Genomic DNA, 69486 nt, shown 5'->3' with positions numbered 1-69486 from the left:
CTTCAGCTACAAAATAGTTGTAGCATTCAACTTTCATTAGTGTAAATCGTTGTAATGTTTAACATTCTATAATTCTTTGTTGAAATCGATAATTCTTTGTTGTAATTTTATAATTCTTTATTATAAATTGATAATTCTTGGTTATAATGTTATAATTCTTTGTTGTAATTCTACAATAGAAATCATACTACAAATATCATAAAAATCGATACTAGAAACACATAATATCTTACAAATCGATATACAACAATTGAGCATAATATATTACAAATCGATACAATAATTCAACATAATAGCTTACAAATTGATATTAACAAACGAAACAATATTTCACAAAAATATGGAAATTCCTATCGATATGGGAACATAAAAATTGATATTAAGAATCATCATATAAATCGATATTAATAATCAAAACAATATCTTAAATCAATATTAGAAAACTACATAGAAATCAATATTAAGAATCAGAATAATATCTTAAATTGATATGAAAATTCCTATTGATAGCTTAAAAATAGATATTAAGAATCAACATAGAAAACGATATTAAGCTTCAAAACAATATCTCAAATCGATATTAAGAATCAACATAGAAATCGATATTAAGATTCAAAACAATATCTTAAATCGATTTGAAAATTCGTATTGGTATCTTAAAAATCGATATTTAGAATCAAAACAATATCTTAAATCGATATTAGAAATCAAAACATCTTAAATCGATATGAAAATTCCTACTGATATCTTAAAAATTGATATTTAGAATCAAAACAATATCTTAAATTGGTATTAAAAATCAGCATACAAATCGATATTAAGAATCAAATCAATATCTTAAATCAATATAATATCCTATAAATTTATAGTAGACATCATGTTAAGAAGCAATATTTGCAAATCGATGATAAAATATCTTAAAAATCCATAGGGAACTTCCTATTAATAGCTTAGAAATCAATATTAAGAATAAGCATACAAATCGATATTAAGAATCGATTTGTAATATATTATGCAATATTATATCGATTTATAAGATTTGTCGATTTGCAAAATATTTGTATTATGATTTTGAAACGTGTGCCTACGAAATTTATATTACTGCAATTTGTGTGCTTGAGGTGGCAATTTGCGTATTAAACACACGTGTGCCAGGTGCATAGTTTTGGTTTTTGTATCAATGTGAATTTTGTACACAGTATTACAAAATTTGTATACACAATCCACAAAATCTGTTATAAATGTTTGTACACAAAAAATTTGTCATGTTCGACAAATTGAATAGTGAAACAAAAATTGCTCTCTCTCAGCAGTAGAACGTAACCCTCTTCACGTTATCCTTGAGAACAGGTAGACATTTAAAAAGACTTTCTCTTACTCCTGGGGGCGTCGCGTTCTTCATTGCTTTCTAGGTAATCTTGCAGTATGGGTTTTTGTATCTTCCGCAATTAGAAAATCCATCATTTTTTTTGCATAGTTCTGTGCAGAATCCAAGTATATCATCCTGGAAAAAAGAACCGAAAGTCAGACCAATATAGAAAACCTTACACCAATAATATAGGATAATAAAACATGTTTAAGTGTACAACATACAACAGTGAATTCTGGTTCTCGTCTATAATATATTGCTTCAATATACTTCATTACAAAGACATCACAATCGACGCCATTATTTTGTAAAGGAGCATCCTCTATGACGTGAAGCCTCCACAAGCCAATGGTGACACCCAACATGTCTCTGAAAAATCCAACTAGTGGTTTATGCAAAAGCAAGTAAATTCTGGGTCACGGTACAAGATACAGTAATCTTATAGATAGAAACTTACCAAATGCACAATGTCACGGTCTATACCAATATTATAGTCCAAGGAGTTGTATAACCATATTTTTTAATTTTCTGCATCTAACATGTATAAGACCCAATGCTTTTTCGATTGCCACAACATAGGAATCAATATCTGTAAATCAATTATAAAATATCTTACAAAATCGATATGAAAATGTGTATTGATAGCATATAAATCGATATTAAGAATCAAAACAATATCTTAAATCGATATTAAAAAATCAACATAGAAGTCAATATTAAAAATCAGAACAATATCTTAAATCGATATGAAAATTCCTATTGATAGCTTAAAAATAGATATTAAGAATCAACATAGAAATCGATATTAAGAATCAAAACAATATCTTAAATCAATATTAAGAATTAGCATAAAATTTGATATTAAGATTCGGAACAATATCTTAAATTGATATGGAAATTCCTATTGATATCTTAAAAATTGATATTTAGAATCAAAATAATATCTTAAGTCAATATTAAGAATCAAAACAATATCTTAAATCAATATTAAGAATCAGCATATAAATCCATATTAAAACCAAAACAATATCTTAAATCGATATTAGGAATCAACATAGAAATCGATATTAAAAATGAGAACAATATCTTAAACCGATATGGAAATTCCTATTGATAGCTTAAAAATAGATATTAAGAATCAACATAGAAATCGGGATTAAAAATCAAAACAATATCTTAAATCGATTTGGAAATTTCTATTGATATCTTAAAAATCGATATTTAGAATCAACATAGAAATCAATATTAATTATCAAAACAATATCTTAAATCGATATGCAAATTCCTATTGATAGCTTAAAACTTGATATTAAGAATCAAAACAAGATCTTAAATAGATTTAACATCTTACAAATCGATATGATCACAAACCTTTTTACTTGACCAAAAGTCTATCATTTGGTCATCGTTACCCCAGTATTGTAGTCCATCTAGAAATCCAGCCGCGTATGGCATTCGGTAGATGAACGAAATAGTAATAATAGTAAGTTTAAAACATGAAGGTACATTAGTAAATCAAAAAAGAAAATAAACATATAAGATAACCGATATACCATAAAATAAGGGGTAACAACGTGGATCGACATGGTTGTTCCCTTGCTTTGAATATACATGACAAAATTGTGTATAGTCTGATTACAACAAATATGCACTTGTTAATCTACATACTCATGGCATACATAAATGTATAACTAATACTAGTTTCATAAGTACAAAATTACTGATAGTGTTTCCTTCTCAAATTCATCTCGCATCCAGTCAATGTTCTCTTCGAGCACTTTGTTGAGTTTTCTAGCACTTTGTTTTGTGGATGTTGTACTGAAATTAGCTGAATATTTAGTAAATGAACTGTAGCATTATATTCAGTAAATAAACTGTAAATGACAAAAAAGATAAAGCAGGTTAAAGGAATCAAAGGTACCCTTTTTTGTGGATGTTCGGCTGAATCATAGTGTCCTTCGATATCGATACAACTTTTGTGACGAAGGAGGTTAAAAGAAACATCGCTTTTTCTGTTCGTTGCTCACGAAGAAGGTTATAGGAAAGGCTCTGGTTCTTCTTTAAATGAAACGGCACATGTTCCTTGTGAACACACTATTGAAGTTATGTGATGCTTCATTTATTTATTCTTCACGTCGTTTCATATCCTGTCCAATTTAAAAAATCACGTTCAAAGAATATAATCAATAAATAAATTACATTGCGCATTAATTAAAAGACGTTTTATTTGCTAGTATCATCGAAACAACGTTAGTACATGTAAATGAATGACACATCACAGAACATCAATAGTGTGTCAGATGACGTTTCCCTAAACTCTAGACCCTAAACCCTAAACTAATGTTATGAGACGTTCCTTGCACTTAAAGAAAACACTACAAATAATCGTTTAACGATTGAGCAAACCTAAGTACAAATCATGGTAACTTCATAATCGCTATACCTAGCAATCGCTATTACAGGAATCACTATACATAATAAACTCAAAACTAGTAATCGCTATACGATTTAGCAAACATAAGTATAAATTGTGGTAACTTCATAATCGCTATCACAGGAATCACTATAAATAATAAACCCTAAACTAGTAATCGCTATACGATTTAGCAAATGCAAGTACAAATCATGGTAACTTTATAATTGTTATACAAAGTAATCGCTATCACAGGAATCGCGATACATAATAAACCCTAAGCCAATAATTGCTATACGATTTAGCAAACATAAGTACAAATCATGAAAGAATTATATAATTACAAACCTAAGTTTATGTAGTCTTGTCGGTTTTTCAGTGGCACTTCTGTATTATTAAGGAAAGAATTATATAATTACAACAAAGAATGATAGAGTTACAACATAGAATGATCGAAATACACAAATTACATAATATGTTTATTCACTGGCACTTGATGACTCAGATGGATATACAAATCGTCTCTTTTTTTGCCTTGGTGGAGTCTCTTTATTCGGTGGCCTCTTTGTTCCCTTGATCTTATTAAACCCACTGGTAATCATCTCAAGCAGTGACCCAATTTGTCTCCCCAAATTCTGCACATCCTTCCGTAACTCCTTCTACAACATCGTTAACCTTTTGTCAGACAATACATTCTTCTTTGGGAGTTGTGTTTGCTCTTTATCGTGTACTGCAATAGAGAGAATCACAGTATCTGCCAAAGAGACATGATGAACATTATGTCTATATATGCTGGAAGATGACATGCTCGCGGACAAGAGTGACCTTACTTTCAGGTTGCTACTCTTCAATCTGTCGATTTTGATACATGGGTTGCCAATATTGTTTGAAGTAGTTGAGGTTATTTTGTCGTTCTTTATAATTATATGGTATGGCACGAACACCTTCTTTGTTTCAGCTATCCAATTGTTTCCTGAAACGTTCATGCCAATTCACATTCTTGGCCCCACCACTATTCATCTTTCTTCTCAATACCACAGGCACTTTCGAGCTGGTCGATTTAAGATATTGTTTTGATTCATAATATTGATTTATATGTTGATTCTTAACATCGATTTTTATGTTATCAATACACATTTTCATATCGATTTTGTAAGATATTTTATAATCGATTTGCAGGTATTGATTCATACATTGTGGTAATCGAAAAAGCATTGGGTCTTATACGTGTTGGATGTACGAAAACAAAAAAAATATTTTTATACAACTCTTTGGACTATAACATGGGTGTAGATCGTGACATTGTGCATTTGGTAAGTTTCTATCTATAAGATTACTGTATCTTATACCGTGGCCCAGAATTTACTTGCTTTTGCATAAACTACATGTTAGATTTTTCAAAGACATGTTGGATGTCGACATTGGCCCGTGGAGGCTTCACGTCGCAGAGGATGCTCCTTTACAAAATAATGGCGTCGATTGTGGCGTCTTTGTAATGAAGTATATTGAAGCAATATACTATGGACGACAACCAGAATTCACTGTTGTATGTTGTATACTTAAACATGTTTTATTATACCATAATATTGGTGGATACATTTATATATTGGTCAGACTGTCATTTTTTTTTGCAGAATGATATACCTGGATTCTGCACAGAACTATGCAAAAAATTGATGAATTTTCCAATTGCGGAAGATACAAAAACCCAAACTGCAAGATTACCTAGAAAGCAACGAAGGACGTGAGGCCCCCAGGAGTAAGAGGAAGTCATTTTAAACGTCTATCTGTTCTCAAGGATAACGTGAAGAGGGTTACGTTCTATTGCTGAGAGAGAGATAGCAATTTTTGGTTCAATATTCAATTTGCTGAACATGACAATTTTTTTGTGTACAAAAATTTAAAACATATTTTGTAGACTGTGAATATAAATTTTGTAAGACTGTGTATAAAATTCACAATGATAAAAAAACAAAATTACGCATATGACACACGTGTGTTGAATACGCAAATCGCTACCTCAAGCGCGCAAATCACAATAATATAAATTCCACAGGCACACGTTTCAAAATAATTATACAAATATCTTGCAAATCAACACTAGTAAACACATAACATCTTATAAATCAATATAATATTGCATAATATATTACAAATCGATTCTTAATATCGATTTATATGCTTATTCTTAATATCGATTTTTAAGCTATTAATAGGAATTTCCCTCTCAATTTTTACGATAATTTATCATCGATTTGCAGATATTGCTTCCTAACATGATGTCTGCTATAAATTTATAAGATATTATATCAATTGAGACAACGGATGACATCATTTTTCAGTTATCGTTGAGAACATGACATCGATTTAAAATTTTGAACTGGTATGAGAGAAAAGCAGAGGAAGAATGAGGATAAGTGAAAAGGTTTGTGACCATATCGATTTGTAAGATGTTAAATCTATTTAAGATCTTGTTTTGATTCTTAATATCGATTTTTAAGCTATCAGTAGGAATTTGTATATCGATTTAAAATATTGTTTTGATTCTTAATATCGACTTCTATGCTGATTATAAATATCGATTTTTAAGATATCAATAGGAATTTTCAAATCGATTTAAGATATTATTTTGATTCTTAATATCGATTTCTATGCTGATTCTTAATATCTATTTTTAATCTATCAATAGGAATTTCTACATCGATTTAAGATATTGTTCTAATTCTTAATATTGATTATTATGTTGATTCTTAATATCGATCTAAGATATTGTTTTGATTCTTAATATTGATTTCTATGCTGATTCTTAATATCAATTTAAGATGTTTTGATTCATAATATTGATTTCTATGTTGATTCTTAACATCAATTTTTATGTTATCAATACGTATTTTCATATAGATTTTGTAAGATATTTTATATTTAATTTGCATATATTGATTCCTATATTGCGGCAATCGGAAAAGCATTGGGTCTTATATGTGTTGAGAATGGGACATCGATTTAAAATTTTAAATTGGCAGGGGAGAAAAGCAAAGGAAGAATGAGGAGGAGAATAAAAACTACACACTTGTGAGGCAAAAAGATTTCTTCCTACCGACCATGCAAAATTAAATCTACATGAACATCATTCTTCATGTTATATGCCATGATCGTCAGTTGCGTCGCACTATACTATGCATCGAGTTATTATTTATCGTGCCAATAAAAGAAATGACTTATCGTATATGTATGTTGATGATAGCAATTCAGGTGACAGCGATTTAATGAACAACGATTTGAATATACAAATTGCCACCGCAATCGCACAACAATGTAAATGTCGCACGCACACGTTCCAATATCATAATATAAATATCTTACAAATCGATACTAGCAAACACATAATATGTTACAAATCGATATGGAAATTCAGCATAATAGCTTACAAATCGATTTAAGATATTGCTATCAATAAACATCGTATCAATTTATTGTTTCTCTCTCTTTTTTGCCTTTAATTAGTCATTGTGTAAATCACGATAGGACAAATCGTTTCTACCTATTTTTGTGAAATATTATTTTGTTTGTTAATATCGATTTGTAAGCTATTATGTTAAATTTCTGTATCGATTTGTAATATATTATGTTAAATTTATGTATATCGATTTATAAGATATATGTTTTCTAGTATCGATTTTTAGGATATTTGTAGTATGATTTTTATTTTATAATTATAACATTAAAAGAATTATCAATTTACAACAAAAAATTATAGAATTACAACAAAGAATTATCGATTTACATAAAAGAACTATAGAATTACAACAAAGAATTATAGAATGTTAAACATTACAATGATTTACATTAATAAAAGTTAAATGCTACAACTATTTTGTAGCTAAAGAATCCACATGTGATTCCTGTGTTGCATTGCTCACTTTTGAATTGAATTGACCCTGTCATGAAACAGAACAATATTCGACACTACATTAAGTTCAACAAAAAATGCAAACATCCTCCCAAAATTGTTACATACCAAAAGACTTGTCAAACTCATGCCATCATTCCACTCAAACAGGTCAGGAGGATTGCAGGTTCCAACGTCTTAGTGCACGTCTGTAGGGTATTGCTGCATGTTGGAAATCACAAGTTAGATATTGATAAGTTGCACGTAATACAATTTACATGAGAAGCAATATACTGTATTACATACTTGTTCATGCGAAGGGCTTAGTTGCTTAGGGGTTGATTGTTTCTTAGAGATTTTCTTGACAACCAATTCTAGTGCACCCTTTGTCCTCCGACGACTACGATCAGAGACAGGTTTCCTTTTGATACCCTTCGCTAGGTAAATATTTCTATCATAATCTACAACGTTTACTCCTAACTTATCGAAAATAATGTTTACGCTTTGGCGCAACTTCTTATAAGGGTCAGAGAAAGCGTGATTTTTACCTACGCTGTTCGATTCTGTTTTCTTAGATTAGTCTCCATGAGCTGCAACAGACTCATGGTGAATTAACTGTACTTTTTAAAGTAATTTTCTTAACACTTTTCTCATACATACATAGGTTTCTTCGCTTTTCGATATCAAATTTGTAACATGCATAAGTGACCTACATAGTTGTTGGTAACAGAAGGCTATGTGGCACCTCTCATCAACACCAGATGGACTAACATTATTTGTATCCATCACTTTAATTTTTGCTTATCTCATCCATCTTCGCATTATATATGACTCGGGTATTTTTTGTATCCTCTCTTGATTAAGTGTCTTTAATGCATGACGATATAAAATATCTTTGAATTCAAACATTTTGCATGTACATTCAACTGTTTTGTTGTCAATATTATACGTAACATGTGCTTCTTTCCTTTTTGGATGCTCTTCGCCCTCCCATACAACATGATATTTATGTATATTCTCATATTGCATATGTCCTTGTATATTGCAATTCATGACTTGTATAACCTCTTTCTTAATATATTCAAATACAGTTAGTGTATACAGATCTACAAGTTATGTCAGTATTTTCATACCCAAAGTTACAGGACGGGTGTTGAAGCATTTCACATCTTGTACAAGGTCATTCTGTCTAAGACTGTCTACAAATAATTCATATTGTTCTATGAAGCAAAACATTGTTAAACATGAATACAAGGTTTTTTTCAGTGTGACATGCATAGATTTAGCTCTTTCTGTGTTTATCATACATGCACAAAAGTATTATCTTTCATAGGCCAATTCTCACTTCTCTTTGTCTGCATATAAATGTTGTAAACACATGTAGTGTTCAATGCCATACATCTGAATCATTTACTCCAAATCAGGCATAAAGGTGACATCGTCTATGCTATCAAGTACACACCTTCTAAACTTTTTATCAAACCCTGTCTTATTAAAAATGTGTCATATATTCTTTGTTGCATTTCAAAAGATATGCCACAAACATAGGCGATGATGTGCATATGGCCATACATGAGACACTGCAGCCGCAATTGCATGATCACCATCTGTAAGTACAACTTCAGGGTGCTTCTCATTCATTGCCTATGTAAATACTTTGAACAACCACTCAAATGTTTCCTTGGTCTAGTCATACAAAAAAGTGTCACCTAATATGCAACTCCGTGAGTGATGGTTCACTCTGACAAACTGCGCAAATGACCATTGTTTCGTATTAATCTTCGCAGTCGTATAAAAAATAAGCACATCATTGAAGCATTTATAATCTACTCTTGACTTTAAATCTGCCCAAAACATATTCACAGCATACCCATCTTCATCCAGTTGCATTGCACTAAAGAAACCAGGGTCATTGCTTGAATTCTTCTATAGGTAATCAACCAAAGAACATATTCCTCCATTCTTTATGTTGTCTGACATCTTCCTTCTCAAGTGGTTTCTTAGATCCATAGGTGTGAATGGTACATTCTTGCGACCACCATCTATGTGCACACACAAATTGTATGTCTTCTTTGGTACAATGTCGGCGCTATCAGTTATTTAAGCAATTGCAGCATGCGCTTCAGTTACTTTACGATGTGACCTTAACATAGGAGTCATAAATGAAGCGGCTAATTCATGGTTATGATCATTGATTAAAGTACAAACTACATATTTCTCATTCGAAAGTCTTTTTAACACTATTCTCACTGGTCAGCTACATCTTGAATTTGGCTTGCTCCTTGTTGGATTTTCACTTGACTTCTTCTAACCTTGCTTAGAACAAAAATATGTCTTTCTCACCATGACACCCTGTGCATTTTTTGCCCAAGAATACCTTTTAACACTGAAGCCAAGTTTTAAGGCATAATCATTGTAAAATTTGTATGCAGCTTCCTCATTATTAAACTGCATTCTCTCTACGAGAACAGAGTCAAGTGTACTATCATGCAGACTTGAGGTGTCTGCACCTTTGTCAAGTGCACTGTCATGATCGTCTACCTCATTGTCGAATTGCATTTCGTTTGCTGTAATATTCAAGTCAAGGGTAAACCCAATGCCTGCATCCTTCTAATCATGTGCATCATTAGTGCATATATTCACTTCTTCAAGTGTGTCGATAGTACAGATGTTCGGTGCTCCATAACTTTTCAATGATTAAGATACATCATCTTCACTGCAACTAGTTGATATGCTCAACACTGTCATGAACACAATATCAATTTGCGTTAACTAGCGCATACGTTTACTATGATTTATTCAGGATGCATATAACAACGACTATCGATTAGTTAAGCAAGTCAAAGAAATGATTGAATAAATCACAATATCAAAGCAAAAACATAATAGCTTACAAATCGATAATAACAAACAAAACCATATCTCACAAATTAACACTAGAAAACACATAATATCTTACAAATCGATATACGACAATTCAGCATAATATATTACATATCGATATACGACAATTCAGCATAATATCTTATAAATTGATATACGACAATTTAGCATAATATATTACAAATCGATATTAAAAAATAAAATAATATCTCACAAATCGACACTAGAAAATACATAATATCTTACAAATCGATATATGGCAATTCAGCATAATATATTACAAATCGATATTAATAAACAAAACAATATCTCACAAATCGACACTAGAAAATACATAATATATTACAAATCGATACGGCAATTCAACACAATATATTACAAATTGATATTAAAAAACAAAACAATATCTCATAAATCGACACTAAAAAATACATAATATCTTACAAATCGATATACAACAATTCAACATAATATATTACAAATAGATATTAACAAACAAAACAATATCTCACAAATCGACAATAAAAAAACATAATATGCAATTCAGCATAATATATTACAAATCGATATTAACAAACAAAACAATATCTCACAAAACAATACTAGAAAACACATAATATCTTACAAATCGATAAAAGACAATTCAGCATAATATATTACAAATTGATATTAACAAACAAAACAATATCTCACAAAATGACACTAGAAAACACATAATATCTTACAAATCGATATACGACAATTCAACATAATATATTATAAATCGATATTAACAAACAAAATAATATCTCACAAATCGACACTAGAAAATATATAATATCTTACACATCGATATATGGCAATTCAGCATAATATATTATAAATCGATATTAAATAACAAAACAATATCTCACAAATCGACACTAAAAAACACATAATATCTTACAAATCACAAATCAATATTAACAAACAAAGCATTCTTGTCAATAGATCCCTTGCACGCATCTGTAAGATACCGGATGGGGTAGAGGCCCTTGCTCGCATATGTAACTAAGCATTTCGAAACGATAAAATCTACCTGCAATAACAAAACACCTTAATGACACTCACGATGACATACATTCTTCAACAATAGCATGATGACATGAAAAGGTACTCACCACGCTTTAATGATACTTGTTGAAATGTTTGTGCGTCATTACTTTTTTCATACTGCCTAACAAAAACGAAAAAGAGAAGACTATAAAAAGAGATGGTCGACAAATCCCTATATGACACCCACTAATGATCAAACCAGTCGTTTAATTTATAGTTATCTCCACAAGGTAGGAATGAACCCGAAAAAATTTTATCTAACACAAGGCAGAAATAAGAAGGCGGCAATATGTTATAACACAAGCTAAAAACAAAGGCAGAACGTGCAAATCTATATACAAGGAGCAGGAGAACATTTCCGTTCAACACATATCTATCTTACGGGAGGACATTTTCATCAAAAGCATATCTACCTTTTTTATATGTTATTTTATTATAAAATCATCGTGAGCAACATTGGCATATGAATTATTGCGGGTCCCAAGATATTCTTACGTACACACAACACGTGAATTTGTATTCCGGGAAAAACACACAACACCCTCTCCTTGAAAACTTATAGCTATCATTGCTTTGGTGCAAAATGGATGGAGAGGGATTGCAGTTTTTTTCTATTTATTTATTACCTCGAGAAAGATGTCAAGCAGCAGATAAAAGTTGCCCACGGCCTGCACGTTTTTTCAAGTTCCAACAAGCATAAGACTACATTTCTTTTAGATAAAGTTGTCAGTTAATTAGACGACATTTTCTCTTGGAAAAACATGTTGAACCTCAGGAGGTCCAACTTTCCTCTCCAGAAAACTTAAAACAAACAAGACTAAAATAATTTCTGGGATAAATTTATTGGAGAGGCAAACTTAAGGACAAAATGTCTTGGGAAATCAAACCCTTCTAATAGATAAACCATACATTTCCCCTTGACTTCTTTGATAACAGTGTGGAAATGAGGCAGCTCTCTCTCTAAAAAAACAATTAAGAAATGCAGAAAAAATCCAACCTGACTAACAACACAGATAAATTCCCTAGAAATGCCACAACCAGCAGTTCACATCTGTACGCTCCCCAGAGAATCTATAAGTACAACAGAATGTTCTAATCTGATGAACATGAAAAATACAAAAGAATTAACAAGCTTCAGACACTGAGGCTTAGATAATTTTACAGAACCATGCACAAACTATTTTAAGTTACTGAACAAAATGAGGGGGAAAGCGAGAAAGTACATTAACATTCTTGAGATGCATCCTATTGGATTGTATATTCTTAGATGTGCAAATCCGGGTAGTCATCAAACGTGTGAATTGGTAGTCGATCCATCCTGTACCTGAGCTGAATACTGTAAATGCCAGATTATGTCTTCTACTGAGGGCCGTAGATTAGGCTCTTCTGACAGGCATTTTACAGCGATGTCAATTGCTGTTCTTATTGATCCGTAGGAGCATGTATAACGAATTGATGGGTCAATTGCCTCCCTCAATCTTTCTGCATCCGTTATTGAGCTTATCTGAACCTATGTACATAAAAAATGACACTCAAATGCCAAGACAACTTAAGATTCTAAAATTATGAAATTCATAAAACATGCACGCACACACTGAGTAGTATGTAGGTCCTAAATAGTCTTATCTCCTAAACCATGCTAAACAGCTTAAAAAAGCATACACTAGGTGTTTGTTAATCTGTCCGCAAGAGCTCTGCTCATCTACTAGGGACAACTTGTGAATGTCACCAAGCAGAGGGATGTCAGGAGTTAGAATCCATGGGGTGCATCCCTTGTCGGAAGCTCGAAGCTGAGTATATTCCCTGGTAGGCAAGGAGGACCTCAAGGGTCAAGGGTTTTACCAACCGAAGGCCAGCCAATGTGTAGCCAATGAGGGTGGGGTTTTCCCTTAGCTTAGCCCAGACAAAAGGTTTTTGCTAATCTGAACTTACAGATCTATCTTATACAATTTAGTAGGTAGAAAACATGCTTTAGTTGCAGGCACTTTTTTATTTTTACATGTTTTAGAGAGAGCAAAAATAAACAACCTAGACACTATAACTTGATGATGGGAAATAAATTTTCTGGTTAACTAATTCGATTCAAAGCATGGTTTTTTAAGTAAACAATGATAAACACATTAAGCAAAAAAAACCTACAACCATGTTTCTTTGAAGTGTTGAAGATGTTTAAGAGAGAAACTGTTCAAAAGCTACTAATTTTCCTATATATATAATTTATTTGTTTATTTCTTTCAGATTGCCAACTCATCTTTTGGCTGTGTTTTGGTTTGCGGATACATAACCTTAGGTTGTCTACTATGGCTGCATTTATTGTGAAGAACATAAGTGGTCGCCAGTTTGGGTGTCCAAGGCTTATTCTGGGGCTGAATTGGGAAATCTTCTTTTGCTGTTGACAAATTATGTCACAGGTAGAAGGCGTTTATCATTTACTTTGCTTCTTTTCTTTGTCAGTTTGACTTGTACATCCTGAACAGAGTTACCGGAAGCTTCTTAGGTAGGTGGGAAGCTCGCTTCCTGAAAACTCGCTTCGGAAGCGCGATACTCCTCGCTTTCGAAACTTCATGGGAAGCTCGATTCCCCCACACTTCTTCTTTGCTTCTCATACACATGGTCTATGCATATTATATACTTTTCTCATGTTTCTTTTCATCTTTTTCATGTATTTTCTCTCAAGCTTTCACTCACTTTCCATGTACTTTCTTTAAATTGGTAACCATCATTGTTAGATTTTAACAAAAAAATTAACTCTTTTCCAGAAAAATCATGAAATATAAGAATGATCAATTTCATTTTAGTTTTTATTTGTTTCTTGTTTGATTCCATATTGCTTCATTTTTTATTCATATTTTGCTTTTAAATTGAAACTTCGCTTCCCGCTTCGTATAAATTTTAAAATGCCTCGCTTCTCGCTTCCGGTTACTGTATCGTTTCCTGCTTCCGCTTCCTAGTTTGGCAACCTTGATCCTGAACAGCTGCATGCTATTTTGTGCTTTTGATTCCTTGAGCCATTTGCTTACCATGTGTTAGACTCTCACTCACAGGATTCAGTTGAATACCAATTGGACCTAGGAATGAATTTGGTGATTCGGCTGAAAACTATCAGGACATGGAAATTGGTACAGGCACTAACTGTAATTAAACTAAAAGACAAGGATGCAGCTGTATGTAAATAATGTGTCTGCTTTCTGTTTTCAAGTTACTTAAAGCTAATAAAGCATAAATGTTATCTTAAAATTGAAAATTATTTAATAAGAGAACCTAAGCCTTTAGACTTGACAAAAACCAAATAAGAAATGTAAGTTCAAAAAATTAAATATTATATAATCAACGAAAACTTAAAAACAAAAAGTAACTGCAAATAAAGGATCAGCATGCTAACTGCCAAAATATATAGTAGTAAATATTACCTGATTTTTCAGCATGTCTAACTCACTTTGAGAGGTGATATGCCTACCAACAATAAGCTCTAATAGAATAATACCCAACCTATAGACATCTGATTTATCTCCATCTTCAACTCTGTAATTTGCACCATTCAAATCAAAGAAGCAAAATGTGAGGTTAGTGGTTCAGGGCAAGTGATGCAGAAAAATAAGAAATAGACATAGACGTGGTTTTGTTTATGGGGTTAAGGAATCATCCCAAAGTACAATTAAGAAAATTGGAAAGGAAAATGAGCAGGAAACAGCTTTAAAAAATAAACATGTATTGAGCCTGCTTGAAAGCCTACATGAACTGATCCAAGAGGAACAGATTCCCAGCCAATTGATGTTCAGCCAAGAGAATCCCCCCTTGACGCGATCATACAATAATAAAAAAATTGCATGCTACTCCCTCAAAATCAGAGAGAACAAGTCCCACCAATGCCAAAACACATACTTCCCTTTTCCCCTCATTCATCTTCATAAGGGGTCACCGCAAGGGGAGTTGATTATACCCACATGAGATGATGCCTGATTTGATTGACTCAGTTCCTTATCATGCCAACTTGAGATGTTAAGCATCTGAGGACATGCATGCAGATCTCACTAATTTGATAATTTAAAGACATGGATTTCATTACAGCTGTCGTGATAATGAGAATTTGGAGAAGTATATGATAGCAAAGAAGGAAGCTAAAAAAGTAGTTTGAAACGCGAGGGATAAGGTATATAAGGAGGTTTATGACAAGTTGGATACCAAAGAGGGCGAGAAAGATATTTATAGGCTTGCAAAGATGAGAAATAGGAAATCGAGTGATCTGAGTATGGTTAGATGTATCAAAGATGAAACACAAAGGGTTTTAGTCAAAGATGAGGAGATTAAGGAGAGATGGAAAGATTATTTTGATAAGCTATTTAATGAAAGTCATGCTCAGGATCTTGGAGACTTCTCCATTCATTTTCATGAGATGAATCGTGACTTCATGCGCAAGATTCAAAAGAAAGAAATTGCAGAGGCTTTCAAGAAAATGAAATCAAGAAGAGCAGCTGGCCCAGATGGTATACCTATCGAGGCTTGAAAATGCTTGGGAGAGAAAGGTTTAGAATGGTTGACAAATCTTTTTAACAAGATTTGGCGGACAAATAAAATGCCTAATGAGTGGAGGAAGAGTCCTTTGGTGCCTCTATATAAGAATAAGGGTGATATACAAGATTGCACAAATTATCGTGGTATAAAACTCATGAGTCATACTATGAAACTTTGGGAGAGGGTGATTGAGTCTAGGTTGAGGAAGGTTGTCATGATATCGGAGAATCAATTTGGTTTTATGCCTGAAAGATCAACTATGGAAGCTATGCATCTTCTTAGACAACTTATTGAGAGATATAGAGCGAGGAACAAAGATTTGCATATGGTTTTTATTGATTTGGAGAAGGCATACGATAGAGTACCTAGGGACGTTCTCTGGTGGACAATGATAAAGAAAGGTGTTTCTCTCAAGTACATTAGTATAATTAAAGATATGTACGAAGGAGTAGTAACCAATGTCCGCACTTGTGAAGGAGTGACAACCAATTTTCCTATAACGGTTGGGTTACATCAAGGATCTGTTTTAAGCCCTTTCCTATTTGCTATAGTGATGGATGAGCTTACGAGATCAATTCAAGAAAATGTGTTGTAGTGTATGTTGTTTGCTGATGATATTGTTTTGATTGATCAGTCTAGAGTTGGGGTTAATGCTAAGTTAGAATTATGGAGACAAACATTGGAAGCAAGAGGTTTTAAGTTGAGTAAGAGTAAGACAGAGTATATGGAATGTCGGTTTAGTAAGCAACGAAGTAGTGATGGGAGTGTAGTGAAGCTTGGTGAGCAAGAAATACCGGTGGATGATTGTTTCAAATATTTGGGATCTATCATTCAAAAGTATGAAGAAATTGATGGAGATGTAAATCATAGGATAAAGGTTGGGTGAATGAAATGGAAAAGTGCAACTGGAGTGTTGTGCGATCGTAGAATGCCATTGCGGTTGAAGGGAAAGTTTTATAGGATGACTATTGGGCCCGCTTTACTATATGATACGGAATGTTGGGCTGCCAAGAGACATCATATTCAAAAAATGAGTGTAGCTGAGATGCGTATGCTTAGATGATGTGTGAAAATACAATAAAAGATAAGATTCGGAACGAGGATATACCTAAGAAGGTAGGCGTTGCGCCCATTGAAAATAAGATGAGAGAGAATCATTTACGGTGGTTTGGACATTAAAAATGATACTTTGAACTTTTTCAATCATATTGTCTCACATTTCATAAATTCTATGAAGCATGGGTACATCTCTATCAACTTCTCTCAACATTTCCCAAATAGGCTCTATAAATTCAACAAAATATGTATGTTTATCTCACCAAAAATTATCACAGATGCATTTTTTGATAGCGTGAGCCTTGACATGATCTTCAATACGATAAAAATCCCAATCTTGATCAGCCACCATCATCATCAATGCATTCTTGAGTTGCTTAATTCTTTTTATCATAACAATGAGAGAAGCAAAACGAGTTTCAGCAACTTTCAGTAACTTGAGATCAGAATGCCTATTAAATATAGAAAGGGCATGATGATGGTTTACAACAAAATTTCTAATATTTCAAACATCATGCTCTATTTCCTCAATCCATAAGCACATTTCATGTGCATATGCATCATCTTTTGATGGATTGCATATACTCTTAAGTGCCAAATTTAAACTGTATGTTGCACAAGGAGTCCAAAAAATATGTGAATATGTATCTTCACTTGCCAAATTCATTCTTGCACGACTGCAAACTGGAGTATTGTCAGTAATGATTTGCACCACACTTTCTTCACCCAATTCTTTTATCACTTCGACAAATAATCCCTTTAAATATTCAGCATCTTTATACTCTCCAGATGCATCAACAGTCTTAAAAAGATTGGCCCATTATGTGAGTAAGCAATGAAGTTTATCAATGGTCGCCTTTGTATATCAGTCCACCCATCAGAAACAATCGACACTACATGTCGTTTCCATGCAAATTTTTTGGTCTCTAAGAAGTCTTCAATTCTAATTTTTTCCTCTGCAAGAATGACTGTTCTTAGTTTTTCTGAACTACGAGGCACATAACCACTCAAATTGCAATTAGCCAAAGATGTAATCATATCTTTCCAGTATGGACTTCTAGCTACATTAAAAGGAATTGAGTTTGAGTAAAAGAATCGACCAATCTTTTTATCAATTTATGCTCTTGCCATGTTTTTGAATGACGCTTGTATTGTTTTATTGCTTTTCATCTTTCTTTTCTTTAAAAGCTCTTCTTATATATCACTAGCAGTAGGAAAAGACAAATTAATTGAATCGATTCTATCTCTGCAATTTTCTTCTTTTTAGCTTCTTATTCTTTTTTTAATTGCTTTAACATGTCTTTGTCAACCCCAAAACAAGACCTAATTCCTTGACCACGAATATGCAAAAGATGTGCTTTCACACGCGTATAAGAACCTGTGAAAACAGCCTTACATAGATTACAATGAAACTGCATATTCCCACCACCACCACTACTAGCTTTTACCCCTTTTGTCACAAGCCTCCAAAGTGGTTGAGAAACTTCTAATTCAGGGTTAGAACTTGAACCAAATGTATTGACACTACCGCTAGAACTCGCCATTATATCTGAAAAGTGAAAACTGAAAAGAAAATAAGTAAATAAAATAAAGTTAATAAACACTTCAAAATAATAGTAATAGGAGCTCCAGGTTCGTTCCCCTTGTGCAAATCAGGTTCAAACCAGGCCCTCCTCTGCAAACCAGGTTCGAGATAGGGGGCCTACCCCCTATCTAACGCAAAAAGGAGGGGCAGGGCAAGCCCCTGCTGAACCTTATCCGTGCCAGGGGCTTCGCCCTTGCCAAAAAGCCAAAGGCAACAGGGGAAACGAGGTGGGGCTCGACCCCTCCTCGTTTCCCCTGCTGTTCGGCGGAGCAAGGATCGGCCTGTCAGCCAAGCCCCCTCCTTCCCCCACTCCTACTTCTTACCCCTGCGATAAAAGGGAAACGAGGAGGGGCTGAGCCCCTCCTCTATGAATCGGAGGCACAGGGAGGGGTCGAGTCCCTCTTCTGCGAGCAGAGGGTGTAGGGAGGGGGGGTGAGCCCCTCTTCTGCGAGGGGGGGGGGGGAGGGGATTGCCTGACATAAGCGAAACGAGGAGGGGCCAAGCCCCTCCTTTGTGAATAGGAGGCACAGAGAGGGGTCGAGCCCCTCTTCTGCGAGCAGAGGGTGCAAGGAGGGAGGCTGCGAGCAGAGGGCGCAGGAGGGTCGACATACCTGTTGAGTGTTGACGGAGGGGGAGACGGTGACTACCTGTGCGTACCGTCATTGGAGTCAGGATCGTCGACGTGGGTGTAGGAGAAAGCTGCAGGGGCTGAGGGGGAGAGGCAAAATCGAGAGGGTAAGCCCCTCCCCCTGTCGATAAACCCCTTTTAGGGTTCGGCTGCAAAAGAAATTTGGGTCGGGTCGTGTACCAAATCCAAAACGTAATTTAAAAATCGAAATGGACATTTTTGGACTCGGTCAAAGTTGACCGAGTCCAAAATGTGGACGGACTCGGCATCAACTCGTTGACCAAGTCTGGGCCGAGTCTGAAGCCGCACCCGTGTCGGGGCGTGTCGACTCGGGTGCGACACCTCCTTAGATGAGTCCGTGTGACATAGGTAAGGAAGAATTTTTATTTGGAAAAACAAGCCACTGGATTGGCTACCTAATTGTGGTGATCATTTATACAATTCGGAGCAGTCTCTAGCATTTTCTACAAAAAAAATGAAGAGGACATACAATGGATCAACGTGGAAGGATCACAAAAGGTAGATGATGAAGAGCTTCCATATATTGGGGAGGATGTGAATTGTTAAAGTATATATATATATATATGTCTTTTGTAATGTCCAATAGGGGCAAATTCATCTTTTCCCATGTAAATACACATGTCCATTAGGGACTTCTTTTATGTATTTTTATTATTTTTGTTTTTTGTTTTTTATTTACTTTTGTACTTGGTGTTGGAATGGGCCACATAGAGTCATTGGGGACCCTTTCCAACGGTCATAAATGTGATTGTTGGAGGGGCTCCCAACGACTCTATGGGAGCCCCCTTTTGCTTCCACATGTTGTATAAATAACGAGTCTTGCCCCACTACAATGTAAGGCTTTTGAAAGCTTTTTCAATAAGAAGATTATTTATATTTTTAAGTTCTCTCTCTCATATTGTGTGTTTGTCACTTGCCACTCTGCGGCCTATTGTATTTTGCCCATTAGTGGCCTCTTACTTGTATGCTTGTGCATCTCTTATAGTCATTTTTGACATTGTTCTTTGCCTAGTGTTTTATTTCATGGTTTCAGAACCACAAGGTATTGGAAGCACTATTGGGACTACTCACTCTTATGTTTTAGTGGTTTTGAGATTCATACATTTGTTCTTCTTCAACTCTTTCTACAATAGCCAACAAAAATGCAAAGATTGACCTTTCCTTCAAATTAAATGGGACCAACTATAGAATGTGGGCGGCCGCTATAGAAAACAACCTCAAAGGTAAGAAAATTTGGGGATATGTATGTGAAACCATTCCGGAACCCAATTGAAGCTCACCAAGAAGAAGAACGAAGAAAAAGCCTTGAGTGGTGAAGAAAAGGCCAAAGCTATTCAAGAATACCAATCTAAATTTGAAGATCGAGAAAGTGAGCATGGTTCATGAATAACGTGGAACTCAAGATTTGTACTAATGTAGCCAAATTCAAAAAAGCAAACAAAGCATGGTTCTTCATAAAAGGTATGTACAATCAAAATGACCTTACTGGCACTTCTTTTTACAAGAAAAGATAAGAGGAACCAAGCAAGGGAATATGAGTATTAGAGACTACTATAGCGTAAAAGTATCTTCAACAAGATACTATGATCAAGACCTTAATATTCTTGATGATAAACACATGCACAATAAGAACTCTTAGAATACTTATGCACAAAAGCACAACCCACTAAATCTCACAAATGCACAAAGGCATAAAAGAATAAAAAAACACTTTATTAATCACTTGGGCTTTGACCCAAAACATGAAAAATACACAAGGGGGAAACCCCTTTAAATAGGGAAGTGGAGACCTTGAAGGGGCTCCACTTCTAATCGTTGGAGCCCCTCCAATGGTCACAAATGTGACAGTTGGAGGGGCCCAATGACTAGAAGATGGCCCCCCCAAGGTACACGACAACCAAAGATTAAAAAGAAAAAAAAATAAGAAAAAATAAGGAAAGAAAATAATTACAACATATTCAAGAAAATGAATATGTGCAAAAAGACTATAATACCCCTAAGACTATTACAAGAAGTAAATGTATATATATTTTATATATATATGAAGGTAGATACGTGTACATATATATGAAATATATATGTGCATGTATCTTCTTATATATATAAAATATATATAGAATTACAATTAGGTATTACAATTTAACATATAGTACTCTATCCCTTTTATGGGATGAACTTGCTCTCCTCAAACCACAATGAAAAGGAAGCGCTATTGCCATGAAGCAAGAGCAAATAGAGTGAGAGATTTTTTTAATTTATTCATGGGCTTTGTCCCGAATTTGAACAACTAAGAGGATCCCTTATTCATAGGGCATCTACTCCTCCCAGTGAAATCCTTGTCAACTTATGCCAAGAAGAAACTCACTTGGCTCTAAAAAAGGACTTTGATGAATTCCATGCGGTATTTAGACCGGAAAACAACATGAGGACATATAAACTTCCTCATTTTTAAAAAAATAACAATGATTGAGGAAGAAAAATTGTTTGTCACCATTGTAATGAACTGGGTCATCTTAGTCATTTTTAGATCCAATTTTAGAGGTGAATACATGTCAAATGAATTTCAAAACTATCTTAAACAAAATGGCATTATTCATCAAAGATCTGGTCCTAAAACTCCTCAACAAAATGGTCTTATCGAAGGAAAACATAGGCATCTTATTGAAACAACAACTCTTCTTGTCTCTAAAAATTTTCCAAAGAACTTTTGGGCCAAAGCCGCTCTTTCCGCAACTTATCTTATAAATTGGATGCCTTACTCATCCATAAAAAATGTTTCTCCTTTTTGAAAAATTGTTCAAAATATCTCCGTATTTTAAAAGATTAAGAATTTTTTGTTGTAAATGTTTTGTTCTTTTTCAAGAACAAGATAAACTTTCACCAAAAGCTCTTAAATGCGCTTTTATTGGCTATGGTGAAAATAAAAAGGCGTATAGGTGTTATGACATTAAAAATAACAAACTTTATGTTTCAAGAAATGCGACCTTTCTTGAAGAACAAAATGGATTTGAATCTAAAAAATCTAAGGAAAAAATTGATTGTTCTTTCCTCTTTGACTTATTGCCTAGAAATAAGTCTAAATATTTCAATGATACTATTTGTGATGACAATTCTCATCAAAACAATGCTTTGTTATGTCAAAATGATGATTCTCACAATGAGAATCCCAATGATATACATGTGTATACTCGGCGAGAGGGCAATAAACATCAAAATGCTTTCAATATATACTCTCAAGACGTTTCTTTAAAAGATCAAATTAAACAATCCCTACCTAGGCGATTTTTTAGGAATAGTAGACCTCCAAAATTTTTATAATATGATTTTTTTCTCCAAATTATAGAACTTGTTTCATGATGATTCATTTCTATCATGAGCCCTCGAAATTTAAAGATAAGCAATATCCACAATGGATTGATGTTACGAGACTTGAGTTAGAAGTAGGGGTGGCAATTTCTGACCCGACCCGCCAACCCGCCTCTTAGGCGGGTTCGGGTTGGGCTTAAGCCAACCCGTTTAATAAACGGGTCGACTGTTATCATCGCAAAATTTTTTCCCCTCCCTTGCGAGAGAGAAACGAATTTCGCGAGTCAAACTCGACCAAAGTTTTGAAAATTGTTTTGAAAATTTACTCGCCTCCGTTTTGAAAATTTGCGGAAAAAATCCATGGAATGGGATCCGCCTGTCGGTACGAGGTTCAACCGTTCCTGACGCCTTTACCAGGGGTAATTGAACCAAGGATCAATTACGTGCTTTAACTTGACTCAAATATCTAAATTATGCTCTATTTTTCCTAGAATGCACAAAGAATCAGGCTTATGCTATGAAATTTTGAAAATAATGCAAGTTTGAGAAAATATGATGTTTGCTTTGGAAAATTGAAATGCATTTAGACAAGGACTGGAAAATGCTTGAAAATGGAATTCCTGAGAAAATCATTGAATTTTATTGGAAATCAGAAATTTGCATTGGAAAGTGATCTCAGGAAAATTTGAACTTTAGAAAATCGATTTTGAAATTTGGAATTGCTTTTCTGAGAAAATGGATTTGAGAATTCTGAGAAAATCTAAGAAATTCATTGGAAAATGACTTTTGAAATGGAAAATGAATTCTCAGGAAAACTGAAAAATATGAGAAAACCGATTTCTGAAAACTTGGGATTTTGAAATTTGAGAATTTGAAAACATAGGAAAATCTTGATTTGAACTTGGGAAATGCTTTGAAATGTCATTTGAAAACTTAGGATTTTGAGAAAATCAGATCCTGAGAAAGACTTGGAAATTCTTGAGAAAACTGATTTTTTTTAATTGAAATTGGAAAATGAATTTGAAAACAATGCAATTTGAATAATATGAATGAATGAATATGAATTTGAAAAGGGAATTTCATTGAGGAATTGAGAAATTCTTTTGAAATTTTGAGAAATGCAGTGCATTTTTGAAGTTAGCCTAAGTGTGTAAGCTGAATGTGGCTAATATGAAGATCATAAATCTTGGTTTTCTTCGTATTCTGACTATGGCCATAAATACAAATCCCACCGAGTTTATAAACTCCATAAGAGCTTGTGCACGTGTCATTCGTGTAAACCATAGTGAATTTGAAATAATGTGCATGAATCATACATCACATATTGAAATATGCGTAAATTAAACTATATGCAATGCAACCCTATTCTAAGCCGAAAAGTAACTCTTATTCCAAATTATTACATTTGAGGTTACATTGAATTGAAATAAAAAAAAAATAAAAGCTAAGTCTTCTTCTTGAATGTTCCTGCAAAACTAGAAAACTAGGTTAGCACAAAAATGTAGGTTTTTCTGAATTTATCCGAAAAATATGGGAAATTATTGGATATTATTCAGATATAAACCCAAAATCATACCCCCTTTGATATAAACATGATAAATAATGAATAAACTTCGAAAATAAACTTGAAAATTCGAAATTGGGGTCAAAATGACCAAAATACCCCTGATGACCTTGAAATCAGGGTTTTCTGAAAGAATTTTTGTAACTTTTGGAAATTTGAAAATCAAATGAAATAAATCAAACATAATATGATGAAACATGATGATATGCAGAAAAATTCATGAAAATTGGAATTTGAAATTTCGAAATTTTGGTCAAAATGACCAAAATACCCCCGATAACAAGACTATGGCCTTGAAACCATGGTTTTCTGAAATAAATTTTGCAAAATGGAAAAATATGAAATGCAAATGAGATTAAAATTAGCCCTAATATGATTCTACATGCTTATGTACATGATAAAAACCCTAAAATGGCGAAAATATCATAAAATATCAAATTTAACCTGATTTTCGCCTGATTTTAAAGATAAACTAACATATGGAGCAAATGGACTTGGAATTAAACCAAATTTGGCATGGACACCTAAAATAACCCTATAAACAGAATGGAGCTCGAAAATCTATTTTTTTTGTTTTTTTTTAAATATGAAAATTCAAATAAAAACCCTAAATTTTGTGATTTTTGCCTAAAATGTTGATTCTAAAGGAGATTTAGGATATCAAACTTCCATAAAAAATTACCAAATTTTATGGGGTGACAGAGGACATTAAGGCAAGGATTTTTTCTTTTACACTTTCTGGTTTTAACCTATGGTCGGAGCTGTACCACTCCGGCAAGTCGGATCGGAATCCGGCAACTCTAGGATTTAAAAGAAACAGACAGGTTTCGGGAGAAAATGTGGGAAAAATAGCAAACAGATGGGAAAAAGGTTGAAATTGTGGGAAAATGTCTATGACAAACAGAGAAAGATTTGATCTTTTGACACCCTTGGGATTCGGGTTACGGTTTGGAAAAGGCCACACTGTTATCAGAGACCTAAATCTCTGGAATTTCTAGACATTGGATCTGTTAGACAGAAAGGGAAAATCCGGGAAAAATAATGAAACAGATCCAAAAATTCCCAAATTTTGGGAAATGACAGGAAATTATGTTAGGAACAACTTTCACATTGAAAGTTTTTGCAGACGGGCTACAGATTGGGTGGACTTGATGAATTAATATCTGTCTATACCCTGACGAAAGAAAATCGATATTTTCCCAAGGGTCTGAGAAATCTGATTTTTTACAGAGGTCAAAACTGTCAGAAAAATCCTCAAAATTTCCAGATCATAAGTAGATTCAATTGTAAATCCAATGTGATTTTTGGCGGATGATCCAGATCTCCCACGAGGGTGGTGTTGTAGGTTCTTGTCTGCTAAAGCAGAAATTGGAAATTCAGAGAGAAAGAAAACCCGATGTAGGGTTTGATCGATTTAGATGGGTTCCGAAACCCGAATTGAATCAAATTTTCGGCAGTAGAACAAAGACATATGACTAAGACTACTATGCATTTTTTTGGATTTTTTAATAGGAAATTACACATAAGATCATAATTGGACATGATGCATAAATCAAACCTAAATTAAATATCAATAAAACTACATTAAATGCTTATGAAATTGAATTTTTTTCCTAAATACAACATAAAAACTACATGATAACAAAAATAAAAAGATAAATGACAGGGGTATGATCAATTTTGTTGTTGGCTCTCAAAGGAAAGATCCAATTCATGTAATGGATGGATCTCACCCTTCACGTAGCCTACACATGTGATATGTGTTTTTTTTTTATTCACGACCATGGAAGAAACTCTTTATATACTCTTGGATCCGATCGAGCTTAACTGCACATCACCCTCATGAAGATAAAGCTTGGGGTGCTCATGTCAAGATGCGACAAAAGGGAAAAATCGCATAGAAAGAAGCATGGCAAAATAATGCAAATATTAAAAATCTACCAAGCAAAGGGGTCTTACCTTAGGATTTGGCTGAGTTTTATTTGAAGGAGTGTTAATAGGCACAAACCGGAGAGGCTTCAAAGTTGCAGAGGCTGAGGGCCACAACTGGTGGTGTATGACTGCATCCACTGGAGGGATTACACCAAGGAGGGGCCTTCTGGTCATACGTTGAAGGAAATAGTGTTGTGGCTTGGGGACCAAAAGGTAGCCGTGGAGATGGCGTGATGGAGGAGGTTGCCGCCACAAGTTTGAAGGTGGGCTTCAGTTGTGCTGGAGTGGCTGCTGAAAGTGGATGGTGAAGGTTGGTACAACTTAAAAGTGGCTGTAGCTGTGTAGGTAGTGATGACTGCTAAGGGAGATGGAGAGAGAATAGCCCAAAAACAAAGAGAGAGCTGCTGTCTAAGGGAAGATGGAGCTGCTATTGGGTGGCTGCCAATGGTGATTGGTGCTGAAGTTGAAGGGGCTGGTACGGCTGAACTGGGCGTCCAAGGAGGTGGCAGCCGGCTGAAGCTGCCAAGGAGGTGGATATGGTCACCCTGGAGGAGGGCTCCTGCTGTTGGTGGCTGCAAAGCTTGAAGATGGCTGGGTGTTCTTGCTGCTGGCTGGAGGTTGCTGGTTGCTGTGGTGGCTGAAGAAAAAGCTGCAGATGAGGTGCTCTTGCTGGCACCAAAAAAAAGCTATGATGGAGGCCCAGTTGGTGGCTGTGTAAGGGATGCAAGGATGGGGTTTCAATGGCTGAAAGTTGCAGCCAAGGGATGAGAAAGAGAGAGTTCAAGGGAGAGCGAGAGAGAGAGAGGCGTGAGATGATCAGAATATGCGTTGAATGAGGTGGGAGGAATAGCCACCGTATGCCTCTTTTCCTTTTTTTTTTTTTTTTTTTAAGACAACTTAGGTTTTGATAAGTTCAACACCTAAGTTTCTAATAATAGCTAATGCCTTTAACGAAGCATACGTGAATGGCTGTAGGCTCTTGTGCCATTGAAAAAGATGGGAAGCAGGTAAAGAAGAAAGGGGAAAGAAGGAAGGGAAGGAAAAGGAAAGAAAAAGGGGAGAAGGAAAAGGAAAGGAAAGGAGGGAAAGGAAGAGAACGGGGGCTGGAAGAACCATACGTGAGTGGAGAGAGAGGAAAGAAAGGAGGAAATAAAGAAAGAAAGAAAAGAAAAAGGAAGAAGAAAGAAAGAAAAGAAAGAAAGAAGGAAAGAAAGGAAGGAGGAAAGGGAAAGGAGAGGAGGAGAGAAAGGAAATGGAGAAATAGAGGGGCTGGAGGTTTGGGCGACCACCTTGTGGGTCCCACCTCTCTAAAATAAAAATAAATAAAAATCAATAAAAACAAAAATAAACAAATAAAAAGAAGCATCTTTTTTTTTAATAAAATAGAAATGCAAATGAATGGGCCATCTCAGAGCGGGTCCAAATTTCAATTTTGAAATTCATTTTGAAGATTAGAGGGGTAAAATAGTCTTTTCAGAAAGTTTCCAGACGAAACGAGCTATTTTTGGCAGTTTTTTAAACAAGCTCGGATTTTGAAGTTCAATACCCTGTTGCGAAGCAAATCCAATATAGAATTTGAAAATGTAATTTTGAAAGAAATCCAAATTGTTTTTCTCGAGAAAATGCTTTCAACAAAATGAGTTATTTTTGACAGTTTTTGAAACGAGCTCAGATTTTGAAGTTCAATAGCTCATTGCGAAGCAAATCCAGTGTAAAACTTGAAAATTTGATTTTGAAAGAAATCCAGATTATTTTTCTTGAGAAAATATTTCCAAATTTAGACTCCCGGGGTGAAAATGTCAATTTTGGAAACCCGAGGTTTGAAATTGATTTCTGAAAACTTTTAAAACTCAATCTGGATTGAAATTTATAAAGCTGGAGTTCTGGACTTCGAAAATGAAATGAAATGTGATGAAATGTTATGAAATGCTAAGAAATGATATGAAATGATGAGAAATGACATGAAATGCTATGCGAAATGCTAACCCTGAATGAAAAATTTTGGATGTTAGACCCCGATTGACACTTGTACCAGTTCAAAAAGTGTTAAAATTGACAAAATTTGCAAAAATGGTTGAAGAAATGATTTTCGAGCTCTGCCAAGCTAGAGTAACACTGAAAATTAGGGTTTGAGCTGGATTCAACTGAAATGAACTGGATTGAGCTGGGTTTTAGAGTTTCAGAACTCAAATGAACTCAACGGACACTGACTCAACTGACCTTTCCAACTGAATTTTCAAGAAAAGCTGCCATTTTTAGAGAAATGGTATGGAATGGTCATTGGAATGAAGTGAATTACGAACCTGAACTGGGTTTGAGCTAAAACAAAGGTCAGTAATACTGAGATGAACTAAAATCAAGTCTCAAACACTAGCTCAACTGATTGAACTCGGCTCAATTTCAGCTGAAAGAGCTGAAATGGACTAAAATGGGCTCCTGAACACTTAGAAATGGTTTTGAACTGAAATTGGAGCACTTGAACTCCTGGTGAGCTCAAGTTAGACTCTGAGGAATATGACTGACTATGAATGACTGACTCGGAGGCAATTTGCTTGGATTTGAGTGAGAAGTAAGCTCATTTCTGAAGAAATGATCCCATTTTGGCAGGAATGGTCAGAAATGGAAATGTTTGTTCATTGTGAGCTCAGATGAGCTTGAAATGACTGATATTCTAACTATTCTAAACTGACCAACAAGTTTGGTTGACTCCGACTAACTGGGGTTCGGGATGACCTAAGGGTAAAATGGTAATTTTCCTAATAAAAATGGGTAAAATGGTGATTTTCTAAAATTGACTCGAGGTTTGACTCCTACACTGTCCTAACAGGGTTGGCACTGCACGAGGAGGGTTGTTTGAGAATGGATGAGGAAAATTTGGGGTGTTTACATCGACCCGCGTAACCCATTTATTAAACAGGTCGGGTTCGGGTTGGGGGTATGTCAACCCGCCAACCCGGCTGACCCGTTTAATAAACGGGTTAGGCGGGTGGGTCAACCCGCCAACCTGCCTACCTGCCAACCCGATCCGTCAACCCGCCAACCCGACCCGCCAACCTGACCCGCGAACCCGAAAACCCGTTTACCCGACCCAACCCATTTATTAAATGGGTTGGCGGGTCGTGTCGGGTTACCCGTTTATTAAACGGGTCGGGTTTGTGTTTGCCACAGCCGACCCGTTTAATAAACGGGTCGGGTTCGGGTTGAGGTATGCTGACCCGCCAACCCGACCCGATTGCCACCCCTAGTTAGAAGCACTCAATAAAGCTAACACTTGGACAATTATAGGTCTTCCTTTAGGAAAAAAGGTTATTGGATGCAAATAGGTTTATAAAGTCAAAACCAAGAGTGATAGGACATTAGAAAGATACAAATCTAGGTTAATTGCTAAAGGGCATGCACAAGAATATAGAATTGATTATGAAGAAACCTTTGCCCCAATTGCTAAGATGACTAGTGTAAGAACCTTAATAGCCTTAGCATCTATTAAACAGTGGCCTATTTATCAATTAGATATTAAAAATACTTTTTTAAATAAGAACCTTCATGAAGAAGCCTATATGGATCCTCCGCCAGGTCTTGAAATTAAAAAAAAAATCAACTAAATAAAGTTCTTCATGGTCTTAAACAAGCTTCAAAAGTTTGGTATGATCCTTTTAGTAAAGTTGTTCTTGATAAGGGTTTTACCTCTTGTTATACTGACAATGCACTCTTTGTTAAGCATGCACATGATCACATAACTATTTTATTGTTATATGTTGTTGATGATACTATCATCACTGAGAATGATAAAAAGGGCATTGAGCTTATTAAAAATATTCTTAAAAACAATTTTGATATGTTTGACCTTGAATTTTAAGGTATTTTTTAGGAATCAAAGTTGCATATTCTCTTTGGGGATATGTTCTGTCTCAAATGAAGCTTGCATCAGATATCATTGTTAAGTCTGGCTTAACTGACCGAAAGAAAATGGAGACTCCAAAAGTAATCAACGCTAAGATGAGAGTCAATGATAGAACTCCTTTAGAAGATCCCACTCTTTATCGTCAATTGATTGAATCACTAACATATTTGTCTATTACCAGGCCAGATAGTGCTCATATTGTTCACAATTTTCAAAATACTCCTACTACCATTCACATGACTGTCGTCATGAAAATTATCAGATATTTGAATAAAACCATTAACAAAAGGTCATTCTTATCTTCTTCTTTGTCTCCTAATTTAATTGCTTACACTGACTCTGATTGGGGTGGTAACCCCAATGATCATATTTCTAAAATAGGTTATTGTGTTTTTTTTGGAGAATCATTAATCTCTTAGAGTTGCAAGAAATAACAAAAGGTGTCTCTATCTTTTACGAAGGCTGAGTATAGGGCGATGGCCACAACTACCACTGAACTTGTCTAGTTGAGAAGCCTGCTCAAAGATATGAGAATCATTATCTCTACTCCTTCAAAATCATGTTGCGACAATAAGAGTGTCATCTACATTGCTAGTAATCACACCTTCCATGAACAAACAAAGCATATCGAAATGGACTGACACTATGTTCGAGATGAATTTTTACGGGGCACCATTCAACTACCATATGTTACTTCAGAGTATCTGCTAGCAGATTTCTTTACAAAAGCCTTGCCATCTCCCTGATTCTACTTTCTCCTAAGCAAACTCTCGATGATCTCATCATCAATTTGAGAGGGGGATGTTAAAGTACATGGTGTGTGTGTGTCTTTTGTAATGTCCACTAGGGGCAAATTCATCTTTTCCCTTGTAAACACGCATGTCCATTAGGGACTTTTTTTTTGCATTTTTATTATTTTTGTTTTTTATTTTTTATTTGCTTTTGTACTTTGTGTTGGAATAGGCTCACGTAGAGTCATTGGGGACCCTCTCCAACGATCACAAATGTGACCGTTGGAGGGGCTCCCAACAACTCTATGGGAGCCCCTTTTGCTTCCACTTGTTGTATAAATAAGGGGTCTTGCCCCACTATAATGTAAGGCTTTTGAGAGCCTTTTCAATAAGAAGATTATTTATATTTTTAAGTTCTCTCTCTTATCCTGTGTGTTTGTCACTTGCCATTTTGTAGCCTATTGTATTTTGCCTATTAGTGGCCTCTTGTATGCATGTGCATCTCTTATAGTTATTTTTGGCATTGTTATTTGCCTAGTGTTTCATTACATTTTCTTTTGTTTGAGGGGAGAAGAAGAGGCAGAAGAAGAAGAAGATAATGACGATGATGACGAAATCATATACATTTTCTTTTATTTATATTTTGGAAAAACTTGGTTATGTAAAACTTAAGTATTCACAAACTTGGTTATTTTGTTTTTGTTTATGTATTATGAAATTATGAGTCTTGTGGCATGTTCTTAATTGCATGATATTTCATATTTTGCATTGTTCTTGTGAGATATGCATGCATTATTATCTTTATTATTTGATCTTTCATGAAGTCTTATCATAAATGCTTGATATGTGATTCTATGGTTGTATATGTGCAATTCATCATTGTTATGTGTTATGATTTTTTCTTATTTTTTGACTTTTTTTAGAAAATTTTATTAAAATTTTGTTTTTTTACGATATGATACGATACACATCTTATTTCAGGCCCGACCGGTATGGGCTACGATACACTTTTTACAGCCTTGATCTAAACATCAACTTGCACCATTTTAGATGTGTGTGATCCCTTTTAACAGGATTAAGAAAGAGCTCTTTGTTTGGATTTCATCAGAATGCCTACGAATTATTCTATGTACAAGACTTCATCAAGAGTATTGCGCTCCTTGTTATTGCCTTTCCTCTGAAACATAGAGGCTTTGTTTTCAGCTAAGAATGCACTTTTTCTCATGCCTCTGTTTTCCAGTCTTAAATACGATGACAATATGCATGACATTTTACTTAATCAGAGGGGAACTTCAAACTTGTATGACATACTTAAATGTACATATATTGGTGAAGGACAAGGTACCTGGCCGGTTGAAGAACCTCTTCTGATCCATCAAAAGGGCTTTCTGAACCTACCTGATAGTTCCCATGCTGAAGTTAGTAACAATTTCTGAAGACCATCATGCCAAAAAGTCTTAACATATTGCCAAAATCAAGCATTAAGTCTTGCCCGAAAAATAAATAACTAATATTAGCAGAACATGCTAAATAACATTAAATATTACCTTAGCAGCCAAACTTTTTGATGGCATAGGCAGATTATATTTACTAATTTTTGGAGTGAGATTTTGGTCTAAAAGAATGTTTTCAGCCTTCAAATCATTACCAAAAATGCCAGGTACAACCCCTGTGTGCAAGAATTTGACACCCCTTGCTATGCCCATTGCGGTGGCTACTCTTTCTAGCCATTTCAAGGTATCTCCTCTTCTGCCATCTACAACACCAATGAGAAGGAAGAAACCACATTGATTTTTTGAAATGAAAACCTTAATAAAATTGTCATTGTTTATTTTTGTTCTTACCATAGACCTGGCTGCTTAGTGATCCATTTGATATAAACTCAAAGACAAGATATACCATTTCCACATTTGGGCTATCCATGTAACACACGATGCAGTGACCAAGAGCGCTAACCAAGTGATGGTGACTGATTTTCGAGAGAGGTTCTATGTATTGCATTAAGCTTTGCAAAGTGTGCTTCTGCTTTAGTCTAAAACCTCTCACAGCAACCAAAGAGCCATCGCTAAGCCTACCTCTGTAAAGCTAAAATAGAAGGAAGAGGGCATCTTGAGTTAGAGGAAATGCTCTAAATATGAATATTGAATTGCAATCATTAAAACAAAACATAGGATTTTATTTATTTTTTTTGCACAGAAAAATATGGAGGGCATCTTGAGTCAGAGGAAATGCTCTAAATATGAATATTGAATTGTAAGCATTAAAACAAAACATAGGATTTTAATTTTTTTTGCACAGAAAAATATGGATTTGGAGAAAGCACAAGACAGAAAGTTGAATGAAGAAACTAAGACAAGACAGAAAGTTGAATAAAGAAACTAAGACAAAACATGTATGGGCATTTTGCAACACACACATGCACATCGTAATCACCGATGTTAGTCTCGTGATAATGTCATCAAGGGATTTCTTAGGGGAAATTACATGGGGAAAATCTTTAGGATTTAAAAAAAATAAACAAATAAAAAGATATTTTTTAGGAAGATATCATGCAACAAGTATTGCAAAATTACTGTTCTATTTAAAAGTATTTCCAATTTATTGAGATATTTTAGAGTCGATGTCACTGGGATTCGGCCAACCAGGTGACGCACCCGCGTCGACGTGACGCGGGTGTGGCACCCGGTGCGGTCAACCCAACCCTGGGTGTGGTCAACGCACCCAAGGTTATAAATGTCCAAATTTTGGACTTTAAAAAAAAGAGCCCGATGAAATGGGCTGAGAGGAGGATTAGGGCAAAAAAAAATTGCCCTCTCCTCTCGACCCCGATGCTGCGACCCGTCTCCCGACCCCGACCCCGATGCCGGCGACGACTACAAGCTACCACTGTTCGGCGACGCCTCCTCTCCATCTCAAACCCAGGTACGCATTCTCTCTCTCTCTCTCTCTCTCTCTCTCTCTCTCTCTCTCTCTCTCTCTCCAGTTTCCCTTTTTTCCTCCGTTAAAACTTAAAAATTATATATATACCCTCCCGCACCCAAGTTTTTTTAAAGTGCCGCATTGCCACACCCGCACCCATGTGACATAGTTTAGAGTTATTTGCATTTAAGAAAATGGTCATTTCAAACAGAAATGAATTGAAAATGTTGTGTGCATGTTCGCAGAAATGTGTGTGTGAAACAAAACTTTGACATATCACTGAACCCTTGTGTCTTTCACATAGATTCAATCTTTCATAAGACAACCTGGCCATCATGACATGAAATATGGAACAGAAGAAACATGAGAAGGTATACCTGACCCTGAGATCCTTCCCCCATTAGATTTGACTTGTTAAAATTATCTGTTGCTTCTTCAAGTTCCTCAAGGGTGAAAACGCGATACAGTGGCAGACCAAACCTCATGGTATGGGATATGTATTCTAGAGCAAAACACTATGGTTAGCAGCACATCTAGGAGAGGTACAAGAATAAATGCAAGTAAACTGAGAGCTCATGAATCATTAATTTCATAGATACATGAAGGGGAATTCTCAATGTTCCACAACATATTCTTGAACGATACATTGTTAATAGAGATGTATATCTTACTAGAATTCGTCAGTAACCTTGGAGGGAATCCTGCTGAAGCAGCTATATCTGAAGATTTCTGGGGTCTGTTGTTTGAAGTCCTACATCGCCTAAACACCACAAGTACCAGGAAACCTAATGTGACTGCACCTACCACAATGCCTCCAGCAACGCTCAGCAGAAGTATCAACTTGTTAGTCGATTCTTTTTTCTTGATAGGAGGTGGGATCGCAGCTAAAGCCTCATTGCAACAAAAAGAATATTGGTGCTGGTACTGGGAAGTGTTATTTAGACAATTCCCTGAGTATGAGACAGTCCTGTTTGAAGAATTAGTCACAAGGCAGGTTGGCAAGTTCCCAGTCAAAAGATTACTCGATATATCCACAAATTGAAGAGCAGTATTGCATGCCATGTTCATAGGAAGTAATCCAGTCAACTTGTTCCCACTCAAGTTCAAATACTGAATAGATGGCAATGAAAACAATGACAGCAATATTGGCCCAACAAATCTATTGAGTGAAATGTCAAATGACTGCAATCTTCCAAATGATGCAAGTTGAGGGGGAATGTTGTAGGTGAACATGTTCTTCTGCAATGAAAGTTTGACCACCTTGTTTCCCAATGCAGGGAACTTATGACCAAGAAGATTATCTCCCAAATCCAGCACTTCCAGATCAACCAAGCCACTGAGATCAGGCACAGCTCCAGACAGATGATTCTTTGACAGAATCAACACTCTCAGGCTCCTTGAAGTCCCCAAGGATGATGGAAGTGAACCATTCAATGCATTGTTGCTCAAACTCAAAACAGAGAGAGCATGAAGCGAGTTAACCCAGCGTGGAATGGGACCATAAAGCATATTGTTGTCTAGAGCAAGAGTCTGAAGATTACGCAATAAAGAAACTCGCATAGGAATGTACCCATAAATGAAGTTTGAACTTACATTCAGCACTTGAAGCGACGACAAAAGGCTGATCTTTGTGGGCATGGTGCCCCATAATCCCACGGAAACAAGTGACAGTGCCTTCAAATTCGGAAGCTGAGAAAGGGTAGCGAAAATAGAATTAATTGAGAACTGAGAAGATAACGTCTGATTCAAAACAGAGAAGTTCTGCAGTAATTTCAAGCTAGGAGAAGGTGATCCTTTGTTTCCAACAATCCTCAATTCAGTCACCGAATTGCCGAAGCAGACAATGGCTAAAGATGAACTTGGGGGAATACCACAAAAGTTTGTCCAATTGTTCCAACCATTCAAGACTGGTGGGAATTCCAAAAGGCTCTGAATTGTTAAGAGGGCTTGAACCTCAGAGGACTGTAACTGACCATTGGAAGATGAAAAGAGAAACAAGGCAAGGAAAGCAGATGTCAAAGCAAACCCCAGTGATGAGTGAGCGCTGTTTCTTCTCATTTCTGAACAGTGGAGCTGCTATTTTTGGCAAAGCCTTTCTTTATCTAGAAGACTAGAAAACAATAGTTTGATCACCATGTAACCAGCTCTTCCATATCTGCTGCATTGGCATTTTCTCAGTGCCATCCATTTAAAATTTTCAACTTTTGATGAACCTGATTCCGCTCCCCAACACCATTCAAGCTGCAGCTGAAAACCAAGACATACCCATATTCAGATGCAGCAAAAAGCCTTGAGAAGGCAACCGAAGTCAAAGGATCAGCTCAAGTTGACGACATGCCAAGCTGGAGTTGATTGTCAAATGGAAGGTGAAAAGAAGCAGTCTTGGCTTCGGATCTCATCCTATTAGAAAAATAAAAAAAGAGAGGGACCACTTCAGAGAAACTGAAAAGAGGCAAAAAGGAAAGATGATTGAGGGAATCTAGTTCCCTTACAAAGGTACAAAAATTACGATATGAGAAAAATGAAAATACCATCTTTACCAGCACCGTAGCTAAAATTGAGATCAGAAGAAAAATTACCCACAGGGCCAACTGTTTCAAGGATTGTTAAAATTGTGATTTTTTTAAAGGAAAATCGTGAAATTTGCTGATGAACTAAAACTAATGAAAAAAAAAGTAAATACAGAAACTTTATTAAAATTACAAGTTATGTACAAGCATGGTAAGCATTACATTTGCCACCTCCCGAAGTTAGAATCCAAAAGAAAAGGGCAATTTTAGTTAGCAATAAAGCTGAAGAAAAAAGTGGCTATCTTTATTTGCTTTGGAGGTAAGGCAGATATATGTGATAAAAGGCTTACAATCAAATAGTTCCATAAAGTTACCCGTTACACGATCTACAGACAATAAATGGCTTACGTCGACTACTAAAACTGGCGTAAAGTGTGTATGATTTATGAAATTTCAAAGAAGTGACAAGTTGGCGTCAAAATTGGTTTTTATTTTGTCTTTTTCCGGAAATCTGGACTTATCCCACTTATTTGTATAGACTTTGCGTTTCATAAAGCAGCATACCTACTTATGCCAATTATCTGGAAATGTGGGTGCGTGCATATCCAGAAACTTCTGGAGGAAAGGTGAAATAATGAAAAGGTAAAAATTAACTAGAAATGGCAAATATTTAATAAAAGTAACCAGGAACAGATAAAAAGAAGAAGAAAATAGTTTAAGAAAAAAAAGAAATTCAAAAACCAATACCACAATAAAAATATATTATTCAAAGAAAATCTTAAGTAAAAGAAAAAGTAAAATTTAACACAAGAAATTCTTCGAAAAACACAATCTTCTTAAAGGAGAAAAAAAAAGTTCGACTGCTTCTGAATTAAAAAAAAAAAGAAACTTATAAAACGAAAAACAGTCGCACCCAAGAGAAAAAGAGATTCCCAAAATGGAAAAAGAATTTTCTTTGTTAAAATTGAAATACATAAACCTTGAAGCCTTAGAAATCACAGGCCAGGAGATCGAAGAATATTCACGGATCGGGAACTGAAAATATCGGGAAATGAACTCAGGAAAAACACGAAAGCTCTTTAAACTTTTGTTTCTTATAAAAAATGGAAAAGAAAAAAATCCAAAACGCCCCCGAAAACGAGAAAAAAACTTTCAACAAAACTCAAATCTGCAGGAAACGAGGGAAAGAAAAAGAATTTTATAAAAAATACAACAAAAGCGAAACTAAAACAAGCTAAAACGCTTAAACTAAACAAATTTTCAAAAGGAAATACAAAAAAAAAAAAAATCTGTTCTGACGGTAGTGAAGATTGTAAAAAACCAAGCATGCGAGACGCTGAAGTGAAAAATGCAACAAAATTCATTTGAACAACGAATTGCTTAAACTGAGCTTCTTGGAGAGGGAAAAAAAGAAAGAAAACTCATTTGAACAACGAATCATAAAAAATCAAGCTAAAATAAGCACTAAAATCCCGAAAACAAAATGGACACTCCATAAAATCTCCGGGAAAATAGAAAAGATGAACAGAAAAGCCCAAATATTCGACACAAAAAGATTTTTACAAACTAAAGCACAAATTTTCAGAAAGATCAAAGAGACGAAATCTCACGAACCGCCTAACGTCGAAAATGTAAAAAGAGGAGCTAAAATGAAGTTCAAGAAACGCAGAAAATTGCGGATCTTCGGCAAGATCCCTCCAGAACACGTCTAACAAAAAGTGAGCATCAATATATAAAGTTTTACGCAACAACCGATCAAAACAAACTTTAATAGAGAAAAAATCGCGTTTTTTTTGCTGAAAATAACGCTTTTCGCTCGCGATAAAAAAAAACCCTCCGAACTTCGAAAATCCCAGAGAAACCACGAAACGCCGAGCGAGATTTCTTTATGCACAGGAAGAACTAACAACTTCCAAAGAACTAGAAGAAAATGCACCTGAAGATCAATCAAAGACGAAGAAGCTCAACGTCACAAGAGAGAGAGAGAGAGAGAGAGAGAGATGATGAAGGAGCGGGCGCGGCCTTATCAGGCGCCATTAAAGCAGAAACTCCCTAAAGAACACGGCCTCTCCTTCAACATGGAGCGTCTCTTAAATGCCAGAGTTGTTGAAACGCCGACCGACGCCAGAGTGAGTACTCCCAGGAGAGTCCACTGGGAATCAAACCTTCTGTATTGCAGTACTGCGAAAAAATTACCGTAAAAGGCCCAACCATTACAAAATTGACGGTGGCATCCTTTGGATTTGGATTGATTAATCCGAAAGGGGTGCAGCGAAAATGACATAAACAACCCTCTACTTTTTTTTTCTATAATAATGTTAGGATTAAGCAGACTCCCTACCTGCGAAACACAATCATCTACATAAAAAAACTACTGGGTACCAGTACGAAGGATTATCCTTCCACTGTCACCTCTGAAGAAGAATCAGCAAATCTAACCAAAAACAGTGTCACTGCATTACAAAATTTTGGCCTCTATTAACTATACATCTCTTACAGCTAAGGAGCTTTTAGATGATCTGATTTAGGACTTAAGAGGGCATTCCACGCCTCTCCAATCTCTGATCGAGGAGGTAGTATAAATCTCTTGAGACTTCAGTAATGATTGGTCATTCAATGCTTATAAGATTGAGACATCTGGCTGCAAATTATGAATAATCTCTCAAGCTCAGGTGGGAATAAGGTCCAAGTGATTTGCTACTATATGTTTTTTTATACCCCTACCTGTTGGTTGATGCAACGCATGCTGTGATTTTTACACCAAAAAAAATCACCCTTCTGTCAACGGGTGTCAGGCTTGTACATTAGCCTGACGGTAACTTTGCTAGGTTTTTAACTAAAATATGAGTATGTAACAAGGGTAGAAACAACTTTCTTGATGGAGCCTTTCCTTTAATGCTTTTAATACTTGATGGTAAACGTTGACTTGACTTGTTTCTATGATAACTTTTTCTTACACTCTCAATATTTTGTTGAATTGTTAAACATGCATACCATTCCCTATCTTTCAATTTCTAATCCTTATAAAAAAAAAAAAACACCATGCTTTCCCTACGTAACCACAGGGCGTTGGCGTTCTGAGTGTTTGAGAGTGCACATCAGTTGTTCTCGCACTCCCTGAATCACATACCTTGTTGCCTGTTGCAAGGTTTTGACAACTTCAAAATTTGCCTCATTTCTTTTCTTTAGTATCATCGAAATTACCACATGATAGGCTATTTTTCAGCCTGTTTGAATATTTTTTTTCTTGAATTTTCTTTTTGTTCACTTAACCCAATCTTCCTTTAAATCGATGGCTGATTTTCAAACCCTTCCAAACAAGCTGAATACTCATTTTCATATGTGGGTCACCCAAGAACAGCTTGTGATTAGGTGAGTATATGTTTCTGTCAAAATTATTAATATATAATATTCAAATCCAAAAGTGAAGATAAGAGGTGTCTTAGATTTTCAAAGAAACACCTTACTTGATGAAATGGTGCAACTTTATGTCTCTTTGAAATTTACCAAAAAGTATTGGGTTCTTTTGAAAAGGCGCAACCTTTTGAAGAGGCATGCTAGGTTTCTTTTTGGGATCTATATAAAGCCCACATCCTTCTTGTGTTGGATATACAATCTCATCTTATTTGCTCTATAAAATATTATTCTTTTAGTACATTTGTGTGTAAGTGTGAGAACAACTTTTAAGTTTTTTCTTCTTTTCAACATTATTTTTTATCGTCATAGTCATATTCCGTTACATTAATTAGGGTATTTAAAACCCAACAAGTGGTATCGGTTGAAGGAGACTACACTTACATCAAAATCATGGTAGAAAATTTGAACAACTTTGTCACCAATCTCTCCCAACTTCAAGTGCTTGTGTTTGAAGATGAAGGCTATGATTTTTAGAGTCATAAAATGAAGACTTTATTCGCCTCATAAGAGCTTTGAAAGATTATCTATGGCGGTTATAAAGAACCAACTGATGATGCAATTCTTACATCATGGACCGCTCAAAAAAAATTTAAGGATAACAAGAAGAAAGATGCAAAAGCACTTCTATATATCCAACTTTAGGGTAAGCAATGCTATCTTTCCTCGAATCACGAATACAACTCTGTCCAAAGAAGCCTGGGATATTTTAAAGAATGAATTCCAAGACTCAGAGAAGATTATCTTCATCAAGCTTCAAGCATTGTGGAGAAATTTTGATACATTGCTTATGAAAGACAATGAATCCATTCAAAAGTTTTTTACTAGAGTTGTTGGGATTATCAATCAAATAAGGAGTTGTAGCGATAAAATTAAGAGAAAAAAATAGTTGATTTTTTTTTAAAAAGTTCGCCGCCGAAGTACGATTATGTTGTAGCAGTTATACAAGAGTCAAAAGATCTATCAACTCTGTCATTACAAGAGTTGATGGGATCCCTCGAGGCACATGAGAAGCGGATTGCAAGGACTGAATCTCAAGGGATTGAGCATGCACTTCAAACAAAGCTTAATATAGATGAAGAAAAAAAAGGCTTCAAAAGAAGACCTCATTTTTCAAAAAAAAGGAATCAAAAGTTCCTTAAAGGTCGCAGTAAAGAAAAAAGTTATTCTAATCAACCAAGGCAGTTTAAGCAATCAAAAAAATACTGCCATGTTTGCAAAAAATCTGGGCATGAGTCTAGAGAATGCTTATTCAAATGTATAAGATGTCGAATACCAAATCACTCTCAAATGGACTATTGGTTTCAAGAAAAGCATAAAGCTAATTTCTCAAAAAATAAAGATGAGAAAGATCAAATTGTCTTTTCTTGCATGAACGTTGAGCAAGAACCAAGTGATATATGGTATGTAGATAGTCGTTGTAGCAACTACATGACTGGAAATAAAAAGTGTTTTGTCAAACTTGATGAAACTATCACCTCCAAAGTAAGAATTGGAGATGAAAAATCTCAAAATGTTGAAGGCAAAGGAGTCATAGCAGTCAAAACTAAATCAGGTTAGACCAAACTCATCATGATGTTTTTCATTTACCTGGTTTCGCATAGAACTTGTTAAGTGTTGGTCAACTGATGAAAAAGGAATACTTAGTAAACTTCAATAATGACCAATGTACTATTGTTGACTAAAATAGCAAGCAAACAATAGCCAAAGTGAAGATGACAGCAAATAAGGTCTTTTCCTTGACTATGAGTTCATGTGAAGGACAAGTACTGAAGGTTGAAAGTTTAGATGTATCAAATCTTTAATGTTTAAATTATTAAAGTTGGAAATTGTTGAAGCAAAAAAATATGATGATTGAGCTTCCTTATATCGATGGAGAAAATAAAATATGTGAAGGTTGTATATATGGAAAATTCCATAGGCTTCATTTCTCAAATTCATCTTGGAAGACGAAGCATCCTCTTAAATTGGTTCATGCAAACATTTTTTGACCGATGCAGACAAAATCTTACAATAGAAGAAAGTATTTTTTTCTCTTCGTTGATGACTTCAGCAGACTGATGTGATTATACTTTCGCCAACAAAAGTCAAAAGTATTCTCTATTTTCAAAGAATTTAAAGCCTATGCAGAAAAAGAGAGCATGTTAAAATTGAAAAGATTAAGGACTGACCGTGGAGGAGAATTTATATCCAATGAATTTTGGAGCTATTGCAAAATTTAAGGCAACAAAATGCAGCAAAAATGCTACAACAAAATGGTGTCGTAGAGCGATAAACCCACACTATTGTTGAAATGGCAAAGAGCATGTTAAAAGAAAAAAATCTTTCAAATAGTTTTTTGGCCGAAGCCGTGAACACAAAAGTGTATATTTTGAATAGAGCTCCCACCAAGTCTATTCATAACAAAACTCCGTATAAGGCATGGTACAAGCACAAACCAAAAGTAAGCCATTTTAAACTTTTTTGTTGTGTTGCATATAGCAAAAAAAAATCTCAAAATAAAGAAAAATTTGATGAGAAGGGAGAAAAGCTCATATTTGTTGGTTATAGTGATACTTCAAAAGCCTATTGTCTCTTGAATCCAAATACAAAGGAGTTGATTATCTCAAGAGATGTAATTTTTGATGAAAATTTTGAATGGGACTGGGGAACACGCTCAATAAAAGTACCTCAAACAGTGACAAATTTGACTATGACAGACACTTCTACAAGCAAAGAACATATGGACTCAAGTGATTTAAAATCAGATACTCCTCATAGAAAGGTGAGATCTCTTGCAGATATATATGCTTCTTGTCATATGACATTGTTTTCATTTGAGCCTCAAATTTATGAATAAGCCATCAAAGATAATATTTAAAAAACTGCCATGAATGAAGAGATTAAAAATCATACATGGGAATTGGTAGATAGGCCAAAAGGATAAGATATAGTTGGTCTAAAATAGATTTTTAAAACCAAATTCAATGAAGATGACTCAATTCAAAAGCACAAAGCCCGACTTGTAGCAAAAGGTTATTCCCAAAAATTTAGAGTAGACTATAATAAAACTTTTGCTCTAGTTATGAGAATGGAGACAATTCAAGTTGTGCAAGCCATCTCTGCCGAGTTGAAAGTTTCGGTATATCAGTTGGATATAAAATATGTCTTTCTTAATGGAGAACTCAAAGAAGAGGTCTATATTGAGCAACCTTTTGGCTTTAAGAAAGAAGGACATGAAGAAAAAGTTTATAGGTTAAATAAAGCCTTATATGGTTTAAAGCAAGCACCGCAAGCTTAAAATATGAAAATAAACCAATATTTTAAAAAGAAAGAATTTCAAAGAATCCCAAGCGAACCATCTCTATATGTAGAGAGAGATAGAAAAGATTTTCCAATTGTTTGCTTATATGTGGATGAATTGATCTATATTGGATCAAATATAAAAATGGTTGTGAAGTTTAAAGAGGACATGAAGAAAGAGTATGAGATAACAAATTTAGGAGTTATGAAATATTTCCTTGGAATACAGGTCAACAGAAGAAAGGAAAAAAAATTATTTCTCAAGAAAAATATCTTGAAGAGTTGCTGAAAAAATCTAACATGTTGAATTGTAAGCTGATGAGCACTCTAATGATTGTCAATGAGAAGCTGACAAAAAAAAATGATGGTGCTAAAAAGGTGGATGCTTCTATGTATAGAAGCTTGGTTGGATAATTGATTTATTTTACTAACACAAGACCCAACATTGTAAATGTCGTTAGTCTTGTATCCAGGTTTATGAGTGAACCAAACAAACTCCATCTTGCAACAGCCAAAAGAATTTTGAAATATTTGCAAGGTAAAAAAAAAATTGAATCAAATATATTGTTGAAAACAACATTCAACATGTGGGCTATAAAAATAGTGATTGGGCAGGGTCAGTTGATGATAAAAAAAGTAGTACTTCAGGATATGTCTTTTGCCTAGGATCCAAAATCATATCTTGGTCATCAAAGAAGCAAAATACAATTGCATTGTCGACTGCAGAGGTAGAATATATCGCAACTACTATGGCAGCAAGTGAAGCAATTTGGCTTAGAAGAATTCTTTTAGATTTACAACAAAAGCTTGAAGGACTGACCATCATCAATTGTGACAACAAGTCTGCCATTGTGATGATGAAAAATCCAGTCTTCCATAGCCGCTCAAAGCATATTGAGATTCATGAGCATTTCATCAAAGAATTAGTTGAAAAAGAAGAAATCATATTGAAATTCATGCCAAGCAATCAACAAGCTGCATATATGTTCACTAAGCCATTTCCCATAGATAAGTTCAATAATTTCAAATCCTCTTTAAGAATTACAAATTAAAGGGGGATATCAAAATTAGTAATTTGTAATATCCAAATCCAAAAGTGAAGGAAAGAGGTGTCTTAGATTTCCAAAGAGACATCTTGCTTGATGAAAGGATGCAACTTTATGTCTCTTTAAAATTTATCAAAAGGTATTGGGGTCTTTTGAAAATGTTCAACCTTTTGAAGGGACATGATACGTTTTTTTTTTTGGGCTCTATATAAAGCCTACATCCTTTTTGTGTTGGATATGCAATCTCATCTCATTTGCTCAATAAAATATTATTTCTTTTTTAGTACATTTGTGTGTAAGTGTGAGAAAAACTTTTAAGTTCCTCTTTTTCTCAACCATTTTTTTGTGGCCATAGACATATTCTGTTGCATTAATTAGGGTATTCAAAACCCAACAGTTTCTTCTTCTTGTTTACATAGTTCACACTTGGCTATTGGAAACCCAATTTTTGTAGTCTATTTTGAGTGAGCAACTTTCATCCGATAACAAATCTTAGGGTAATTACTGTTCTTGGAGGGGCTTTGTTGTTCCAGACCTGTTTGAATAGTCGTCTTGTGGACCTTTTTATCTTATGAGATTGTAGGCACTTTTCATGGAGTATTCTTTCGCTAGCCTCCACTAAAGCTTATCGTTTTCCCCAAGTTGCCACTGTTGCATCTCAATTTCTCTCATACTCTCCATGGAAAGGTATACTGTCACACTGACTAGATGGATACAAAGGTGAGAGCCCTTGTTTATGACATTCATGAGTTGAATGTTGTGAAGGGTGTGGTACAATACCTCTCGATAATTGAAAGGTAGTTATAGAATCAGAGGCCAGCGAGTCATCCTTGGATGAAACCAAAATTCTATAGTTTTTTCTTCTCCAACAACCCATGTTATCCCTTTCCTTAATGCCAAGGTGCTAGTACAAACGCCTTTCCACCCGTAGGATATGATCTTGCTCTTTCTTGCCACCCACATGGTCTCCTTTAGTAGATATTTTGCCTTGACTTGCGAGGTCAATGGAGTAACTTGTTGTTGGCCCCCTTTGCCCTTGGTTTGCAGACTTGATCACTTGTAAGACTCATCTTCATTTCATAAGAACTTGCTGATTGTTCTATCTATTTCTTGAATGATATTACTTGGAAGACAGAAACAACTCATCCAGTATATAGGGAGTGAGAGAAGGACTGAACTGATTAATATTATTCTAGCCACCATCACTAAGGTATTCCCATCCAACTTGTTCAATTTGGCGGTGAAAATTTTAAGTGTGACACTAGGAGGTTTTTGGTTTGCCACCCACTCCATTGGTGGATTTGGTTTGCCCTTGTTTGAGAAATGTAGAAAGGAATAAAGATGGTTTTCTCTTTGCTTATTTGAAGTCCCGTTACTCTCTCAAATGATGTCATTATTGTCAAGAAATTCTTAATGGAGTTCCTCCAATCCTGTAGGAAGTGTGTCATTTGAACCCTTTCACCTTGATAGGGGTTATGTTTCCTTGCATTTTCTCCCGGTATGTAGGGCATGATAATCTTTCCATTACCATTAGAAACAAATAGGGTGGCATAGGGTCTCCTTGTCTATAAAACTTGTAAGTTTTTTTATATAATAAATAAATAAAGATATTTACTTTATTCTCGAGTTAGAAATGTGTTTCTATCTTTTTAGCATCAATCGTGAGTATTTTACATGTTTAATTATTTTTTCTGACCAATAAGAGTAAAATTAGCGTTTCTAGAATTACTTCAGATAATTTACTATTTAAAATATTTAATTTATAATTAAAACTATCTATTTTAGTGAGTTGTGACTCATCATGGTATTTTCAAAGTGTTTTGAGCCTAACTAGATGCATTTTGGTGGTTTATGAAAGAAATTTTATCCAAAGGTATTTTGGTCATAAATAATTTAAATAAAATATTTTAATTAAATATAATCATTATTTTAGAAAGTACCAAAATTATGGACGGTCTCTTTTAAATAGAAGGGCAAAATATAAGATTTTGTTTTGAGAAAAGAATTAATTTTTTAGTATGGACTTGAAGTCCATGTGGGTTTAGACCCATATGGGTCGATCCAAATTAGGTTTTTTATGAGAGTTTTAGTAACTAAAGAAAATAAAATTATTCTATTTTAATCTAGAAAATATATGTATGTGTAATATAATATGTTAGTTTTATTTTTTAGGATTTATATTTTTCTTAGACCCATAAACCGAATTAGGGTTTTGGGTTGATTTGGATCCAAACCGAATCCAAACAAGACCCATATTGATTTTGGCGCATAAGTGAGTCGGGGTGGGGCCAACAGGGCACCCACACACTCACTCTTTTTTCTTCCCTATTCACTCCAGCCAAAGTCTCGCCCTCCTCTAGTTTTGAAAAACCGCTGGAGGTCATCCAACCTCCTTAGTGCCGCAGGTGGTGGTGAGGGCCACCACGGTCATCACCTCTTCCTCTCTCTTCTGGCAGGCACCCATGACCACTGGCCACATCCTGCTTAAGTAGCCAGCACAATCGGCGACCCTCCACCTTCATCGGAGGCCACAACCGATCCCCTCCCATGCCGGACGCTCGTGGTGAATCCCTCCCCGACCGTCATCGGAGAATCAATGAATCCCTCATTGCAGAGCTCACCGACCTCCAATTGCTCTTGGGTTTCTTCCCGACGGAGAATCCTCCTCCTCCCTGCTCCATGGTGCCACCACCGTGGCCACTGCCCTCAGTCACCCGACTACCTCCCTGCCATCGTCTTCTCTCTTTGCTGGGCACCAAACCCACCCGAATCCGCAAGTAAGGTCTCCTCTTCTCAATCTCCACCAATCTCTCCTGAAACAGGTGGAAGGCTGCCAAGGCAGCCTCATATGATGTCCATTCTACTCATGCCTCTTCTCCGAGAAATAATTGTCTTCATGTTTGTGGTGGCCTACAAGGTGTTTGATACCATGAGATTTAGTGTTTGTGGAAGTTGTTTGTCCGAATTTCTTGGATGGCATTGTATTGTGCTTTGTTTGCAGCCTAATTGCAAGCTTGCTAGATATTACAGTTTTATCTACATTGTGATATGCTAATTTCAGTTCTCAATAGTCGAAACAGACACACCATTCGGGTGAATCCCACTGTTTGCAGTTGTGTCATTAGAAACCTGTTAATGATGACCTACTATAGTTTCAGGCTATCAAAGTTTCATTTTTCATTGGAAAAAATGTATATGTTCGTGCCTTCTGTTCAATTCCTGATTCAGAGTTTTGTAGAGAGATATTTTTCTTCATTGGGTTATTTTGGAAATCTGTTTAAAGGGGGTATATTCATCTCAAGACAATCATTAATTATGGCTTTGATACTGGTTCACTAGAAGGTTATAAGAGACGATGCTTGTTGCCACCTGCTTGGGCGAGCTGTTTCTCTTTCACTCTCTTTACGAGTGTTTGTGTTTTCCCTCTATTCTTCAATTTATACAGATACAATATGCTATCTATGTATGATTTGTGACAGTGAAAGTCTTGGTTGATAAACTTGTTCGGTATTGTGTTAGTATGAGTTGACTTTGTAGAGTTTGAAACCCTTTAGGCTTTTGGGTTTTGATTTTTTGTTCATCACATTATTAGTATAATATACTTTAACTAAACCTGTAGAAAGCATGTGTAGGCATTAATAGTGTAAGCAAATTATGCATATATATTATACTTAGTTGTGGATATTTATGTTTATCTAATTGCATATGTTGTTTTGCAACATCATTAGGTGCACGGACTACACTTAGTTGCAGATATATATGATTGCTGTGATTGAAGTTTGGAGATAATGCTGAGTATGATTTGAATGTATAAGAATAAAAATATTTTCCTTGTTAAGGTTCAGAAGATCATGTTTGTCGTGATAGTAGTTAGTAAAATATGAAGTGTGTTTATTGCATGCAAATGTTTGAGCATGTATTATTAAAATGAATGTTGCATGATTGATGTGATAACATAACCAAATTGAATTGCTTATGCGAAACATGCCATGTGTGTTATGAACAAATCATGCACAAAAACATATATGATATAGTCATGTTATAACAAGATTATGCAAGTATCATTATGCATGGACCGATATGTCTCGTGCCCTTATGGAAGAACAATGATTTATGTGAATGCCAATATATATATACACACACACTATATGTGAGACACATTATATATGAAATGTTTGCTTTGCATATATATGACTTGAATCTTGTATGCATAACTTGAAATACGTAAGAGTTACATATGTTGACGTTTAGTTGCTTTATATTATGAAATGTATATGTTCACGTACGCATGTATGAAATTATAAGTCTTATTTATGCATGCCTCGAGGTTTAATTTATGAAATGCAATGGTTCTTGTGACTATGTTGTGATGCGTATGATGATATGCTTATGTTTGATGTTAAAACACCACATGATATAAAATAATAAATGCACGCGATAAATGTTTAAGCTCAAGATTGAGCTATGGTCCATGAAACCTTGTTGGCAAAACATGTGATTTTATGATTTAAATGCCATGATATATGATGTGATATATAATGTATTATATGATGTGAGACATGTTTGATGCATGAAATGAGATATGCAATAGATTTCTTTGAGATCAATTGAATGTTAGAGCCCAAATAGTAGCTCATGACCTTGTGTTCGGTCAATTAAATTGATATGTGTTGGTGCCCTAAAGTGATAATATAAAATCTTATGATTTACCAATTGATTCTATACATGCTTGTGCCCGTGCTGGTGGCTATTTACCAAGTGATTGTATACATGCTTGTGCCCATGTTGGTGGCTATTGTAGTCAATTGTATTAATGAATGTATGCCAATAATATTCACTGGATAAGGTACCTATTGTAAAATTGTTCCCGAGGGATTCTCTGTGAGGGTGTGCATGACTAGATCAGATAATCCGGCTACAACGGTAAGTGTCTGTGTGGAAGTGCATTGTCCAAGAATAGGTAGCCCACGAAGACAGTATACCCATGTGAGGAAGTGCATTATTGAAGACCAGGCAGACCATCCGTCTAAGGTGATAACTCCTTTTGAGGTTCTACATTTTTCAAACCAAGTGATCTCACATGAATCTTTTAAATCTTTGTTATGATTAAATAAATGCAATGATGAATTGAGATATCTTGCGAGTTGGTTGAAATCGTCAATTATGAATCTATAGATTTTCTCTTTTGTTGTATCATGATTATATGTTAAACTCATATGTGATAATCAGACCCTTATCAATTTTAGATCTTGATATGAGGTTATGATTGGGACACTTATGTTAACGTATACGTGAATGACACATTATACATACAAATAACTAGGTTGACTTATTAGGTGAATAAGACATCACACCTACATAGTTTTGTTGCAAATGATTGCATTATAATTGTCCGATTTGAATATATCACACCTATGTATCATGATTGATGTGTATCATGAATATCTAACTGATTTACTTAGAAAGTATGTGCATGTGTTTCACGCTGGAATGGTCAAATATGATTTGACCTATATATTGCTTATATGAAATATGAATGCATATAAAATGATGCAATGGCCTGAATGACTTAGATGAATATATATATATATATATATATATATATATATATATATGTGTGTGTGTGTGTGTGTGTGTGCGATGACTTGTATGTCTTAAATGCATATGGATTATGCTTTATGATGTGAGTTAAGCTTGAATGAAATATTAAGTGCTGGAATGCTTTTAAATTCCTTATGTTTGAATGCTTTAATTGATAACTTATGGGATATTTTCCCCTTTTCTATCACTTGATGATTGATGAATAATACATTATGTTTTTACCTTTCAATGCTTGATATGTTTTCTTCAAGTTTGGGTTTGGGTTGCCCTACAAGGCTTTAGTGAGTCTGACCCCATTTTATGGAAGAGAGGTAATGCATGTAACGTATGATGAGTAGCTGAAGTGAAGGACTGGTCGAGCTGCATCCTCGAGGGTCCACTCTTACCTTACGATCATGGTAGACATGATCTTTTTTGTTTTAAGTACTTGATCATGTAGAAACTGAACTATTGTTTGTATACTCTGATTTGAAATGTAATTAAAACTCTTCATATTTCAGTCTTATATTATATGTGGTTTGAAATGTATATATCACACACGTCTTGTTTTGATTTTTATCGCTAGTGTGACCCCACCCAAAGTCTTAACCGTTTGAGAAAATCATTTTCGCATTATAAGATTTGATTTACTTATAAAAAAAATGTGGTCTCAAAATTTTAATATTGAAAAAAGAATTAAGGTTAAAATTTTGGGAGCGTTACAAAATGATATCAAAACAGTTTGGTAATAATGACCACGAGATGCGACTAAGGCAACCTTCACTAGTAAGATATTTGTCTTATTGATGTAAAAATTTAAAAATATGTGATGTTTGAAATATTGTTGGTGTGAACCTAGAAATATGCCTAAAACTCATATTTATTGTGTGATCTTATTTTGATCAGATGTCTTGGGCAGGAAGGGTCAATGACCTACTAAGTATCCATATTTATTTGTATTCGAGTAAAAATTTTGATGACAAAATTTTCTTATGGGGGCTAGGATATAAAACATGGAATTTTTTTATATTATAAATAAATGTAGAGATTTACTTTATTTTTGAGTAAGAAATGTGTTTTTATCTTTTTATTGTCAATCATGAGTATTTTACATGCTCAATTATTCTTTTTTGACCAATAAGGGTAAAATTGGTATTTATAGAAGTGTTTCATATAATTTACTATTTAAAATATTTAATTTATAATTAAAACTATCTATTTTAGTGAGTTGTGACTCATTAAGGTATTTTCGAAGTGTTATGAGCCTAACTAGATGCATTTTGGTGGTTTACAAAAGAAATTTTATCTAAGGGTATTTTGATCATAAATAATTTAAATAATTTTTTTTAATTAAATATAATCATTATTTTAGAAAGTACTAAAATCATGGACTATCTAGATAGTTATTAATATAAGATTTTGTTTTGAGAAAAGAATTGGTTTTTTAGTATGGACCTGAAGTCCATATGGGTTTGGACCCATATGGGTTGATCCAAATTAGGTTTTTTAATGAGAGTTTTAGTAACTAAAGAAAATAAAATTATCCTATTTTAATCTAAAAAATATATGTATGTGTAATATAATATGTTAGTTTTATTTTTTAGGATTTATATTTTTCTTAGACCCATAAACCGAATTAGGGTTTGGGGTTGATTTGGATTCAAACCAGATTCAAATATGACCCAAATTGGTTTTATGAAATGTGTATGTTCATATACGCATGCATGAAATTACAAGTCTTATTTATGCATGCCTTGAGGTTCAATTTATGAAATACACTAGTTCTTGTGGTTATGTTGTGATACGTATAGGGGTGGCAAAATCTGACACGACCCGCCAACCCGCTTCTTAGCCGGGTTCAGGTTTGGCTTAAACGGGTTCGTGTCGTAAATGGGTTGACCCGCCTAACCCGTTTATTAAACGGGTTGGGTTCATGTTAGGGGTTTGCCAACCTGGCTGATCCGTTTAATAAACGGGTTAGGCGGGCGGGTCAACCCGTTTACCCGAACACGACCCACCATCCCGCCCGCCAACCCATTTACCCGACCCCGACCCGCCCGCCAACCCGTTTACCTGTTTACTCGTACCCGACCTGCCAACCCGCCCGCCAACCCGTTTACTAAACGGGTTAACTGTGTCGTGTCGGGTTACCCGTTTAATAAATGAGTCGGGTTCATGTTTGCCACAGCCGACCCGTTTAATAAACAGGTCGGGTTCGTGTTGAGGTATGCTGACTCGCCGACCCAACCCACCAACCCGACCCGATTGCCACCCCTAAATACGTATGAAGATATGCTTTTGTTTGATGTTGAAACACCACATGATGTGAAATAATGAATGCATGTGATAAATGTTTAGGCTCAGGATTGAGCTATGGTTCATGGAACCTTGTTGGCAAAATGTGTGATTTTATGATTTAAATGCCATGATATATGATGTGATATGTGATATGACATATGATATGCTATATGATGTGATGCATGTTGATTGATGCATGAAATAAGATATGTGATAGATCTTTTTGAGATCAATTTAATGTTCAAACCCAGATAGTAGCTTATTAACTTGTGTTCGATCGATTGAATTGATATGTGTTGGTGCCCCAAAATAACCTAAAATCTTGTGATTTACCAATTGATTGTATACATGCTTGAGCCTATGTTGATGGCTATCGATCCTAAGAGTGGTCAATTGTATTAATGCATATATGACAATAGTATTAACTGGATAAGGTACTCGTTGAGGAACTGTTTCTAAGGGATTCTCTGTGAGGGTATGCATGACCAGATCAGGTAATCCGGCTAGAGCAATAAGTATCTGTGAGGAAGTACATTGTTCAAGAACAGGCAGTCCACGAAGACGATATACCCTTATGCAGAAGTGCATTGCCTAAGACCAGACAGACTATCCGTCTAGGACGATAACTCTTTGTGAGGTTGCACATTTTTCAGACCAGGTGATTCGGTGTGAATCTTGTAAATCTTTGTTGTGATTAAACAAAATGCTAGATGAATTGAGATGATTTTGTAAGTTGGTTGAGATCGTCAATTATGAATCTATAAATTTGATTTTTATGTTGTATCATGATTATATACTAAACTCATATATGAGAATCAAACCGTTATCGATTTTAGATCTTGATATGGGATTATAATTGAGACATTTATGTTAGTGTATATGTGAATGACACATCACGCCTACAAATGAGTAGGTTGACTTATTAGGTGAATGACACATCACACCTACATAGTTTTGTTGCAAGTAATTGCATTATGATTGTTTGATTTGAATATATCACACCTATGTATCATGATTGATGTGTATCGTGAATATCTTACTAATTTACTTAAAAAGTATGTGCACGTGTTTCACGTTGGAATGATCAAATATGATTTGACCTATTGCTTATATGAAATATGAATGCATATGAAAATGATGCAATGACATGAATTTCTTGGATATATATATATATATATGGTGACTTGTATATCTTGAATGCATAAGAATTATGTTTTATAATGTGAGTTAAGCTTGAATGAAATATTAAGTGATGGAATGCTTTTAAATGCCTTATGTTTGAATGTTTGAATGGATGACTTATGAGACATTCTTTCTTTGTCTATCACTTGATGATTAATGAATAATACATCATGTCTTTACATTTGAATGCTTGATATGTTTTTTTCAAGTTTAGGTTTTGGTTGCTCTACCAAGTTTTAACGAGTCTGACTTCATTTTTTTTAGTATAAGTAATACAAGTAAAATATGATGAGTAACTGAAGCAAATGACTGGTCGAGCTGCAAATGAGGGTCTACTTTTAACTTATGATCTTAGTAGACATGATCATTTTGTTTTAAGTACTTGATCATGTAGAAACTGAACTATTATTCTGATTTGAAATAAAATTAAAAATCATCATATTTCAGTCTTATATTGTACGTGGTTTGAAATGTGTATATCACGTACGTCTTATTTTGATTTTTATCTCTACTGTGACTCCCCCTAAAGTTTTAACCATTTGAGAAAATTATTTTTGCATTCTAAGAATTGATTTACTCATATTTATCAAAAAAAAAATTTGGTTTCGAAATTTCAATATTGAAAAAATAATTAAAGTTAAAATTTTTGGGGGTGTTACATTGTCTTAGTCCCCTACTGCTTTGAAAATAGATTGCTTGCCTCTCCATTAACGACAGCAACAACTGCTGAAATTTGAACACACTGCATATAGAGTGTAATCTAGTTGTCTGCAAACCCAAAAATTTGTAGGGTGTTTTCCAGAAACAACCACCCAACTCTGCCGTACGCTTTAATCAATTTTGAACATTACGCTCTTTTTTTTTTTCCTGCTGTGATTTGCTACTATATTGTCCATAATTGTCTTGTGTTAACTAGCATTTCCCCCCCTTAGTGAGAATAGTTTCGAGTAGACCATTGTCGTCACCCTCTGGGGGCCAAGAGAAAATGAGAGGGTCCGAGCTCGCCCAAGGATCCTTCAATAACTTGGTATTTTCACCATCACCAAGCTTCCTTCTAAGAGCTTCAACCCTCTTTTTGAATGCTCTTCCATCCTACTAAACCGTGAAATTTTGTTTTTTTCACCCAATTTGACTCCCTTTTACGTATTTCACCTGAATCAACCTAGTTAGAGATTTGTTTGTGTCCAACACTACCACCCATCTAGTCTTTTGCCAAGAAAGACAAATTCTGGTCTTTCAATTTTTTTTTTTTTTTTTTAAACCATCCTCATTGTTGGGCTTGCAGATATAACCTCCCACTCAAGAAGATGGGGTTTAAAGGATTGGTCATTATCATGCCAAAGAAACTGTTTAATGATGTCTTACATTTCCTTCAAGATAGAACTTGGAAGCATAAAGTTGGACATCCAGAAAAAAAAAAGGAAAAAAAGATAAAACAACTTTAATAAGCATCACCCTACTTGCCATTAAAATCAGTATAGCCTTTCAAGACTCCAATTTGTGGTTGAATTTATCTACCACATAAGCTGGATTTGAGAGCACCCTTGAATAAAGATAACTTCATAGCTTGGACCTGAATCACATGGTTATTAGAGATGTTGAAAGGCAAGAAGACGGATTTTTCTGAGCAAACTGTCGATCCCAAGTCACTCTCAAACTCTTTAATGAGGAGCACAAAATTAAGAAATGAATCATGCTTGTCCTAAATGAAAAATAAAGCATCATATGTGAAGAAAGAGTGGGCTCTAGGAAAATGAACCAACAATACTTCCTTCAGTTTCCTTTTGAAACTTAAAGTCTTTCCATGACTAGCAAGAAAAGGTAAGGGACACCAGATCCCTTTGCCGTAGCAAGAAAAGGTTAAGTGTGGGTGCCAGTCAAGGGGTGATCTTTCCATATCTTGTTAATTCCGCAACCGCCGGACTTGCTTGCTTATTAATGAAAGAGAGAGAAAAAAAAAGCCAACCCTCCAATTTTCATAAACTGGAGGTCGCACTTTGGAAGAAAATAGGAAAATTCAGTGTGAAACAAACTTCCTCCATGAAAATCCAAAATGCCTGTTTTCTTATGAAAGTGGGATCAGACCTCCTGCCATGGGGAGGCACTTTCCTGACTTGCACAGGAAAGTGGCTTCCCATGGGTGGGTGTGTAACAAACACACATAAGAAAAATGTTGCCACTTAGACCACTGTTGAAAGTGGGAAAAGTGAGAAAATCTGGCGCAAATTGTGGAAAAGATAATATTTCCCTGCTATCACAACCGAAAGAAAATTCTTTTTTGAAAGATACTCGTATTTTTGTTTGTTTCACCAGCTGTTTCATATGAAAAACTTCTCCACCATAAGTTGTGAAGAAATGGTAGTGAAATTTTACAAATTATGTTGCACTTTCCATGCTTTTTTGTATGATACGAACAAATTTTTTTTTTTTTTAATTTACCACTTCCAACCGTGGCCTTAGTCCAAGTTAGGAACATGTAAAGTTTCTATAAAGTGTTCACCTAATATGCAGCGACGCTGCATCATGCAGCGCCCGCACAGCCACCCATCTTGGCATTTCTGGAGATGGGCGTGGTCTCCATCTCAAACAATGTTAAGATGGGTGGCTGTCAGTGGCAGCAGCGGCCCTGCATCATGCAGCGTCACTGCATAAAAAATGCCCTCTTTATAAATACCTTAAATCTTCATATGAAAAGCATGAGAAATATGAAAAAATTGTACGTGTGTGAAATCTTGTGAAAGAAAATATTTTTATCCGCTTCCTTACATGAAAAATATGTTTGAGTAAGCCATGCAAACTCGAGTTTTTTTTTTTCTCTCATTAGTGAGACCTAACCATCCGACCATCTCATGACCAAGTTCATGAAGTCTAAATTGGAGAAGCACTCTCGTTCTTAAGAAGTACAACCAAGTTCATGAACTACAGTGGCAATGTGTAACACGATAACTAGAAGTACATGAACTTGGTATGTTGAAAAACTCATTTTTCGTGGTAAGCGGGGTCCTGTGCCAAGCCGAATGCTCAGGTTCGGATCCCTCTGCCACATGGGGCTTAAGAGATATCAGGTAGGGGTCTGCCTAACCCCAGCTTGCCTTTCCAAAAAAAAAAAAACTCATTTTTTTATGGTAAAAAAGAGAGGCAAGTTTTTTTTTTTTTTACTTTTTTTTTTAATGAAGGAAAACTTCAGATTGAGGACAATTAAAAGGGTGCAACAGCAGGACTTCTCAGGAGGTCTTGCATGGCCGCTTTGTCCCGGAGTAGTTTCTTTCCTTATTATCATGAGGGTTCCGCATGGTTGGTAGAAGCTATCAGTGCACGTCTCCTTGTAGTGGGACGTTGCAGGTTCAAACCCCAATGGCACTTGAATAATAACCGGTGGGTCAGCCTAACACTAGCTTGCCTTAAAAAAAAAAGGATTTCTTTTACTTATTGGATATGTAATTTTATGTTTCTTCTTTTGGACTGGTAGGGGTCCGCCTAACCCCAGCGTAATTATTAAAAAAAATAGTCTTAAATTATGAGATGGTTGCTTTCGGTATTTTTGTATTTACCACTGTACATTATGGGTATTTTGAAAAGTTGAGGCTGCTTCCGTCCTTGACCAAGAAAGGGTTTGACGAAAATGCCCCTGAGAAATGATGAAAATTTGGTTTAGTCAGTGGTCACTGGTCACTACTCGGCTCAAGTCTTGGGACTCATCACCAATTCACCCATCACTTGGAGCTGTCAATGGGTCCAGTTCGACCCGGACCCAACGATTGACCCACTTTGAGTGATGACCCGGCCCGATCTGGATAGAGCTCCAAACCAGATTGTGCCTAACAAGGATCCATAAAGTCCAGGCCCAGGATCCACATTGAGTAGAGCTAACAAAAGGTCAGGCATGATCCGGACCTTGGTCCAACTTTGAGGCGCTGGTACTGCATCCGGATCATGGCCCTACCAGACCTGTCTTAGTCAAAAGTAGATCCCTCCAGGTTTGGTTAGCAAGAAAGAGACCGGTAAAATCGCTATTTTTAAAATGTTTTACATGTAAAAGACAAGGATTTTAATCGGATTTCAAGTCAAACTCGGGTCTGGTTTATAAACTTTCAAATTAGACCTAAGTCCACCTCCCACTTAAAACGTGCAGGTGAAACTCGATTAGCTAATGACCTTAGTAGGTCCAGACCTCTGCACTTTTGGGTCAGCACATATCGGGTCTTCTTGGGTAAGATTCAACCCGTAGATAGGCCCAAAAGTAGGGGTGTCATCGGGTCGGGTTTACCTGACCCGGACCAAACCCTATAGGATCCAAGTATAGTGACAAATAAGAAGACCCAGGTCCAGACCCGAAGGTTCAATTAATACATGGACCCGGGTATAGTTTGTGAAATTTTATACCAAACTTGCACCCGACCCAAGTTTTGATTAAGACCCTTAATTTTTCAATGTAAAAATGATAATAAATATTATTTTACCGGCTATGGTCCGGGTCTTGTTCATGTAGTTCTTATTGGGTCCGGGTATGGTTTCTCTTATAGTAGACCCGATTAGACCAATGTCCAGATCTGATACCATACCCAAAAATCTGGTCCAAGTCTAGTTCCACCAAGGTCCGAACCAAACCCGACCCGTTGACACCCCTACTCAAAAGTAAGGGATTGTGCGGCTCAATATGGTTTGTGTGACCAAGTTCAGTTTTGAGGCGCCATTTGGAACATGACCAAGTTCCCAAAACTCTTTCATGTTTTCTAGTTTCTAGGTTTGATCATGAACTCCAACGGTTGTTGTAAGCCCAAGTTCATGAACACTTTCATGTTTTTACTTCCAACTTTTGCATGACCAAGTTCATGAACCATGACATTTCTACTCGTAGGAAGTCAAGAACTTTGGAGTTCTGACTATAATCTTTATGTCAAATGTGCCCTCTGTGGAGATCCAAGGGGTTTGGCATAGTGGAATGGGCCTAGACTGTTTGATGCGCTGTCTAGGTTCAAATCCCATGGGCATCCCCTTTGCGTAAGCCAAAGCTTGGCGAGTCCCTAGGGTGGAGGGGTAAGCTCTTGGAGTTTTACGCTGACATGGACAGTTACCTTAAGTAGGGCAGGCGGCTAGGTCTTTGGGCTTGGAGCAGTTTTTCGTAAAAAAAAAAATGTGCCCTTTGTATAAATTGGGAAAGTTGTGCATTGTGTTCAGTTTTCACGTGTAGTCAAACGTGCCCTTTGAATAAGAGTGATTATACCCTCATCGGGGAATGTCAGAGATCTGGCTTTCCTGGTCTTGTGACCGTTGGATGCAATGGTTTATTTTCTCATGACCGTCGGATTTCACCAAACGCCATGATGTTCAGCGCACTCTAGGAATGTATTGATGGCCACATTTGAGACTCCGAGCCCCACATATCATGATATGATAATTCCAAGCTACAATGTCCCATCGTTTCATACAACTATATTCATTTGTGTCATCATGTGGTTGTCTGTCCTTGGGAGTGCGTTTGCCCATGCCTTCACAAAAATTGGGATTATCCTAAAATTATGCATTTCTTGGAACGTTTGTTATCAAGATTTTCCAGCTATATCCAAACAAGTTCTTGATACCATGTAAAATCCATAGACTCTGCTTATCGGAAGGTCATAGTACCATCATAATTACATGATTTAATCTTTAATAGGAAAAGTAACTAGATATTGAAGAAGAAAGTATTGGCTACACTCTAGAGTACCATACTCTCTACCTAAAACCCATAAATGTGGGTTGTATTTCATTCATTTGACCTCACAAATGCATTCAATATGGTTCATTTGATAAGGAATGCACTTTTGAACGAGTAGTTTTAACCTAAAAACATTATTTTCTCATTTGTAAAATTTTTACACATTGTGAGAAGCTAAAGTTTGAACCTATTAAAAAATATGCCTATAAAATGCGACCTGCCAATCTAAAACATGTTCTTCTCCAAACAAACCATACAGATTGTATCTGTAAGGCTTGATCCACAAAATGATTAAGAAAATGTGATGGAACATGCTGTTTCTACTAGAAGGTATGGTACACTCGGGGATATGTAATATTTTCCCATCTAGGAATTGGCATTTGAATTGCTTAGATCTTTGTGCAAGGCCACACAAATTAAATATCCACATATCAAATCCCTAATTTGAGGTACTCCAATGCTGCTTAAAAAATCTAAACCGCAATGAATCCCAAAGTTTCCTAGCACTGATCATCCTTGTCAATACAGTAAACGTTCATAGTAGTAGCAAGGTTTTGGAAATCTTGCATCATTTTTGCCTGATTTTTCACATGCAACTAAAGTTCCTGTATTATCACAAGATTTTCAAATTCTCAACTATTTTGTGATTATGTTCTTATATTTATAATTATTATTTGTTAATATATTTTTCATGTTTTAATTATTTGTATCATATTTTTACTTTATAAATGTATCGATCAGCTCCTCGAGAACAACTTGAAAATTGCTAGCTTAATCTAGACTCTAGGGCACTGCATATGCCTAAAGTTTCTTAAAAATTTAATTTATTGTGAGATCTTGAATTTCATAATTGCTATTGAAGATCTTGAATTTCATAACTGTTTTAGTGCAATCCATTACACTAAAAAAAATTAACAATATCAATTCTACCAAAGATGTGGCACGAGTGACTTGTGAGCATCACCAATTCGAAGGAATGTCACAAGTTTGGAACTCATGAGTGCATCTCATGTTGAGAGATAAAATTGGGTGTACTCCTTGATGTGTAAGTGTGACTTGGAGTTAGGGCTGGTAAACAAGCTGAACGAGCCAAGCAGAGTTTGAGCGCATAATCAACCCGAGTTAAATTAGCCGATTTCGAGCTGGCTTGTTTATAGAAAAAATACATTTGTTTAGAGCTGGAAGAAAATATGATTACAAAAAAACATGTAAATATATCTAAAATATATTTTTTAATACCTAATGACGCAAATCGAATACTTGATTCATGAAACTAAACTACAATTTTGTTACAAAACAGAAAATTCAATAAATGAAAGAGAAATAACAATAACAACAAAGTAAGAAATAATAGGGAAAAGGCAAAGAGAAGGGTTTTTGAAGAATCATACCAAGTTCCCTACAAAAGTCCCTATAACGAGCATTTATAGGGAATAACCAAAAAACTTAATTCTAAATTGGATCTGAGATAGATCTATTACATAACTAAGATCGAAATTTAAAAGACAGACTTGAATAAAATCCTAAACTAAGAATTAGATCCAGATGGATTCTTTAGACCCGGATTGCATGGTGCTCCACTCATGCATCAGTAAGAGGGAAAACGGAAAAGGGAAAGAGAAGGGTTTCTAAACAATCATACCAAGTCCCCTACAAAAGTTCCTATAATAACCATTCATAGAGAATAACCAAAAACTATAATTCTAAATTGAATTTGAGATAGATCCATTACATAACTAAGATCCAAATTTAAAATAAGAACTCCATTAAAGCCCTAAACTAAGAATTGGATCCAGATGAATCCTTTGGACTCAATCACACAGTGCTTCATTCCTACATCACTTAATCAGCTTATACAAGTTGAGCTTAGCCGAGCACCTATTGTTCATATTCTGCTTGCCAAGCTTATTTTATGAGTTCAAACAAGCTTTGTACTAGCCGAACATGCGGCTCAGCTTGTTTCCCCGCCCTACTTGGAGATTTTACATGAACAAACTCGGAGTAAAGTGAGGTGGTTTTCCCACTTATCCAAAAAAGGGGAAAAAAAGAAAAACCTTAGAACTTCATGTATCTGCCAAAGAACCAACAAGTTATAGGTTCCATGGAGATAGGATCTTTACAGTAATCCAAACAGAAAAACAAACAGTGGAGGACAAACAAGAACCATCTCCTTTTCAATTCCCACAAAGATAAAGTTGGTGTCATGGCCCATATGTTGCCTGCAAAGCAACGTGTCATTTATTATTTGGCCATATCAAGAAAATATTAATGTTTTTTTTTTCTTAACCAATCTCCTTTACTGGCTTTCTCATAGAGTTAGCATTTCCTATAAAAAAAAACTGCAAAGTTTTAGGCTTATGCCCAAATAAAATATGTGTAGAGTAATATGTTTTGAGTGCCTATTTACATATGATTGTGATAATTTTTTCCTTAGTAAACTAAGGAGTATACAAATCTACAAGGCAGCATTGGATCTTTTTTTTCACTCTTGTGGTTGATTTTTCTTCAACCTGTCTTTGTTGCTAAGATTCCATGAATCAATGAAATTTTCTTTCCCTAAAACAAACAATTTTTTTTGCAAGATAAAATACAGCAGTGGTTGATTAATTAAAAAGAGGTGTTAAAGTGAGCCCCCCACAATAAACAACAACAACTACGCCTTCATCCCAAAACAATTGGGGTCGGCAATATGAACCAAAAAAGAAAATTATTCTGGGTCTTCTACATGAATCCTTCTCCTTCAATCATTTCTATGCAATGCCATGTCCTCGGTGAGGTTAAAAGCATTCATATCCTTTCTTATCATCTCCATTCATGTCTTCTTAGGCCTACCCCGACTTCTTTTAACTAATATATTTTTCCATTTCTTCATCCTTCTAACTGGAGCATCATTAGGCCTTCATCGAATATGTCCAAACCACCGTAAACGATTCTCTCTCATCTTATTTTCAATGGGTGCAACGCCTACCTTCTTAGATATCTCCTTGTTTCAAATCTTATCTTTTATTGTATTTTCACACATCCATCTAAGCATATGCATCTCAGCTACACTCATTTTTTGAATATGATGTCTCTTGACAGCCCAACATTCCATACCATATAGTAAATCAGGCCTAATAGTCGTCCTATAAAACTTTCTCTTCAACTGCAATGACATTTTACGGTCGCACAACACTCCAGTTGCACTTTCCATTTCATTCACCCAACCTTTATCCTATGATTTACATCTCCATCAAATTTTCCGTACTTTTGAATGATAGATCCCAAATATTTGAAACAATCATCCACCGGTATTTCTTGCTCACCAAGGTTCACTATACTCCCATCACTACTTTGTTGCTTACTAAACCAACATTCCATATATTTTGTCTTACTCTTACTCAACTTAAAACCTCTTGCTTCCAATGTTTGTCTCCATAATTCTAACTTAGCATTAACCCGAGCTTTAGACTCATCAATCAAAACAATATCATCAGCAAACAACATACACTACGACACATTTTCTTGAATTAATCTCGTAAGCCCATCCATCACTATAGCAAATAGGAAAAAACTTAAAGCAGATCCTTGATGTAACCCAACCGTTATAGGAAAATTGGTTGTTACCCCTCCACAAGTGTGAACATTGGTTACTACTCCTTCATACATATCTTTAATTATACTAATGTACTTCATCATTGTCCATAAGAGAACTTCTCTAGGTACTCTATCGTATGCCTTCTCCAAATCAATAAAAACCATATGTAAATCTTTGTTCCTCTCTCTATTTCTCTCAATAAATTGTCTAAGAAGATGTATAGCTTTCATAGTTGATCTTTCAAGCATAAAACCAAATTGATTCTCCGATATCATGACAACCTTCCTCAACCTAGACTCAATCACCCTCTCCCAAAGCTTTATAGTATGACTCATGAGTTTTATACCATGATAATTTGTGCAATCTTCTATATCACCCTTATTCTTATATAGAGACACCAAAACAAAGTTGGTGATAAAAAAAAAAATGCAACAAATTATTTTGGTGAAAACGACTGCCTAGGTACCACACAATCATGAATGGTCCATCACTAAGCTCCACTGTCATAAATAAATCTACAGTAGCATATAAAAAATCATTAAGTGAATGTTTGGTGATTTTGTTTTGGTAGTTTTTCTTTGGCAAAAATGTCATGATAGAGAATTACGTACAACTGATACATCTAATTAGGACAACAATATGAACTGTTAGAGATATATTAACACCATATTAATTTTTCCACCAAGTAAAGCCCTTCGTTGAAGGACCATGATTAAATTATAAAAGGCCGCCCTGTTGATCAACTTTTTATAAATAACCATCAATTTGTTTTTTATTACATTTAGCTGCCTACCTTTCTTAACACATGCCAAATACCCACATATAAGAGATGCAATATTTTTTGTTCCTTGTTGATAAACTAGATCATTGTTATGTCATTTATTAAAGAAATAATGATTGAAAGGGCATCCATCATTTTGATTGTCATGGTCAAAAGGTCCAAGCCCGTCTTTAAAAGAAGAAGAAAAAGCAAGCCCTTTAAATGTAATATCTGAAATATTACATGGACAAATAGAAGATAAGTTGTGGCTTTTTGCATTAATTTACTCAAAAGTAGCCATCCGATTTCACTAGAAAAACAAAAAACAAAGTAGCAATCCGAACTTTAACCTTAAGAAAAAATCACTAGGAACACGGATCTGAATACTGTGCACAAATTATTGAGACCTTGAGATCTCCAACTCAAACTCAACAATTCTCGGGATACGAGGATGGTCAACAAACAAACACAAAAGAGAGAGAACCTTCTATCACAAGGACTACGTTGCAGTTTAGAGAGAGAGAGGAGGGGGGGGATGGGGGTTCGATCACAAGGATCAAACTGCACTTTAAAAGCTTCTGTCCTTAATGAAAAGGGATGCCAAATTTTTTAGCTTTTCCTTTCTACTTGGCCATAAAGCTTTATAGAGAGAGAGCCGAAAGAGGAACAAAAGCAAAAGAAAAAGAAACTACAGCCAGCTAGCAACAAACAACAAAGCCAAGCTCAACCAGGATCCTCTAGATAAGAAGGAACCACCGATGAGTTAACGTTGTTCAGATGGAAGGAGAGGTCTCTAAGTCTCTATCTCTCTCTCATTAAGCCTCTTCACTTCAATTCACCGGCCAAAAATTGGTCCATAAGTGACTCACTATGGGCCCTAAAGATATCCTGATGTGTGCACTAGGAGTGCAAATCGATTGGAGGGATGGTTTGAGTTTATCCATGATTTATTCCTTATTTCTAAAAATACTATTTCTTTATTCATCTTGAATCCCCCCAAAATGGCTTTTGATTTGCTCCTAGACATGTTATAACCTCCAGATCCTTACACAATGCATTCTCCTTGTGAATCGTATGTAACAATAGGGACAGAATTTCTGCAACGACGTGCACTAACTGCTCCTACATAGGGGTGGGCAACAGGCCAGGCAGCCTCATTGGCCAAGCCGACCCGTCCCGCCATGGGCTGGGTTTGGGCCAAGGTTTTAGGTCTGGGAATGTTAGGTACCGGGATGAAACCCAGCCCGTTATATACATGTGTCGGGCTTGGGCTGGCCCGCAGGCTACCAGGCTGGCTCCATAGGCTTGAGTTATTTATTAATTTTTCAATAATATAAAAAAATTTAAAATTTAACTATTTCATAGTGAATTGGTAACTATTACTATTTACCTAATTATTACATTAATTTTAAGAAAACTAAAAAGATAATTAATTGGGTTCATGATAAGTTGGGAACTTGTTAATTATTACTATTTACAATTGGGCCCGGCCTGGCAGGGCCATGGGCTGCTCTTCAAACCTGAGCCCGATAAGAACTGGGCCATCTCCGGGCCCGGCCGAGCTCTAAACGGGCCAGCCGGATGCCCACCCCTACTCCTACCAAACAAGTGGATCCCCCCGTTGGTCACTATTTTAAGCTTTAGATTAGCATGGCTAAAGCTCAGTTGCATATAAAACCGGATTCCAAAGGCTGAGGAGTTGTCTGGGAAGTCTCAACCTCCACTAGTTTGTGCATTCAATTGGAATCTATCTCCCCAAAGAGAAAAAGAGAAAATATCGTCACTTCATTTTATTAATCTTTAGCTTATCCGGTATCCAAATTCTTACATGGAATCATAGAACACATGGCCTCATGCCACATATGGAAGCCAAAGTTTGAATAGAGTGCGTTTGAATGGCAGGGATCTCATCTGGAGATATGGGACACGCCAATCAATGTTAGATCTGGGATAGAGCCTATGTCATATCCCACCTCCCCTCCCCCTCAAACTGAGGGTGGGTTGCTGACCTGATATATGCAGATATGAGATCCAGTGGGCTTCAATACAGCGTTTGTTAGTTTACCACAAAATGCTAACGCGCTGACTGACTGGAAACTTTTGCCCCATTTCGTTAGGAGCATGCCATCAGAGCCGGACCTGTAAAGAGGCCAATGAGGCTTGGGCCTCAGGGCCCCTAGTCCCCCAAAAAAATTAGGGGCCCATTTTTAAGGCCAATGAGTATTGTTTAGGTAGTTTATATAAATATTTTATATATTTTTATTTAATATAATATAAATATTTGGAATATTATATTTATTTAATGTGAATGCAAATTTTATTGTTATTTTGATTCTTTAAAAAAAAATCTGAGGCGCTGCCCCCGAACTCCTACCATTAATAGGGGGCCCATTTTTTCCCTCCGCCTCAGGCCCCATAAAACACAGGTACGGCTCTGCATGCCATCAAGTGTATTCTAATTAGGGGTATCAATGGGTTCGATAGGACCCGGTCCCAACCCATCCGTTAACGAAAGAAAGGGTTCTATTAGTCATCTGGGTCAGACCCATGAGATCAGGAATGCATATGAACCCGGGTATGGTTTATGAAAGTTCATAACAAACTCGAGTCCAACCCAAGATCTGATTAAGATCTGCAAATTTTCAATGCAATATATATATATATATTATTTTAGCAGGTATGAACCGGGTTTGGTCTACATAATCTTGTTATGAGGTTTTTCTTATGAAGGATCCGGTTGGACTCAGGTCCAGATTCGGTAGCAGCACTCTTAATCGAATCTGGGTCCCGAACCACCCATTTTTGGCAGAGGTCCGACCTATTGACACCCCTAATTCTAACGAAAATTTTGCAATAAGCATTATAAGTTCATAAAAAAACTTTGTTTTCTCCTAGGCATGAATTCGTTTTGAGGTAAGATGAGTGTGAAAGCACATTGTTACTTTTTTGTTATAATACCCTCTTAAAGAAGAGAAACATAAGAAAGGCATTGCTTGCATGCATGCCTGGCAAGAAGTGATACACCAAGTGTGCATCCAGAAGTGATTGCTTAAGAAATTACATAAAGCATTTATGATGCATAAGGTAAAAAAAAAACAATGAAAACAAGTAAGATGTGATGCAAAACTTAGATAAAACATGTTTTTTTTTTTTTTGATAAGCAAGCTGAGGGATAACCAATGTGAAATTTGAATTCGAGGCCCTTAGTTTATATAACCCAACCATTCAGCTCTCTCATTCAAGCTTGATAAAGCATATGCTCTTAATAAATGCATTTTTAAGGACTATTAATCCAACCCTAAACCCACACATGTATATATAATGCAAAGTTTGATTTAAAAAGCACAGTAATTACAATTTGAAATATACAATTTTAACATCAAGGGAGTTCGATTTCATACTAGAAAACACAAGCATTTTTACTATTTAAAATTATGATTCTCGTAAAGTTTTGAAAGTGAGAATGAAGCACAAGCGCCTTGAGAAGTGAATTTCTCATGTTTTCAAAAGTTGTCGGTAACACCAGTATCCCACATGTGGTAAGCGGGGTCCTGTGCCAAGCTGAAGGCCCAAGTTCGAATCCCTCTGCCATATGGGGCTAAGAGGTATCTGGTAGGGGTTTGCCTCACCCCCAGCTTGCCTTTCAAAAAAAATCTGTCGGCAACCATAAATGTAAAAGAAAGGAAATGTCATCGTATGCATACACACAATGGCATTTACCATAATTACTCGCTTACCGTGTATATCCTTACTCATTTTGTTGTATTTGGTTATCTCAAATCAAGGATATCACTTTCGCTTACCGTGTATATCCTTACTCATTTTGTTGTATTTGGTTATCTCAAATCAAGGATATCACTTACCGTGTATATCCTTACTCTTCATTTTGTTGTATTTGGTTATCTTAAATCAAGGAAAGCAAGATGTCGACTGATATCAAGGAGAATCAGTTGATATCAAAAGATTGATTGATATTGAGGAGAACCCGTTACCAACAATTAAGGAAAAATTGTCAATCTCTAGGCTGATGTCAAGTATATGCAACCCTTTCATTTTTATTTTTATTAAATGAATAAGATATAGAAAATTTCATATTTTTGATTCATCTTTTCTTTCATGGTATCAAAGCACTAAGGTGACGCCTTGATCTAGTGGATAGCAGAAATGAAAGTGTATCAAGCCAAAATCCTGAACAAATAGAGAACTTATTTTTTCTCCATCATTACGACAACCTTGGCATGTTGCTAGTATCACAACAATTAACTAGTGACAATTATTTCAAGTGGTGTCGTGCCATGACTATGTCACTATGGGTCCATCAAGAAGCCGACCTCTCCTATCAAATTTGTTGCGGCCTGAGAATGCTACAACAATATGATTCTATCATGGCTTCTCAACTCACTGCATCTAGATCTGTCTTCAAGTGTCATGTATGCTAAAACTGTTGTTGAAGTGTGGGTTGAGCTTCACAATTGATTTTGTCAATCAAATATCCCATGTATATATCAGATTCAATAGGAAATCATAAATCTCAAGTAGATGCAGATCTCTGTGACAACCTACTGTACTAAAATGAAGGGCCTATGGGATGAGTTATCCACATACGTGACCAGTCCTTCATGTACATGCAGAGCAATGAAGGCAATTTATGAGCAACAAAACCTGAAAAGACTAATGCAATTCTTAATGAGTTTGAATGAAAGTTATAGTACCATAAGAAGCCAATTGCTCTTAATGACACCATTGCCGAATATATCTAAGGCATTCGCATTACTAGTGCAGGAAGAAAGACATCATGATCTTCGGGTCACGGCTAATTAAGAACCAATGACAACATCTGTAAATGGATCCAATACTCAGATTAACATGAATCCAAACAAAAATCGGCAAATCGCATTCATCAAAAATGCGATCATTGTAGGAAACTCGGCCATGTAAATGCCAAATGTTTTTATCTCTATGGGTTCTCAAATCGATCTGATAGATCCTCCAATGCCCGTCAAGAGAGTCAAGCTAGCGCTAACTTTGTCTTCCAAAAACAACAAGTCTAGTCCCATCCAAACCTTTCAACGACTTACCTAAGAACAACTTGATCAAATAGTTGCTATGATAAACCTAACATGTAATCTTTCTATTCTTTTTGTAGGTTTCATATCATTCGAAAATTGGATTATAGACACGGGTGTGACAGACTACATTACAAATTCTTTATCAAACCTGATACTTCCAACTCACCGTTGTTCCTCCTATTAGATTGCCAAACGGATCATCTACACATGCGCAACCAACACGGGTAGTGTTCGGTTGGTGTTCTATTTGTTTCAGAATTCAAATTTAATCTCATTTTTGTAAGTTATTCAAGACCTTAAATATAATGTTTCTTTTTATGATGATCATTGTGTTTTTTCATAACCATCTCTCTCGAAGGAGAAGATTAGGGCAGGTAAACGACATGGTGGATTATATGTGTTTGAGAACGGTGACAACCTTTCTTTAAATATTTCATCTCTTGATTCTAATATTTGGCATTCGAGGCTTCGATACCTTTCCAATTCTATATTATAAACTCTTATAAATTATAATAAATTGCATTGTTGTGTTTCTCTACCATTACACAAGCAAAGTCTACTTTTTTCAAGCAGGTCGATCTCTTATCCACTGTGATATAGGGCAGATATCAAACCACTCTATTATTTGAAGCACAATACTTCTTGATGATAGTGAACGACTACTCTAGAACTACATGGGTTCATTTCATATGGCATAAATCAAAAACCATAGTTCAGATTAAAAAAAAATTCTTGCTAATTGATAATCAATTTAATAGCAAGATTTTAAGTCTCCGATCTAACAAAATGGTATTGATTTCTTTTTAATTGAAGACTCATTAAGCTAATCAATTCAAATGTGCACGTCACCATGTGTTGGGACTTTGAAAGTTCAAAACCCGTTTCTACATTGTATAACCCCAGCTTGCTTATCATGAAAAAGGTTGTACCGATTGGTGGCCTATGATGAGATTTGTCTTTTCTTGCTTGTTGTTCCAATTTATAAGGGCACGTTTCATTGACAAGACCTTTGAGAGTAGAGCATATATTGACCTCCCCCACTTCCAATATCAAATTGGTAGGACTTGATGCTCATGAACCTAATATCCAAGGGGCAGCGGGTCCTACCAACTTACCCCAACCACAAGTTCAATATAACCATATCACAAGAAGTTGCACTAAAATGTACTTTTAAGAAACGGAACATGGAAATCAATCGGCATGGTCCAACTCTATAAATCATACAAATATGTCGTCTCACAACTGTAATTGAAGAATACACAAATATTACTCTCACCACACAGGAAA

The 69486-nt window shown here is 35.5% G+C and overlaps 1 protein-coding gene and 1 long non-coding RNA gene across 2 annotated transcripts in view; both read right to left on the bottom strand.

Annotated features, from left to right (window-relative positions):
• Nucleotides 1–12629: 12629 nt before the first annotated feature.
• On the bottom strand, nt 12630–36183 carry LOC149833710 (putative inactive leucine-rich repeat receptor-like protein kinase At3g03770). The gene is made up of 7 exons (XM_090010962.1): nt 34455–36183; nt 34161–34285; nt 32709–32949; nt 32412–32620; nt 32210–32262; nt 15039–15150; nt 12630–13138 (listed from the first exon to the last, which is right to left on the bottom strand). Exons 1-7 carry the CDS (start codon nt 35839–35841, stop codon nt 12917–12919), a joined length of 2349 nt encoding a protein of 782 aa, XP_089867088.1. The 5' UTR covers nt 35842–36183; the 3' UTR covers nt 12630–12916.
• A 33233-nt stretch (nt 36184–69416) lies between these two features.
• The window catches only part of LOC149833709 (uncharacterized), a 468-nt gene continuing 398 nt past the window's right edge, over nt 69417–69486 (bottom strand). Inside the window, exon 2 of the long non-coding RNA XR_016432476.1 lies at nt 69417–69486. This exon is cut by the window's right edge and continues 195 nt beyond it. This is a non-coding gene — a long non-coding RNA (uncharacterized LOC149833709).

Source organism: Nuphar pumila, chromosome 6, assembly GCF_984573655.1.
Source record: "Nuphar pumila chromosome 6, dmNupPumi1.hap1.1, whole genome shotgun sequence".
NCBI classification, from domain to species: domain Eukaryota; kingdom Viridiplantae; phylum Streptophyta; class Magnoliopsida; order Nymphaeales; family Nymphaeaceae; genus Nuphar; species Nuphar pumila.
This window is presented reverse-complemented; position numbering and strand designations above follow the sequence as displayed.

What these genes read in the sequence shown, in the direction of transcription:
- LOC149833710 (XM_090010962.1), bottom strand. Translation starts at nt 35,841, where the DNA reads ATGAGAAGAAACAGCGCTCACTCATCACTGGGGTTTGCTTTGACATCT. An exon ending in AAGGTTACTGACGAATTCTA is followed by an intron (nt 34,286 to 34,454) that starts GTAAGATATACA and finishes GTTTTGCTCTAG; the next exon opens with AATACATATCCCATACCATG. An exon ending in ACTAAGCAGCCAGGTCTATG is followed by an intron (nt 32,621 to 32,708) that starts GTAAGAACAAAA and finishes TTGGTGTTGTAG; the next exon opens with ATGGCAGAAGAGGAGATACC.